At 41.9% G+C, this 72,089-nt stretch overlaps 1 protein-coding gene across 1 annotated transcript; it reads left to right on the forward strand.

Annotated features, from left to right (window-relative positions):
* The first annotated feature begins 23,134 nt into the window (after positions 1–23,134).
* On the forward strand, positions 23,135–55,305 carry LOC118386959 (patched domain-containing protein 1). Its single transcript, XM_035775002.2, has 3 exons — positions 23,135–23,916; positions 26,365–26,845; positions 46,583–55,305. The coding sequence occupies exons 1-3, from the start codon at positions 23,317–23,319 to the stop codon at positions 48,262–48,264; spliced, it is 2,763 nt and encodes a 920-aa protein (XP_035630895.1). The 5' UTR covers positions 23,135–23,316; the 3' UTR covers positions 48,265–55,305.
* The last annotated feature ends 16,784 nt before the right edge of the window (positions 55,306–72,089 follow it).

Genomic DNA, 72,089 nt, shown 5'->3' on the forward strand with positions numbered 1-72,089 from the left:
ATGACATTAAGAAATGCATTTCTATAGCATCCAACATCGTTTTTTACAATGGTTGGGGAGTGCCAAATATAGAGGCACGGTGGTTTTAACACAGCGCCCTCTATCAGTCATCCAGTGTATATATAAATCATTGGTTAGAACCAGGTATAAACGAGACTTCTCTGTGCTTTATTGATGGAGCTGGGCAATTCACGAGGATGGATGCTCATGAAGGCCAAAATAAAGAACGGGTCTACAATTGTAGGTGTGTGTGTGCGTGCGTTGGTGCGTGCGTGTGCATGTGTCTGATGGTATTTGTGATGCTAACCATCTGTGAAGTCCTAGGAACTCCTGGAACACCTGTGCGGTGTTGGGATGTATAGTAGCTCATGCAGCAGAAGGATCAGCCTGCCAGTGGAGTCTGTGGGGAGCCATCAGGCTGCTCCTGGTTGGCAGGGAAAAGAGAGAGTACAGAAGCACCCGAGGCTACATCATAAAGACGAGAGGAAACACGTTCTGCAGTAGCAATAACAGTGTTTTACCCTACAAATGCAAAGGAAGTCAGTCATGTGACGTGGAGCTCAAATGGAGGACAGTAGGCTGATATGTGTCGTTCGGCAGCAGCCATGTCATTGAGGCCAAGGGGCTAGTCTTCAAAGGAATTACAAAGCACGGGGACTTGAACGTTGTGAAAATTCTGTGCAACTTCCAACGCGCGTTTACTGTGAACACGGAAGCTGTACCTGTTTAAGTTACAGTTTTAACAGTGGCCAATAGGCTACTGTGACTCGTTGAACATATTGTAGGCCTATCAGAGTGGCCTACCATAAAAAACAATGGAGAAAATACATCCCATAACATTGTAACATGGAAATAGCTGTTCTATCGTTCAGCCTACAGTATCAGCCAATGTGTGGTTTTCAATGTAGGTCTATATTCCATGAGACTTTTGAAAAATAACATGTAGAGATTGACATAAAACTGTTAATCCACTTGTCCTTCAGATAAGGAGGTGACTGAAAATGTTTGATGAAAAAAAAAACTTTACAAAGTCAAATGTGTTATTATTCCCATCGCATTATTACAGAGAATCATACAAATGATGCTACCCTCTGTTTATTGGCTACTTAGTTTATTCAAGCCTGTCTCAAAATACAACACTGCCCCTTACAGAAAAAAGCTCTACACCTGACTTACTTTGCAAAGATGGCTAGAAATGCACATTTTTTTGTCCATTAAAATAACATAAAATGTATCAGAAATTAAGTGTAGACATTGTTACTGTTGTAAATCACTATTGTAACTGGAAACAGCAGATTTAAAAAAAAAAATGGAATATCTACATAGGCGTACAGTGGCTCATTATCAGCAACCATCACTCCTGTGTTCCAATGGCATGTGCTGTTAGCTAATCCAAGTTTATTATTTTAAAAGGCTAATTGATCATTAGAAAACCCTTTTGCAATTATGCTATTACAGCTGAAAACTGTTGTTCTGATTAAAGAAGCAGTAAAACTGGCCTTCATTAGACTAGTTGAGTATCTGGAGCATGAGTATTTGTGGGTTTGATTACAGGCTCAAAATGGCCAGAAACAAAGACCTTTCTTCTGAAACTCGTCAGTCTATACTTGTTCTGATAAATGAAGGCTATTCAGTGCGAGAAATTGCCAAGAAACTGAAGATCTCGTACAACGCTGAGTACTACTCCCTTCACAGAACAGCACAAACTGTCTCTAACCTGAATAGAAAGAGGAGTGGGAGGCCCTGGTGCACAACTGAGCAAGAGGACAAGTACATCAGTGTGTCTAGTTTGAGAAACAGACGCCTCACAAGTCCTCAACTGGCAGCTTCATTAAATAGTACCCATGCTTCTCTGTGCAGACTGATATTTCTTCTGTGTGGCAGTCCCGGGAGAGCTGCGCGCCCGCGTGCAGCTTAGAGGGAACATTGATGCCTACGTGTGTGAATGTGGGAATGTGCGTTCTTGCATGCATTAGTCTCATTGTGACCCATGTTGAAGGCCATTCTGTGTCAATCCTGTGCATGTGAATGAGGTAATGATAGCTGTCAGGCAATATGATTCCATGCTGTCAGAACCAGTCTCTATGGTGACCAGATGCCACTCTTGTAACAACACTGTTTGTGTATGTAGACGACACCATAGCATGCAAAGGCCTCACCATATACACCAGAGAGATTTGTAGCAGGGAGAAACCTTTGGCCCAAGAACAGTTTGGGGAAATTGCTAAATGGCAGAACAACTCTTAAAAAGGAAAGAGGAAAAAGAAAGAGGGAAAAGTAGGTTGCTTTAAATTTGGCTCGTTGGCGCTGCTCATTTGGATAATCCCCTGCTAAATCACAGGAGAATCCGCCATCAAAACAAGGATATGCTTCTAAAAAAAAAGAGGGAAAAAACTCTGTCTCTTTCTCTCACTGTTTCTCACTCACACATGTACATGTGTACACACACTCATGGCATTCTCTCTCTCTCTCTCTCTCTCTCTCTCTCTCTCTCTCTCTCTCTCTCTCTCTCTCTCTCTCTCTCTCTCTACCTCTAATCTCTAATCTTTCTCTCTCTCTCTCTCTCTCTCTCTCTCTCTCTCTCTCTCTCTCTCTCTCTCTCTCTCTCTCTCTCTCTCTCTCTCTCTCTCTCCTCTACCTCTAATCTCTCTCTCTCTCTCTCTCTCTCTCTCTCTCTCTCTCTCTCTCTCTCTCTCTCTCTCTCTCTCTCTCTCTCTCTCTCTCTCTCTCTCTCTCTCTCTCTCTCTCTCTCTCTCTCTCTCTCTACCTCTACCTCTACCTCTAATCTCTCTCTCCTCCAGCACAGATGCTACTTTAGAAAAGGGCTGCATAGAATGCTCTCTCAGGGGACCACCATAGCATCTGGAATCCCATATCATTCTTCCTGTGCATTCTAGCTATCTGCACAGAACCAGATACTCTCTCCACTCCAACTGATCACACACATAATGGAATTGCTGACACACAATCACGGCCGTAATGACACTGATCAAGGTGTTGCCTTGGAAAACACTCCACTCATCTCCAAAGGGAGATGCTGCCTGGTCCTTGTTGATAGAGCCCATCACCATCTTGGCAAGGTGCTAATATAAGTGGCTGATGCTTGAATTGCTGCAGAAACCTATTTTAGGTGGGTCTGTATCTGACCAGAGTCCATGCATTGAATCTTATTCAACTAGATTCTATCCCGTTTAATAGTTAGGACATACAGCATATATTCTCCTTGTTCTTTCTACCTTTTGATGTTTTATTTACAGTTCAGACTCCTGCTGGTGTTAGATTATATTCACTTCCTTATACCAGTTAATTGTTTTTTTTTTGTTGCTTTGCCTAGCTGCCTTACATAATGAATGAATCCACATCGAGAAGACGTGCAGTATATTCATGGTTCTCTGGTTGTTGTGTACCGCTGTCACGTTATACAGACTTTCTAGTGCATACCTCGCAGCAGGTTACTAGGTTACAGGCTCAAGTGGACCTCTGTTTGAGCCCTGTGAATGACAAATCAATGGAAATATATTCTACCGGAAGGTCAGTAAACTTTGTGTAGTGATCGCATTGAGGGGGAAGAAATGTAATAGAAAATGGGTTTCTATATTAGATTAAACTATTCAGTCCAAAAGTAAATGAAAATATATTTTATTTGATTAGTATTTTTGTTTCTTTAACCTCTATGAAAGCATAGAAACAGTATTCACATAATATATGAGGGAGTGTTTCGAAAACCTTTTTGCAGTGTTTTTGAATTGATCTGATGTCCATAAGTCAACCATTATGTACAGTAAAGTTTAGTAATGTATATTTTAGTGTTCTATCAATTTGAATGTGTTCTTGGGGAGAGACAGTGCATGCCCTATTTAACACTGTACAGAGAAATAACTTCATTTGGGAGATCAAAGATAATTCATTCCCAATTCACTCCCATTATTACACTCACATGTTTCTAATTTGATCAAAATGTAGTTCCGTTCATTAGAAAGTTTCCACTAATTAAGTTTCCCCCTTGTTTTCCCCTTTGTCGCTTCTGTGGTTGTGTGTGTGTGTGTGTGTGTGTGTGTGTGTGTGTGTGTGTGTGTGTGTGTGTGTGTGTGTGTGTGTGTGTGTGTGTGTGTGTGTGTGTGTGTGTGTGTGTGTGTGTGTGTGTGTGTGTGTGTGTGTGTGTGTGTGTGTGTTTTCTGGACCCGTTCCAAAATGGACATGAGTCTTTCCCACCTGGACCCAATATGCAGAAATATATTTTTTAAATATAGAGACCCGTTCTGTACGGACCTGAGGGACAGACCCGTTCCGTATAGATCTGGTTGGATCCAGACCAGGTCCAATCCAATCCGAGTGAGGGAAGCAGCAGAAGAAAAAAATTAAGCTCCTTTATTAACCAGTTGAAAAAGCAAGAGGAAGGAAGAGGTGCCACTCACACAGGGAGGAGGGAGCGAGAGACGAAAGACACCAACCAACCAAGCCGACATGCCATACCTAGGAGGCGTTAAGCTAGCTTATGTTAGCTAGCTAGGCTACCTAAGGCTGCAGTGCATTGCAGTTTTGATGACTCATGATTGGCCAACAACAAGCAACATGCGCCACGCTCCACTCTAGTGTAAAGCAAGTGCAAACAGCAGCATTTCTCTCTTTCACTACTGTAGCAGTCACGTTCGGATCTGTACAAGTCAGTTAAAATTACACATACCCGAAACCCTTGACAATCATATCAAATCCGACCCAGACCTGTGATATTATTTATAATTTTAGATCCGGACACGCTCGGGTCCCAGATCAGGTCTCGGGTATTCGGGTACAGGTGGATCAGTGAAGACCTCTAGTATGTGTGTGTGTGTGTGCGTGTGCGTGCGTGCGTGTAAGAGAGATATGATGATGATGTCAGACTAGCACAAACCTTCATCACATGCGCATGGTCATTATGGTCCTAATCTATATACTGCTTGGAACAACTCAAATGTTATCTATGGATTTTATTCATTTAATCTCAAAAACAACTCTCGGTGTGTAATAAAAAAAAGAGGCCTTCCAGATATATTGACCAATGATAACAGAAGAAATCAAGTTTAGTGTCTCTCAAAATTCCCACACAGGCCAGATCTTGTGTCACGTTCTGACCTTTATTTTCTGTGTTTTGTGTTTAGTTAGTATGGTCAGGGGCGTGAGTTGGGTGGGCAGTCTATGTTTGTTTGTCTAGGTTTTGGGAATTTCTATAGTTTCGGCCTAGTATGGTTCTCAATCAGAGGCAGGTGTCATTAGTTGTCTCTGATTGAGAATCATACTTAGGTGGCCTGGGTTTCACTGTGTGTTTGTGGGTGATTGTTTCCTGTCTCTGTGTATGCACCAGATAGGACTGTAATTTGAGTTTTCACGTTTTCTTTTTGTTAGTTTGTTCATGTGTACCTTAAAGCATTAAAGAAGTACCATGGAAAATTACCACGCCGCGTATTGGTCCTCTGATCCGTTTCGCCTCTCCTCTTCGGAAGAAGAGGAGGAAACTCATTACAGAATCACCCACCACAATCGGACCAAGCGGCGTGGTAAAGGACAGCGACGACAGCAGCAGCAGCAGCAACAACAGCGGCCAGCATCACAGGAGGAATGGACATGGGAGGATGTATTGGACGGCAAGGGTTGCTACACCTGGGAGGAGATCCTGGCGGGAAAGGATCGCCTTCCATGGGAACAGGTGGAGGCAGCTAGGAAAGCAGAGGCAGCGAAAGCTGATCGGCGGCAATATGAGGAGCCAGCACGGCAGTGCGACAGGTGCGAGAGGCAGCCCCAAATTTTTTTGGGGGGCACACGAGGGTGGTACTAAGCCAGGTAGCAGACCTGAGCTCACTCCTCGTGCTTATTATGAGCAGCGCATTACTGGTCAGGCACCGTGTTATGCGGTTGAGCGCACGGTGTCGCCAGTGCGTGTCCATAGCCCGGTGCGCTAAGGGCAGCCCCCGAGAGTGCCATGCGAGTGTGGGCATTGAGCCAGGGCGTATGGTGCCTGCTCAGCGGGTCTGGTCGCCGGTACGCAGTCTGGGTCCAGGTTATCCTGTGCCGGCTCTGCGTGCTGTGTCTCCGGGCGCTGGGAGGGTGCAGTGCGTCCTCTGCCTGCGCTCCGCTCGTACCGGGCAACTGTGGGAGTGGAGCCTAGGGGAGAGGTGCGTGTAGTAAGCACTAGATCTCCCGTGCTTACCCACAGCCCGGTTCAACCTGTGCCTGCACTTTTGAGGGTCCGGGCTCGAGTAGTTGTCCAGCCTGGGGAAGTGGTGCCAACCAGAGCTCCAGTGCTCCCCACAGCCCGGTCTTTCAGGCTCCTCCTAACACCAAGCCTCCTGAAAGTCTCCCCAGCCTGGTAGTTCCTGTGGCAGCCCCACGCACCAGGCTGTCTCTCAGTCTCCTCCCTGCAGGTGCTCCCGCCTGTCCGGCGCCGCTGCCGGAGCGTTCCGCCTGTCCGGCGCCGCTGCCGGAGCCTCCCGCCTGTCCGGCGCCGCTGCCGGAGCCTCCCGCCTGTCCGGGCGCCGCTGCCGGAGCCTCCCGCCTGTCCAGAGCCTCCCGCCTGTCCGGCGCCGCTGCCGGAGCCTCCCGCCTGTCCGGCGCCACTGCCGGAGCCTCCCGCCTGTCCGGCGCCGCTGCCGGAGCCTCCCGCCTGTCCGGCGCCGCTGCCTCCTGTAGCAGCTCCACGCACCAGGCTGTCTCTCTGTCTCCTCTCTGCAGGTGCTCCCGCCTGTCCGGCGCCGCTGCCGGAGCCTCCCGCCTGTCCGGCGCCGCTGCCGGAGCCTCCCGCCTGTCCGGCGCCGCTGCCGGAGCCTCCCGCCTGTCCGGCGCCGCTGCCGGAGCTTCCCGCCTGTCCGGAGCCTCCCGCCTGTCCGGCGCCGCTGCCGGAGCCTCGCCTGTCCGGCGCCGCTGCCGGAGCCTCCCGCCTGTCCGGCGCTGCTGCCGGAGCCTCCCGCCTGTCCGGCGCTGCTGCCGGAGCGTCCCGCCTGTCTGGCGCCGCTGCCGGAGCGTCCCGCCTGTCTGGCGCCGCTGCCGGAGCGTCCTCCTGTCCGGCGCCGCTGCCGGAGCCTCCCGCCTGTCCGGCGCCGCTGCCAGAGCGTCCCGCCTGTCCGGCGCCGCTGCCGGAGCCCCTCAGCCCAGAGGCGCCAGAGCCCCTCAGCCCAGAGGCGCCAGAGCCCCTCAGCTCAGAGGCGCCAGAGCCCTCAGCCCAGAGGCGCCAGAGCCCCTCAGCCCAGAGGCGCCAGAGCCCCTCAGCCCAGAGGCGCCAGAGCCCTCAGCCCAGAAGCGCCAGAGCCCCTGTCCCTCTGTCCAGAGCCCCTGTCCCTCTGTCCAGAGCTTCTGCCCCTCTGTCCCGAGCTGCCCCTCTGTCCAGTGGGGTCATTGAGAGGGGTTACCATGGTGAGAAAGCCACGGAGGCGGACAAAGACAATGGTGAAGTGGGGTCCGCGTCCCGCGCCAGAACCGCCACCGCGGACAGATGCCCACCCAGACCCTCCCCTATAGGTCAAGGTTTTGCGGCCGGAGTCCGCACCTTTGGGGGTACTGTCACGTTCTGACCTTTATTTTCTGTGTTTTGTGTTTAGTTAGTATGGTCAGGGCGTGAGTTGGGTGGGCAGTCTATGTTTGTTTGTCTAGGTTTTGGGAATTTCTATGTTTCCCTAGTATGGTTCTCAATCAGAGGCAGGTGTCATTAGTTGTCTCTGATTGAGAATCATACTTAGGTGGCCTGGGTTTCACTGTGTGTTTGTGGGTGATTGTTTCCTGTCTCTGTGTATGCACCAGATAGGACTGTAATTTGAGTTTTCACGTTTTCTTGTTTTGTTAGTTTGTTCATGTGTACCTTAAAGCATTAAAGAAGTACCATGGAAAATTACCACGCCGCGTATTGGTCCTCTGATCCGTTTCGCCTCTCCTCTTCGGAAGAAGAGGAGGAAACTCATTACATCTTGACCTTCTAATTCAGCTACTGTGTGGAGTAACCCAGTGCAGATCACGAAGTGGATATCACGTTATAAGATGCACGTCTGCACTTGTCATCTCCCGTCTTGATTACTGCAACTCGCTGTTGGCTGGGCTCCCTGCCTGTGCCATTAAACCCCTACAACTCATCCAGAACGCCGCAGCCCGTCTGGTGTTCAACCTTCCCAAGTTCTCTCACGTCACCCCGCTCCTCCGCTCTCTCCACTGGCTTCCAGTTGAAGCTCGCATCCGCTACAAGACCATGGTGCTCGCCTACGGAGCTGTGAGGGGAACGGCACCTCAGTACCTCCAGGCTCTGATCAGGCCCTACACCCAAACAAGGGCACTGCGTTCATCCACCTCTGGCCTGCTCGCCTCCCTACCACTGAGGAAGTACAGTTCCCGCTCAGCCCAGTCAAAACTGTTCGCTGCTCTGGCCCCCAATGGTGGAACAAACTCCCTCACGACGCCAGGACAGCGGAGTCAATCACCACCTTCCGGAGACACCTGAAACCCCACCTCTTCAAGGAATACCTAGGATAGGGTAAGTAAGGGTAAGTAATCCTTCTCACCCCCCTTCTCCCCCAACAAGATTTAGATGCAAGTGGCTGTTCCACTGGTTGTCATAAGGTGTATGCACCAATTTGTAAGTCGCTCTGGATAAGAGCGTCTGCTAAATGACTTAAATGTAAATGTCTGCAACTGAAGTAATGGCCACACAATGGAATGGACATGAAAATAGTTTGATTATATAGAAATCCCTCTGCAGTGCAAAGAACATAAGGTATTCACAGGACGGGAGGAGCATTGTACACACACATTCTGTTATTATCTCCACCCGGCACAGCCAGAAGAGGACTGGCCACCCTCTTAGCCTGGTTCCTCTCTACTAGGTTTCTTCCTAGGCTTTGGCCTTTCTAGGGAGTTTTTCCATAGGCACCTTGCTTCTACACCTGCATTGCTTGCTGTTTGGGGTTTTAGGCTGTGTTTCTGTACAGCACTTTGATATATCAGCTGATATAAGAAGGGCTATATAAATACATTTGATTTGATTTTGATTTGACATGGAAAATCTTGCCTCCGAATAGAATATGCATAAAAAGGACACAGAAACGAAATAATCTGCAGCAAACAAATAAAAGGTCTCCTTTTAGAATGCAAATAACATTTTCTCTCAGTCTCATCTCCTTGCCTCCTTGTCCCCTCTAAATGTGTATCGTTGATCCTGACGGCCGTTCCCTAAGTTACACATAGCGAGTCTACACAGCCTACACATAGTATATAATGAAATTAAATGCCTATTGCTTATTTTATGCCTTTCTAATTATCATGCCTTTTATGTCTATGCTTATTTTCTTTGATGTATAGAGACACATTAGTGTGTTATTGGAGGACGAGAGACCCAAAATAAAAAAAATGCCTCACCAGTCAACTTCCTCACTGCCCATATAAGGCTGAACAATATATGGACAATAACCACATCAAAGGTCATGCTTCAGTGAGGCACATGACCACGTCTTTCAAAGATAATTCGTAAAAATCCAAATAACTTCATAGAACTTAATTGAAAAGGGTTTAAACACTGTTTCCCATGCTTGTTCAATGAACCATAAACAATTAATGAACATGCTCCTGTGGAACGGTCGTTAAGACTCTAACAAGTTTACAGACGGTAGGCAATTAAGGTCACAGTTATGAAAACTTAGGACATTAAAGAGGCCTTTCTACTGACTCTAGAAAAACACCAAAAGAAAGATGCCCAGCGTCCCTGCTCATCTGCGTGAACGTGCCTTAGGCATGCTGCAAGGAGGCATGAGGACTGCAGATGTGGCCAGGGCAATAAATTGCAATGTCCGTACAGTGAGACGGCTAAGACAGCGCTACAGGGAGACCGGATGGACAGCTGATCGTCCACGCAGTGGCAGGCCACATGTAACAACACCTGCACAGGATCGATACATCGGTACACCTGCGGGACAGGTACAGGATGGCGACAACAACTGCCCGAGTTACACCAGGAACGCACAATCCCTCCATCAGTGCTCAGACTGTCCGCAATAGGCTAAGAGAGACTGGACTGAGGGCTTGTAGGCCACTGGCAACAATGTTATTTATGGGCACAAACCCACCATTGCTGGACCAGACAGGACTGGCAAAAAGTGCTCTTCACTGACGAGTCGCGGTTTTGTCTCACCAGGGGTCACCATCAGATTTGCATTTATTGTAGAAGAATGAGCGTTACACCGATGCCTGTACTCTGGAGCGATATCGATTTGGAGGTGGAGAGTCCATCATGGTCTGGGGCGATGTGTCACAGCATCATCGGACTGAGCCTGTTGTCTTTGAAGGCAATCTCAATGCTGTGCAATACAGGGAAGACATCCTCCTCCCTCATGTGGTACCCTTCCTGCAGGCCCATCCTGACATGACCCTCCAGGGTGACAATGCCACCAGCCATACTGCTCGTTCTGTGCAGGATTCCCTGCAAGACAGGAATGTCAGTGTTCTGCCATGGCCAGCGAAGAGCCTGGATCTCAATGCCATTGAGCACGTCTGGGACCTGTTGGATCAGAGGGTGAGGGATAGGGCCATTTCCCCAAAAAATGTCAGGGAACTTGCAGGTGCCTTGGTGGAAGAGGTGGGTAACATCTCACAGCAAGAACTTGCAAATCTGGTGCAGTCCAGGAGGAGGAGATGCACTGCAGTACTTAATATAGCTGGTGGCCACACCAGATACTGACTGTTACTTTTGATTTTTACCCCCTTTGTTCAGGGACACATTATTCCATTTCTGTTAGTCACGTGTCTGTGAAACCTGTTCAGTTTATGTCGCAGTTGTTGAATCTTTTGATGTTCATATACATATTTACACGTTAAGTTTGCAGAAAATAAACGCAGTTGACAGTGAGAGGACGTATCTTTTTTTTGCTGAGTTTATTTCTTTCTTAGTTTTTTGAATATATTTGACGTTCACATTTTTTTATTTGCCCTGTTGTTTTTCAGTTACATCAGTGTATTCATTCAATTGTATAACTTGTTACTTCACTGTTATTCCTCTCTTTCAGAGTTCACAATCATAGACTGCGGCTTCATTTGCAGAAGTGCGACACCCTTTCCTTGTTGCTTTTGCACGGCAACAATAAACAACAGAGTACGGTTTCTGAACACCTGACATACCATCAGCATCCAGTGGTCCCTCAAAAGCACCCAGAGGCCCTTAAACAGTGGCCAGTGGCCCCTCAAGAGCACCCAGAGGCTCTTAAACAGTCCACAGAGAGACCGTGTTATGTGTTATGGTATGTTGTTTAGTAAAGCTGATGTAGAAGTCAGCAGAGTCTCTAATCTCTTTACTGGAGCTGGTTTAACTGCATGTACAAAGCACATTCAGCTTGTCAGTATGTCTATGTGGTATAGTCTGTCTCCATTCTCATGAGGAAAGTAAATTGCATTATGAATCAGGGTAGGTAGTAACTGTATATATTTGCTCAATTAAATAATATAATTACAAAGTTATAACACAATTTTAACAGTACATGACATACATAACAAGCCTGTTGTTCGCTGCAACAATGTCAGTAGTGGCACACCCTGGCCATAGAGAGGTTGTATTCTCTATTTTGGTTAGGCCAGGGTGTGACTAGGGTGGGCATTCTAGTTTCTTTATTTCTATGTTTTCTATTTGTTTTTTTTTGCAGAGTGTGGTTCCCAATCAGAGGCAGCTGTTTATCGTTGTCTCTGATTGGGGATCACATATAAGTTGTCATTCTCCTTTTGGTGTTTGTTGGATCTTGTTTTTTGTTAGCTCTGTGAAGCCTGCAGAACGTGACGTTCGTTATAACAAAGAGTCATGAACACTTACCACGCTGCACCTTGGTCTCCTTCCGACGACAAACGTTACAAGTAGCTTGTCTCAAATATAGCATGAGGCAAAAGTGTTAATGTGCTGGTACCACTTTATATAATATTTCTTATGATCCTCAAAAATGAAATACGTTCGTATTTAACGTGTGCCGTGTACGAATGTGTGTGTTTGTATTCAGTGCGTGACTGTCAAACCTCCGCCCACATTGAGCCCGGCCCTGAACTGCACACTGCAGTCAGGGGTACATGTATCTTTCTGTGTGTGTACAGTACTCAATGCCACTACTACTATTATGAGCAGTATTCTTTTCATTGGGGGACTGGAGCTGCGATGAAGATCTCTTCTGTTGATATTTGATTGATTTCGTCCTTTGCTGCCATCGCCCCTTCAACCCCTCCACCTCTCGTTCTGTGACAGCATTATGAATTGCGAAAGCCCCCGTCCTCCAGAGAGATATCAGAGAGCCTCACAGCACCAACCAAAATAATCAAGTCATTTTCAGAATGAACCGTTGAAAGAAAAAGCACCATATACCTTCTTGGGTCAGAGGAGATAAAAATGGCCAGTCTCCTTTACAACATTTGTATAACATTTTAGTGTGAGCCAGCTGGTTCGTCTTGGCTCAATGGAGTGCTGGTTATTTGCCATCAAATCACTCAATACCTCTCCATAGCTCTTACACCTAAAGGACACATTTGACCTTCATCTACACTGATTGTTTCAGCTTCATCATCTACCTTAGCCAGCCAGATGAGTCACCTAGAACTGGGATTTACCCCAAATGGCACCCTATCCCCTGTATTCGGCTCTGGTCCAAAGTAGTGCGCTATGAAGGCAATCAAATGCCATTTGGGATGGAGACCTGGGCTTGGGGTAGCAAGTTCACGGGAAGGGAGGGGCCAGGAGATGACGGATGGCCCATTACACCAGTCACGCGACTGCAATACTCATCGGGAGGAGAAAGCAAGGGAGAAACCCCTAGCCAATTAATTGCGACCACTCAACCTTCTACATGTGGCTGAGTACTGAGAGGGAAGGAGGTTGTAATCCAGAAAAGATATGTCAGCTTGGTGGCGGTAGAATCCACTGTGACAAGTGAAATTATTAATACGTTTTTTTTTTACCCCCACAACCCCCCACCCTGCTCCTTGTTATTCATGGGAAGTGGTTAAGAGATATTGCATTACAATCACAGCAGCATAGTACTACTACCTATTGCAGAATAGTACTACAGTATAGCAGAGCCAGTGTGGACCGGGGCTTGGCCTGTCTCCCCTTCTTACAGGAGGGTTCACGATCGTGTGCTCGATGAAGACGTACTCAAGGAAAATACGGTCAGATTTCCAGACTAGGTGGTGCTTCCTGTTCCTCTGACCGTGTGCAAAGTCCATCCATGACTCAAGGTTGCTCTGACTGGGAATCAGAGGTGGGAGTCAGCACAAGACAAGGTACTAACCTACCGTATGTATAAAAGCCTGTTGATAACGCTGGCTGGAAACAACGGCAACAGACACTGTCCTTCTCTGGCCGATGTTCCATTGAACGGCCGAATTTGTAAGTCGCTCTGGATAAGAGCGTCTGCTAAATGACTTAAATGTAAATGTAAATGTTGTGTTGTTTGTGATTAATTGATCAACAGATAGGATCAATAATGAGAGACCTGTACCTCCCTCTCTTTCTTCTTCTTCTTCTCTCTCCCCCTCTCTCTCTCTCCCTACTGTTGTGAGCTGGTATGATGTTTACCAGAAGCTATAAGTGCAGTGTAACACTTGGCCACCCAAGTGGTGTTATGAATTACCCTATGTGTATAAAAGCGTGTCACGTTGGAGCAAAACACCCATCATTTCAAATCGCCATACACCCGTCGTAGGCCTCGTTCGTAAGTTGCCGCAAATCAAACTACAGTACATTAGGCCATTATACATGTGATTGCTGAATATATATGGCTCTGCAATGTTGACTCCCTTTCAAATGAGAGTTGTTGATCATCGACAGTCAAGATTCAAATAGATGTAAAAAAGATTGCCTATAGCGTGCACTTTGAGTACACTTTTCCAATATCTCCAGCTCGTGGATATGATCCCACCTCACATGGGACGTCTTTAAAATTGCATTACGCAAGTAGATATTAAATAATGCATAAGGTTTCGTATTTATATGATATGGGTGTATTGACAGCAGAAGTCTATGTGGGTCCCTTCAAGAGGAAGCTCTGTTTAAAAGCCAGTCTTAATCAAAGAGGCTCATTCATCTTAGCTGGGATGTTATGGCTGGCTCAGTGGTGATCTATACACATTAGTGTCAGCTCATGTGGGTGGTGTGCTCCTAACCAGAAGACATGTCAATACTTCTGTATTCATACGTAGAAGAAATCATAGCAATATAGCAATCTGTTTGATATTGTATTATTGCATTAATAATGTCAATAGATGTACAATTCTATACTATGAAATGAAAATGAAGTATAATTTTGCTACAGTACAGAGAATATTAATATATACATAACAATTAAAAGCATTCCACCACCCACATAAACAATAACAATCACAAATGCAAATTCTCAGCTGATCAACTATAGGTAGCATAGTGAGTCACCAGTCAATATCTATAGATGTCTATATCATATACCCAGCTTATGGATGTTGCATAAGATAGTCTTTAATAACCCTATACTGACGTTCAGTACTATTGAAAATCCAATATACTGTTATCGTCCAGGTTTTTACCCTACTACAGTAGCTCAGGCCTACTGCCAATTTGTTGCCATGGACATGGGCAGATTGGAGTGGTATAAAACGGATTGATGGTCTGACAGTAGTGATTGTGGATTCTGTCTGTGGCTGTGTGATTTAAGAACGTAAAAGTCCTCCTGGGCCGTGTTTCTGAGGCAGAGCACCTCCAGAGTGCAGCACCTGGCACCAGTGCTACATTCGGTGTTCCATCCAACATCCCTGTATCCCTGCACAGATGTAGGTCATCATTGTAAATAAGAGTGTGTTCTTAACTGACTTGCCTAGTTAAAATAAAGGTGAACTAAAAATAAACCGAGAAGGGATCCCTAACTCATGGAGCACCCTGCCCTGAACCACGTCCTCCTCCTGCCCAATCCTCCACTCTGTTCCTCTGTCTCTCTCAACCCTATCACAACCTCTAAATGTCTTTCTCACCGTGGTCTCTCCATCTCTCTCTACCAAGACTCAGCCCATCTCTTTCTCTAGGCAACGTGCATGTACTATTATTCTTTGGGGAATTGATGATGTCTTGTGCTTCCCGAGATACACAGAATAATATTTTGCAGCATGTACTGTACATCCAACATATGCATATGCACGTATGTTTCCATGACTAAGGATAAATGAATGGATGTACAGTGTATTTCCATGGACAGTCGTGAATAAAACAACAACAAAGCAACAACGTTTAACTGGAGTAACACAACACACTCAGGCAATATCTGCAGTAGTGAGTTTGAAACCAGGAATCCTCCATAGGGTAGCATAATTGTTGCCTTACTGGGGGGGGGTTACTGAGGAAAACTTTGAGCTGATTGAGACTTAATGACTTCCGATTTAGGTTAAATTAGCTAACTAAGAAATGTAGAATACAGTACTCATTTGGTTCGTCTGTGGGGAATAGGCAAGGACAAGCTGAATTAATCAGTGACATTCTCCATTGTAACCTCATTAGGGACAAGGAGTGTAGATTTCTGCTAAGTCACCTTCACATGGAGAGAGGGAAGAATTGCTCCTAAGATGCTCTGTTTATTTACTACTATTAAAAATACTAGCTTCCGGCTAAATTTAGATTAAAAAAAAACATTTTTATAAATAATGATTAGAACAGAGATGGTGAAATTAGAACATGAATCAAATGACAAAGCTACGTCCTTTAATATGTATTATACTTAGGTAGACAGTAGGCCTTTAGTAGTCAGGTAGAGACAGAAATAGATAATTTGAGCATAATAAAAGGCTCAGTTGCTCAAGTCCTCCTGGAATTCACTGACAGTTTACTGATCCCCTTGAATCTATTTCAACATATAAATAACAGATCTGTAATTCTTTGTCTTATATTCTTCTGGCTAAGCTCCTTGCAATATAATATTTGAAATCATATGGCCTAAAGAAATGTTTGTTTTGTAACATTAGAATATTATAGCATAATTGAAGGGAACATTTTGACAGATGTGTATTGCATTTACGTGCTGAAAATAAAGCATTACTATAAGTATAAAGGATTTGATGATGCATTTGAAACATAGCTTGACCTTTATCACTGTTCAAACAGGATGTGCTGCAGTCACAGCTTAAGGTATTAGAGGTTTTAAATGTCAAAGCATTACCTCTGTTTGTCATGCTGCAGACCACATGGAGATTTGTGTTTGAACAAGTGCACACGCATATATCAACACAAACCGTTGTGACGTACAGTACGGTATGCTTGGCAAGGCCAACCACCCTCTTGACAGTGACTGTCATCTTTCATAGAACTCCACAACAAAGGAGAGCAATCCGTAATTCAGTGGGTAAATGTGTATACACTCTCTCTCTCTTTCTTTCTCTTTCTGTGTGTCTGGGGGTGTTGATGAATAGTGGTGATTAGTTGTGAGAGGCAATGTGAGAGCAGTTTGCAGGATTACAAGCCATCACAAGGATGGAAGACGATCACTGAGGCAGAAAATAACTTTAATAAAGAGTCTACATTTAAATAATACACACCACATACAAACAAGACCTGATAGGCCCAGGGTGCTGTAATGGGTTACGTAAAAACAATTTCAACATGGACAGCTGAGGAACAAATTAAACCCAAATGCTGGTTCCCAACAAGAAATATAAAACCGAAAAAATCATTTCCATGTTTCAAATCAAAACCAGCAGTCACTGGTGATATCAGCGTGTCAGTGTGATACTGTTCAAAACTCCACAGCTGAAACAAAATAACATAGAAAGTTTATGGAAGAAAAACTGAGCATTGTTAAATAAGTAAAAAAATATGTACCATAATAACTGCATGTTTACAACTACATTGGTTGGCTTGACTGTCATCTGTATGCGGTGTACTTAAGAAAAGCATAACTTATGCAAGGCTTGCGGTCATTCAAATCAAGTTTTATTTGTCACATGCTTTGTAAGCAGCAGATGTCGACGAACAGTGAGGGACCCTCCCCAACAATGCAGAGAGAAAGACAATAGAGAAATAATAGAAAAGTAAATAAAGTAATAATAAAAGTAATAATAAATACACGAGTAACAATGACTTGGCAATACACAAAGATGTTGTGACTTGACTTTCATTACAGTTTTTCTCGATTGCTAAAACACTAAAACCCATTGGCTGTACAAAGTTATCAGTTGCCTGGACTCATTTAGCTAATTATGCAGTCTGTTGTCAATACCTTAAACCATTTCACATGGTAAAACACAATTTGCAGATCTCACTTAGACTTTTCAGCAAAGCTCTAAACACATTCTCATTCTCAAAACACATTCTGCACTCTAATGCACATGTCATCCATACTGGTAAACACAAGTGGCAACAATCAAATACAAATAGAGAACATATGTCATTGATTGAACACAACCACTCAAAACTGATTTAACCTGTTTCAAATGCTGCGACACAACCAATATAAGCCAGTTCAGAGAGCAAACAGGTTGTTGAAGGTGGGAAGGAGAAAGTCTGAGAATGGATACTGTAGTACAGTGCATTGTAGGCTGTATACTGTACAATGGACAAATTGTATGGCCCTGAACATTGTGCTTTCCATTTATTAACAGTACTGACTGCTCAATATATTTTGACTGGTTGCAGGTTCATATCAACAAAGAACAAGAATTACAGTATCACAGAGACAAAGGACAAGTTTGTGAGATGCAGGGTACAGTACTGTAAAAATAGGGGTACAAGGAGGAGGAAGAACAAAAAATTAAATTGCAAAGAGCAAAGCAGAGTAGTAATTTCTGATAAATTTTGAGCTACTATGATAGAACATGTTTTCGTTCATCAAAAGACAATGACAGAAAAATATGATTTTTAAAACATTAAAAATGTACTTCTCCCTGAGAATTGTATGTTTCGAACAATGTGTTTTCTATTTTTCGGTGTAGTGTTTACTGACTGCTTGAGAGTGTATATCATTTTGATCACTTTGTTTATGATTTGAGAGCAGTGTTTGATTTTGAACATTCGGCTCAAACTGTTTTGAGGCGAATGTTTCATTTTGCAAGAGGAGTCAGAGGTTATGTAAATAGTGCTTGAAGATGAGGTTTTGTGTTGAATGTTTTCAGGAAATGGAGCAAGGATTCAGAAATAGTGTTTTAGCAATTAAGAAAAACTGTAATCTCATGACTGTTATTTATTTAATCCAATAACTATGTTTTTTAAATGTTTTTTATTTATTTAACCTTTATTTAACTAGGCAAGTCGGTTATGAACCTATTCTTATTTTAATTGTTACCCGATTAAATGAATCATGTAACAATTAACCCATTAGGAATTTGGGGCACCACAGAAGAGCTTGTTTAAAGAGTTAACGTCTCCTGAATTAAATTCTATAAGGTGTATATCTATTACATCGATAAATAGTCATCTTATTAATCATTACCTCTTATCATATCATCATTCTGAATAGTCGTAACCTTCTTGGATCTGCAAAAAACCCAGCCTTACCTATGATTCAGTACTACACAAATTGGTTTCATTATTTATTTACTAGCTAACTAAATAATAACAGGATAACATGCACACTTTATACATGACACAAAGGTCCCTAGCGGACGTTTACAAGATGGCGACTTTTTACACAACAACGAGAGAGAGAGAGAGACTCTTACCGTTTATATATTTCAGAACTATCCTCATAGTAGTCACATAGTTTGCACACAAACCGCCACCCATTTGGAAAAAGAAATCATTAATGTATTTACGTGTGAATGCCTTTGTTTTCTGTTCATCTCTGTCGGGAACCAGCCCTCCTTAAGAAGGTTGTTGGCCTTTCAGCGGCAAGATTGTATGGCTCTGATTGTCCGAAAGGGGTCACCCCTTTCCCGTCTTCTACTGTTGTTCACTCTGGAAGATAGCTAACCAGCTGTGTCGATGGTTCCCATTATGTGATGAGCGTAGTAGGATAGTCTCACTTAGATGAGCTTTTCTAGATATTTGAATCAAGACAGCTAATCAGCTGTCTCAGTGATTGTCTGAGAGGGGAGTTTGTTTTCCCCCTTGTGTTGGTATTCAGGATTCGGACCACAATGGACATGAGCTGCAGCTCGCCGTCATTCTGGTCTAAAGGAAGGACAGTTTATTTCTTCACCTCATGTTGAGGTTCAAAGTTCAAACCACTTCAAACGTGTAGCTCCTGCCTCACGTTTCCTGGTCACTGAGATTCAGTGTTTAAACCACTTTAGACGTGGGCTGCAATTCCTCGTCTTTCATGGTCTGAAATGTTAACTCTCAGCCAGTCCTTTTAAGCACTCTGGTCATAAAGGACGGTTCCATCAGGCTGAAACGCTCTTCTGACCTCACTCGGGGCATGGCTACTTACTATGCACAAAGTTTTGTAAACTATTTTCTCTTATGGTTCCTAAAATCACGTCCCTATCTTAACAATAATACTTACATCATTTGTCATATTACATGCACAATGTATTGGATCGAAACTTTCCAAGTTACTGTATTTCATCCATACCATTTTTAATGGCATCACAAAATAAAAACCAATATGGCATTCTTCTTCAACCTTAATTTACAACAGAGTGTGGAGGTGTTAAAACCCCAACACCAGTTCCCTCCTCCCCTCTCCTGTTGGTGAGAGAAGGTCTGGTTACTGTCAGCCATTGCCAAGCTGATCTGACCCATTCTGATCCTCACAGGCCAGTCATGACACAGAATACCTGTGCTGAGTCGATAAATACAAAAGTATGTGGACACCCCTTCAAATTAGTGGATTAAGCTATTTCATCCGCAACCGTTACCTACTGGTGTATAAAATAGAGCAAACAGCCATGCAATCTCCACAGACAATCATTGGCAGTAGAATGGCCTTACTGAAGAGCTCAGTGACTTTCAACGTGACACTGTCATAGAATGTCACCTTCACAACAAATCAGTTCGTTAAATTTCTGCCCTGCTAGAGCTGGCAACTGTAAGTGCTGTTATTGTGAAGTGGAAACGTCTAGGAGCAACAATGGCTCAGCCATGAAGTGGTCGGCCACACAAGCTCACAGAACGGGACCACAGAGTGCTGAAGCACGTAGCACTTAAAAATTGCCTGTCCTTGGTTGTAACGACTTCCAAACTGCCTCTGTATGCAATGTCAGCACAATAACTGTTTGTCGGGAGCTTTATGAAATGGGTTTCCATGACCGAGCAGCCACACACAAGCCTAAGATCACCATGCACAATGCCAAGCTTCGGCTGGACTGGTGTAAAGCTCGCCACCATTGGACTCTTGAGCAGCGGAAACTCGTTCTCTGGAGTGATGAATTACACTTCACCACCTGGCAGTCCAACGGACTCATCTAGGTTTGGCGGATGCCAGGAGAACGCTATCTGCCCCAATGCATAGTGCCAAATGTAGAGTTTGGTGGAGGAGGAATAATGATTCATGGTTCGGGTTAGGCCCCATAGTTCCAGTGACAGGAAATTTTAATGCTACAGCATACAATGACATTCTAGACGATTCTGTGTTTCCAACTTTGTGGCAACAGTTTGGGGAAGGCCCTTTCTTGTTTTAGCATGACAATGACCCCATGCACAAAGCGAGGTCCATACAGAAAGGGATTGTCGAGATCGTTGTGGTTTAACTTGACTGGCCTGCACAGAGCCCTGACCTCAACCCCATCGAACACCTTTGGGATGAATTGGAACGCCGACTGCGAGCCAGGCCTAATCGCCCAACATCAGTGCCTGACCTCACTAATGCTCTTGTGGCTGATTGGATGCAAGTCCCTTCAGCAATATTCAAACATCTAGTGGACAGCCTTCCCAGAAGAATGGAGGCTGTTATAGCAGTTAAGGAGGGACCAACTCCATATTAATGCCCATGATTTTGGATTGAGATGTTCGAAGAGCAGGTGTCCGCATACTTTTTGTCATGGAGTGTATGTACACATAACTAGGAATAAAGGGAAAGATAATAAACAGTAACAGCAGCATATCTGATGAGTCAAAAATGTTAGCGCAAAAAAAGGGTCAATGCAGATAGTCTGGGTAGCTATTTGGTTAACTATTTAGCAGTCTTATGGCTTGGGGGTAGAAGCTGTTCAGGGTTCTTTTGGTTCCAGACATGGTGCATCAGTACCGCTTGCCGTGAAGAGAGAAAAGTCCATGACTTGGGTGGCTGGAGTCTTTGACAATTTTCAGGGCCTTCCTCTGACACCGCCTGGTATTGAGGTCCTGGATGGTAGGGAGCTCAGCCCCACTAATGCACTGGACTCTACGCACTACCCCCTGTAGCCTTGGATGTCAAGCAGTGTCCATACCAAGTGGCGATGAAGCCAGTCAATATGCTCTCAATGGTGCAGATGTAGAACTTTTTGAAGATCTGAGGTTCTGAGCGCCCATGAGAAATATTTTCAAGCTCCTGAGAGGGAAGAGGCATTGTCATGACTGTATTGGTGTGTGTGGACCATGATAGATCCTTAGTGGACACAGAGGAACTTGAAGCTCTCAAACAAAGCTCTTGATCGAATGCAGATCAGCATGCAGCAAAACCTACTGTACTACGATATGGTTTCTTTCTTTCTAGAGTAATTGGAGAACTTCCTTTACTAGCTTTGTTGGTGACTTAATTTCCTCCGTGACGTTATTATGATTATTTATTTGAGGTATGCCATATATGACTTCATTGCCATGATGGATGTCTTGCTGCACTTTCAATGCCGTGGTTGTTTTTATGTGCACTTTGGAGAATGCATCACCATAATTAGATAATTTCTCTTATAAGTGAGCTGAATGAAAAGTCATTAGTGTGAAGCAACGCAGGCTGGAGGATTGTGTTACACTCTTTCACAACACCATTCATCAGAAAGCGTCAAAAACTCAATTCATTAGTGTTTTATGACGTGGTGTGACTGGCATTGAGTGAAGGGAGAGTTAGTTAACATTAGCCTATAGGTATTACATTGCATATTTGATCATATTGCAGCAACCAGGGTGGTTTCAGCGATTAAGCTTCCATTTCATCCACTTGTCTTGAGATGTTTTCCTCATAATAACAGCAGTGTGCATGTGACCATCCCACAGACCTGGTGGATTTTTAAAGAAAACACTTGGCACATATTTGAAGGCAAGTGGTATGGTCAATCACTGAGGAGAGCAATAGTGAATCCGTTCTCCAAGGAGAGGGCACACTTCACAGTGCACAAGGGAACAAACATGACTATATTAGGCAACAGTTTTGTCAATGTGTCTTTTGATTGTATGTAGCCTAGTGGAGGTAGTTGCATCTAGCGTCATGCAAGGATGCAGGGTTCATAGGGGTGGCTTCCAGGTTATTCTAGGCGTCTCCCTCCTTGTATAGGCCTCTTTCCATGTATCCTGGCCAGGGACTCTACAGTGTCAAGTGACTGTCGCTGTCCACGCTGTCCTGGTGCTGAAAATAGGAATTCCGATTATGTCGCTGAATCGCCTCAATAGTGCTGAATTGCTTGTTTGTTTATTTACTGCCAATGAATCCCAACAGATAAAAGTGAGCTATAGGTAGCCTGCTGTAACCCGATGGTATCACTGACAGTATTGTTCCAGATTGTGTGGCAGGTGTAAACAAGTGTTGTACTGACGTTGTCTTTACTTTACTTTGCTCCTATAAATCGCTCTGGATAAGAGCGTCTGCTAAATGACTAAAATGTAAATATAAACTTCCTCAGGTGAAAAAACAACTTCCTCAGCAAACTCCCCATGACTTTGAAAGGCTTTGAAGGACATGCTGTCTCCCCCTCTCACGAGGATAATTCATTAGCTAGTATTACATATGAGCAAGACTATGTGATTTATCAAATAGACCCATGTATAAAATACACCTAGCATAGCCTAGGCTACTGGCTATTTAGCGTTAAGCGCAACAGTATGGTTCTCATTCATGGGGTATTGGGAGTGATTTCAGGAAGTACATGTGGCCATTGTGCCAGCAGTGAATATTTCACGACTCTTATGGCTATTGCGCGTGTTCCTAAAATAACCCACCATCAGCATTTCTCCGTCTTCCCCCTTCAACCAGCACATGGTTACAGTCAAGTAGGCGGCACCAATAGTGTAGTTAGAACTAGGTATGTAAGCACATCAGACAGCCGCAGGTTGCTGCTATTGCAGCAGGAGCAATAGGACGAGTCACGGATCTGAGGTTAATAAGTGGGAGGAATGGCTTGAGATTAAACAACAACTACAAAAAGCAACGAGAGATGAGCAATATCTGACAGTCTTGTTGGAAATTGCTGCAGTGCTCTTTTCCCAGGTGTAGTGTATTATCATACAGATGAACGAAACTGGGCAACGGAGTCTCATGTCACATGTGCTTCATAGGAAGAAACGGGGCATCTGCAAGCTGGATCTGGAGGAGGATGCTGCGGCAAATGATACACAGAGGGCTCAAAGCTTCTTTCTACTGGCTGGGCTTATTTGTTAGTAGGCATCCGGTTTTTTTCCTCACCGTTCCCGCAGTCTTAACCATCATTTTCGGATCTACAGTCCTGAGCAGATTCAAGCCCGAAACGGACCTCGAGATACTGGTTGCCCCGACCCACAGCTTTGCTAAAGTAGAGAGGAGTCTTGCGAACAGCCTTTTCCCCATCGACCAGTCTAAAAACAAGCTGTATTCCGACCTGCACACCCCCGGCAGATATGGCAGACTGATTCTACTGGCCAAGTCTGGGGGAAATATATTGGAGCTAGCCGACCAGGTCCTGCAGGTTCACAAGCAGGTGTTGGATTTGAGTGTTAATTACAAGGGATTCAATTACACTTTCGCTCATCTCTGTGTCCTGAGCCATCAGGATAAGCGATGCATCTTGGATGATATAATTACGATATTCGAAGATATCCGTTTAGCTATTCTGTCGAATTATACTTTCTCGAAGGTGCCCGTGAGCTATCCAAATACAACCTTAAAGGTAAGAAGGCGAGAATTCTGTTTTATTATAGTAAAATGATAGGCTACAATGTTTCTGTTGGCCGCAAGCATCAATTACCGATTTGAGTGTCAGAGAACGTGACTGACACGCTGTGTTATTAAAAAAACGAACGAATTACTTGGATTAGCAGTGGGACAATGTTTCTGTAATGAGACCATAACCCACTGTCTGAAACCTGCAATAATTTCTCAATGAACGCAATAGTTGTATTCACTAAGGCTATTATGTAGGTTGCTGATGTCTTCATATCAGGCAGTCAAGGCAAGGAAACACTCAGAATAGATTGATTGAATTGCCGGTGTGTAGGCTAATTGTTAGCTGCAGGTTGTGAATTGGCGGCACAGCCCTGCACTGCTCCAGTATACAAGGAATATCCCCCTTCCTATTCTGATGCAGTGTCTTTCTCCCTCTCCTGCACATATATAATGACATAGCTGATAGACTAGTAAGGGCCTGCATTCCGTCTTCCCCTGTAAAATATTGTTATGCCTCCTAAATGTATGCTGTGATTGCAGCCCTCTGCAGATGTATTGCTAGGCTGCTAGGCTACCTATGCCCATGTCATTTTAAACAGTAGGTTATAAATTAGGTTTATATTTTAATCAGCTGTTACACAGTTACAACAGGTAGCCTAATTTTACAACAGGTGACCAGATCTGTTGCTAGTAACATGGCACATTGAGCCCATTAGATTAATGAGTGTAGATAGAGCCTGAGGTAATAATCTACCTTGAGTGAGACTATTATGCTGGGTAACATGAGTAGCCTAGTCACTGAGTGGAAAACTGTACTATACAAAATAATGCCTTTGCTACACAGAGCATCTTAAATTGCAAGGCACATGTCTAGCTACTGTGTCACCTCCAATATGAACATTTCTAGTGTGAGCTAGCTAATTCTCCTGCACCAGGCCTAGCTGTGTAATGCACTTGGGCCTGCACTGTTAATTCATACTGGGCTGTCCCTAAATCACTTCTAGACAGCACATCCTACTACCGTTCATTCCTCTGCATCCAAGGCCACGGTCTTCACACATTACTATTGCAGCTAGTTGCCTGTTTCCCCATATGTCTCTGGCCCTTGTCCTCCCGTTGCCACCAACCCCTTTCACCTCATCTGGGTAAAAGGCTTCTGTTTTAAGGTTGGAATATACTGATCATATACTGACCTTCTTTTCCACCCCTCTTTGGCAGATACTTCCATGGGTTGTCTGGTTATCGTCTGCATCTTTGATACTCCCCGTCTGTCTGAGCTGAATGTCTTGACACATTTGTTGCTCTTCATTCAGTGCTGTGATGTCAGCTGGGGGCTTTATTCATGTGCTTACTAGTCTGATGCTAAACCAAGCCACGGCACTGCACTATGAACGTTTACATCTCTGGTTGGTATGTCAGACTTTCATGTCGTCTGCTTGTTAGAGGAGTCTTTGTGGTGTGGGGTTGGCTATAAATGTTCAGGTCCACTGTTTTGAGAAGTTCTTACTGATTACTCCATCTACATGATCATGATAGGGAATGAATGGCAATAATACCAGGAAATTCCCTGTTCTGCTGACAGTGCAAGTGGTATTTAATTACAATACCCCATGGAATCATTCATTTTCATTTTTTGACGTTAGAGTTGTACAATCAACATCAAGTATTGTATTGAAGAGATCCAGGATTGTCTGTACAGTACAGTAGGCTGTAGATTACAAATAGTGATCAAATCAGACCAGCTAGGGCCCTTGTCCGAAATGAACAAACAATGCTCTATTACATTTGCATAATTCCACAATTGGCTGACAAGTTAACTGTTCCCCCACTTGTCTAGGAGATCCATCTTCTCTGGAGGACAGTTAATTGGTGTCCTGTATCTCATCTCCACATATCAGTCACCTTCTGGGGGAATGAATATCACGGCATCCCTATACTAGCGGCGTGCTGAACTGATAGGACAAAATATGCCTTTCTAAAAACAACTCGGCAGCCAGTGATTGGTTTAACGTGTCTTATCCAACCGTGTTTTAGGAATCATATAGTACAGTGCATGTGCTCTGATTCTGTAGTAGCTGTAGTAACCAGACTTTTTCAGGCATGATTCCCAGATACACAATTTACTATAGTATAAATGATGGGAATAGTTTATCATAGTGCAATTTTACTATTGCTTAGTAAATATGATATTACACATTATTTATCTTACCGTAAAATGTATTCAGTGTCATTATCTCTCCTGCAGGGAATTCATGCATTATGTAATGGTTGATTGATGGGTCAAAGTGTTTAAATCATTCACAAGATAATCATAATCCAAAAACATAACCGACTGTTGTTATTTCAGGTAACAGAAACCAAACAGCGTATCACCAGCTATGCTCTGTAGGGACTTGAGATTCATCTGTCAGTGTGTCTGATAGTATCCTGTCTGCTGTGCTCCATATCCCAGGACGGCCGTGTCTCTTTCATCGGCCACCAGCTGGGTGGAGTGGCCTTCTCGCCCAACAGCCGAGACCAGCAGGTGAAGTTTGCCCGTGCCGTCCAGATCACCTACTACCTCCGCAATCATGGCCCCGTGGTTCAGGACGTCATCGCAGAGAAGTGGGAGAACGCCTTCTGCACCCTCATCTCACGCCTGTCCACGCTTAGCGAGGACCTGCACATCCAGTCTCTCACCTCCTTCAGCCTGTGGAGGGACTTCCACCAGACGGGAGTGCTGGCTAAAGGGGAGGTGTTGGTCAGCATGGTGCTCCTCCTGCTGGCAGCCACCATCTCCAGCTCCATGAGGGACTGCCTGAGAGGGAAGCCCTTCCTGGGTCTACTGGGTGTGCTCACAATAGCCATCGCCAACGTGACTGCAGCTGGCATCTTCTTCATCTCCGACGGGAAGTTTAACTCCACGCTGCTGGGGATCCCCTTCTTTTCCATGGGTGAGTCTGGAGCTGCTTAGTCTTATCAGGGGCAGCCATGTTGCTGATTGGGGAAAAGATTAGGGTAATTGGCTGCTGAGGGCTTCCTCAAAGAGGGCCACCCCTTCCTCCACTGATTGTTTTCAGTTTGTTTTGGTGGGAGTGTGTTGAATTGTGTGTGTGTGTGTGTGTGTGTGTGTGTGTGTGTGTGTGTGTGTGTGTGTGTGTGTGTGTGTGTGTGTGTGTGTGTGTGTGTGTGTGTGTGTGTGTGTGTGTGTGTGTGTGTGTGTGTGTATGTGTATAAGTGTATGTGTGTGTATATGTGTGTGTGTGTGTGCATGTGTGTGTGTATGTGTATAAGTGTATGTGTGTGTATATGTGTGTGTGTGCGCATGTGTGTGTGTATGTGTATAAGTGTATGTGTGTGTATATGTGTGTGTGTTTGTGTGTGCCTGCCCTGCATATATGTGAGTGTATCTAACATCAGTACAACAATGCTCGATATTTCCCAAATAATCATCAGATAAATGTTTTAATCAACTATGAAATCACAATTAAAATGCATTGTATTACGTACGTTACAAAGCACTACTGTACATCATCTAATGGCTGCAATAAAAAAAGCCTGACTATTTATTGTTAGTATGAAAACTTTGAACTGAGTTATGATAATCTTAACAATCACAAATTGCAGGCTACTTATAACATGTGTATTTTCTAAATCGATAAACTCTTTATGAAAGTGCCAGCATCTACAAACATCTCCGTCTTAATTGTCCCATTGTCTGTGGAGGGTAATACAAGTTTCCCGGCAGAGTTTTTACTCAAACCATTCTAAGCCACAGTATCACAAGGCGATCTCCTGTGTATATGTGGTTTTCTGCCATATGCAGTAACCTATTTTCCCAGTCTCAAAGGTTCAGAAGTCAGTCAATCCCTGGAGACTAGACTACTCTGACGTAAATAAAGTTTAAGTAAGAAGCAGGAACAGGAGGCAGAGGCATCTGGGTGACCTGCAGGTTGTGTCTCACCAGGGAAAGGGAGGAGGAGAGACAGAGTCAGGGAGGAATGGCGGGAGGATAGACATAGGCAGGGAGGAACTTAATTAAAGAGGCAATCTGCAGTTGCTACAGCCATTTTTTGTAATTATAAATGAATGATATGTCCCCATTTATTCATGAAGAAAATAACTTATTCATGTCTCATGAGCTTAGTTCAACTGTTGTACCCCATCAGAACTCAAAATATAAGCTTGTTTTACTCCAATGTTAGTTAACAATGTAAATTTAAACAAACACTATGCAGCTTTAAAATATGGTTAAAACTAATGTTGATATTGTGGATGGTCAGTCCTTGCATCCATAGCTCAGTCTATGAATTTGAGAGTAGTTACATTTCTCCAGCCCCATCCCCCAGCTTTTACCGAAACAGAGAGCGCTTTGTTATTGTTTCAACCGCTAACTGCTGCTTTAAAATCACTAAATACATGTGACAGGTCCTCCGAGACTAAAGATTTCCACCAACCACCACCAGGGATGACACTTTAGTTTCTCACAAAGTAAACAAAGACTATACTTGACTCCATCCTTGTCCAACATTTGTTTTGTAGTTATCCTCGAAATGAATGCAACGTGATTATCGCCAGACTCAAAGTCCAAATGATATTTTAGTTATGTAATGTTAAATCATCTGACAAATCGTACTTAACCAATCAACGATAGTCTTTTTGGACTGGGCCAAACCCCATGAGGGCAGTTGACTCTCACCACACGTCAGTGGACAACTGTAAGATGAGACAGCCAGACTGTCTTAACACAGTGCACCTTTTCATGTCTTTTACCAACTATGTCTACCTGGGATGTCATCTTAGTGAAGCCAATTACTGTATTGCTGAGCTTGTCAGTTCTTGTCTCCCTGGGTAGATAGTTGTTAACTGGAGGAAAAGAGGGAGGAGAGAGGGCTTTGTGCCAGGACTCATGAAACGTACATGTCACCACTGGCAGGGCACTGCCTGTTGTTCTCTCTGCACCAAATCAGCCGTGGACATTCACCTTACCTACTGTACTGTAACTCACACACTATTCACTTTGCTGTAAAATAAGTACTTACTTTCTGCAGTTCTTCTGAATCCTCTGTTTTACAACATGTGTTATTCTTTGCCCTAGAAAGATTTCGCTCGCACTACTAAAACATAAATCATTGTAAACAATTCAAAAATGTTGACGCTGTGTGTATGCTTAGCAGAATGGTTCTGCAGGCAGGCACGGTGGCCTTTGTGGGAGTCTTACTCCATTTCAAAGTAATTTCTCCTGTTTCGTGACTACTGAACACTACTCTTGAAGAACTGGTAAAAGCCTACACCTAGTACATGTATCTAAACCATGCCTCCTAAATCTAGTCCACAGTCAGATCAATCACAGTGAATGCTCTACAGGAAGTTCCTTCTGATTTACAGAGTTTGCATTTTCCTGTCTGGAAAACATAATTCTGGAGGAATTGATTTTATTCCACAGGCTAAGACGAATAGTGACACTGGACACGGCTGGTTACAGGCTTCACACAATGTGGCGAACACTGGTCCTCTGAGACCCAGCTGGCCGCTGATGGACTGGAACGCTGATGACACGTTCATTAATATTATTGTCATGAGCGTAGGATGATGATGATTATGGATGTGACAATTTCTCAGCCATTATGATTATGGCCATAGTATCATGAAACAAGGCGAGACCCAGATGCAGACAAAGGAGGCAGATGGTTGGAGTCTTACAATATTTTTTAATCAAATAAGTCAAGAGAATGGTCGTGAACAGGCAAAAGGATCAAAACCAGTTCAGGGTCCAAAAGGTACCGAAGGGCAGGCAGAATCAAGGTTAGGGCAGACAGGATGATCAGGCAGGCGGGAAAGTAGTCCAGTCAGGCAGGAGTCAAAACCGGGAAGACTATCAAAAGAGAATAGCAAAAGGAGTATGGGAAAAACACGCTGGCTGACATGACTAACATACAAGATGAACTGGCACAGAGAGACAGGAAACAGGGATAAATACACTGGGGAAAATAAGCGACACCTGGAGGGGGTGGAGACAATCACAAGGACAGGTGAAACAGATCAGGGCGTGACAGATAGGGAATACAATCTTCTTTAGGGCTTGATTAGAACCTTTGAGTTGTACTCAGATTAGAGTCCAGGAACAGTCCTGTCAGAGAGTGATTGAAGCAGATATGAGAAACATCCTGAGAGAACTCCACAGTGAATCAATGTCAGGATGAGGGGATGATGTTATGTTAGTGTATGTCAATGGAGACAGTTGTTCCATGTACAGTATACAGTATGGTCGAGTTAGAACCGTTTACATTTTCGAGTGGCGACACTGAAGATACGTGTATATATTTTGTTGGCAAAAGACTGTCCACCAGGACCAATGAGAATGGAGAAGGAAGCGGTGGGAAGTGAAACAACTGATGTGTTTGGTACCTAATGAGCACACTGAATAATAAGCATGAGTGGAAGTGGGATTTACAGAGAAGAGGGAATAAGTAAACACTGTAGTATAACTGGTTGAGGCTTGATTTTCATTTAGTAGTGTGTTGGTTATTATCATTCATGATCAAAAAGTCCATGGAAAGAATGGATAATGTCGATACACCACCGAAGAAGAAACCACCACATTTACATAACACATTGATTCCTAAGAGCAGTCCAAGCAATATGATAATGTAGGTTCACAGGCAGCTGATGCACTTCTTGGGCCAATTTGTCACCACTGTTGTGTCACAGACAAGTCATCCGTATTCAGTGCTGTGCTGCTGCTGCCACCAACCTTGAGTGAATGGCCTCAGATAGGGTATGTGTGATACAGACAGACACTTGGTGGGTGTGGCACGCTACCAGAGACAGTCCAGATAGGGTAATAAATTGACATCTTACGGAGAGTAAGAGTGAGAGAGCATTTCTGTGCATTGTCACACATGCACACATGCTCACACATACACTGGCACTAACACTCACGTATGCACTACTCACTCGCATATACACCATTACACTAACAGGCAGCACCTGTCTTGTTTAGAATTGTAAACAGGACAGGGGCTGTGTGGTCATGGCAAACATGCTCAAGTTGCTCCGGGAAGGCATATGACAGTGTCCCACGCAATCAGTTAGAGAGACCACACACAGACATGCTCTCTCACTCTTTCTCTCACAAACACAACCACACCCAGAGAGAGAGAGAGAGAGAGAGAGAGAGAGAGAGAGAGAGAGAGAGAGAGAGAGAGAGAGAGAGAGAGAGAGAGAGAGAGAGAGAGAGAGAGAGAGAGAGAGAGAGAGAGAGAGAGAGAGAGAGAGAGAGAGAGAGAGAGAGAGAGAGAGATTCACACAAATTAATGCACAGAGCAGAGCAGACCGAAAGATGTCAATTTATTGGATCGGAAAGTGTATGTTTTGAACAAAATGTATTGATCTGCTCCTGCTCCAAGGAGAGAGAAAAATATTCAGGGAGACATTAAAGCCATTCTGATATAGATACTTATCGCTAATGTTCTCAAGCATGACATATTACATGTCAAAAGGCTAGGGGTCCCGCTAGCGGGACAACTTCCAGTGAAGCTGGAGGGCGTGCAATTCAAATAAATAATCATAAAAATGATGGATATTAAACATTTAGGTATATACAAGTGTCTTATATCAGTTGAAAGTTAAAATTCGTGTTAATTGAACTGCACTGTCTGATTTACAGTAGGCTTTACAGCGAAAGCATGCCATGCAATTGTTTGAGGATGGTGCCCCACATCAAAATATTTTTCCACTGGCACAGGTTTCATAAATTCACAAATAGCGATGAAATATTCACTTACTTTTTGAAAATCTTCCTCTGATTTGTCATCCAAAGGGTCCCAGCTATAACATGTAGTGTCGTTTTGTTAGATAAAATTCCTTCTTTATATCCCAAAAAGTCTGTTTATTTGGCACCATTGATTTGAGTAATCCACTAGTTCAACTCGAAAATGTACCCCTAAATTTTGTTTCAACAAGTCAAAATATGTTTCTATTTAATGCTCAGATACCCTAAAATGTAATTAAACTATAATATTTCATACCGAAACAAGTATGTTCAATAGGAAAGCGATATTAGCAGGTGCGCGTCCTCTTCGTCGCGCGCGCATACACACATTTCCACGTCTGTATCCCTGTAGTAAAACTCATATTTCTTCCTCATTTTGGAAGAAACAAGCCTGAAACCTTGAACAAAGATTACTGACATCCGGTGGAAGCCATAGGAATTTCATACTGGGAGCTAGATTTAATGATTTCCCTATAAGTTCTATTGGAAGGCCTTGCTCTCAAAACAAACAAAAATGTTGGTTGGTTTTTCTTTGGTTTTCTCCTACCATATCTATTGTGTTATAATCTCCTACATTATGTTAACATTTATACAAACTTCAGAGTGTTTTCTTCCCAATGGTACCAATTATATGCATATCTTGGCTTCTGGGCCTGAGCAACAGGCAGTTTACTTTGGGCACGTCAGTCAGGCGGAAATTGAGAAAAAATAGGCCCTAGCCTGAAGAAGTTTTTTTAAGTTAGCGACTATTTAATATCCCATTGCCGTGTTGGGCAGGACGTAGAGAGTTTTCTTGGCAAAGCAGCAGCTAGTATTGCATTTCCATGTTCATCCAGGCAGAAAGAAGAACCACTCACCGTGCAAATCAAATCAAACTGTATTTGTCACATGTGCCGAATACATGTGTAGACCTTACCGTGAAATACTTACTTACAAGCCCTTAACCAATAGTTCAATACAGGTAGATGATGGGTAGATGACGCCTACTTTCCTCTATAGTCCATCGGTAAATAGCCCACCCAATTTACCTACCTCATCCCCATAATGTTTTTATTTATTTACTTTTCTGCTCTTTTGCACACCAGTATCTCTACCTGCACATGACAATCTGATCATTTATCACTCCAGTGTTAATCTGCTAAATTGTAATTATTCGCCTACCTCCTCATGCTTTTTGCACACAATGTATATAGACTCTTTATTTTCTTTTTTCTTTTTTTTCTACTGTGTCATTGACTTGTTAATTGTTTACTCCATGTGTAACTAACTCTGTGTTGTTGTCTGTTCACACTGCTATGCTTTATCTTGGCCAGGTCGCAGTTGTAAATGAGAACTTGTTCTCAACTAGCCTACCTGGTTAAATAAAGGTGGAATAAAATAAAATACATATCTGAACTTTTGCCCATACTTGGGCCTATGTTTTGCCCAGATTCATTCACGTCATCTATCTTGTCTTTGGTTTCATGCTTGTATAAAGACATAATGAACTTAGAGAGAGGATAATTTTGTCAAACATCTCTTTTCTGTATTTTCTTACCATTTACTCCAGATTACAGCAGTAAGAATTAGCTTGATGCTGTTTTAAGTGATCTGCCTTGTGGTAAATAAGCAGATGAGTATCGACTGGGGAGGAAGTCACTATAGATGAGAATCAATGTGGTGGTATGTTCAGGTAATCCATCTTTAATTGAACAATCAGCAGGAAATGTACTTTGACTTGACAGATGTGTTCCTGCCAGGGCTGTATTTCCTTCTATTGGCCTCCCAAGCCAGGTCGCTCCAGTTCATGATAAGAGCTAGAACACCCACCATGTATTTATGTCTAGACGCCAATTTATACTATTATTTTCTAGACAAATACTGTGTTGATACTGTAAGGTTTATAGTCTATTTAATCAGCAACAACAAAAATGATATAACTGTGAGAATGTTTCCAACAAGTCATCTTGAATCCCACAAGGGTTATTTTATCTTGCAGATATGTCTGAATAGCTCCTTTATGTGGTAACATTTCTGAAGTGGAATCATAAAGACTCTCCCCCAACTGCAGTCATGTATGACGTCTGAGAAAGCAAGTGTCAATAAAACCTTACAGCAAAACCGCATGCAATAAGTTGTTCTTGAATTTATGTGACGCAATCACTCTGTTATGCAGTACAGAGTAAACTGAAGTGTCCATAACTGGAGAAAGTGTTTTGAGTGTTTTGGAGCATTATACTTTCGGTGTAATATTGGTAAATGTACCAACATGTTTACTCAAGAGTTTTAAATCAGGATTGATGCTTGGCTGATATTGTCACGGCTATTGACATGGTTATTGTAATGCCATTTTATGGGCTGATAGGCAATAGTTGGATGTTGAAGGTGCTTCTTTGTTTTTATTGTGAAATTATCAGATGGAAGCCACACATGCACGCACAAGCACACACTCTCTCACTCACACTCACTCACTCTTACAAATCAACTGTCTTTCTGGATTGGTGCATGACTGGAATCAAATGACTGAAATCAAATCCATTAGAAACCAATATACCTTGTGTTGCCTCAGGAATGTCATAACCCTGCACAACACTGAGATGAGTTCTAACTGCACACAAACATACAGACTTGCAGAGTAAAGTGGATTTCTTCTCCTCCTTTGTATTTCTAGTGCAGCCATCATGAACAGAAGGTTTTAGCAATTTGTGCTAATTCGTTTGGTTCTCAATCAGGGACAGCTGTCTATCGTTATCTCTGATTGGGAACCATTCTTAGGTAGCCCTTTTCCCTCCTTTATGTGTGGGAAGTAGTCTTTGTTTGTGGCACATAGCCCTTAAGCTTCACGTTTGTTTTGTATTGTTTATTGTTTTGTCGGTGTCATTTAAAATAAAAGGAATATGTACACTCACCACGCTGCGCTTTGGTCCAGTTCTTTCGACGGTTGTGACAGACCCCAAGCATACATTCAAAGTTGTGGCGAAATGGCTTAAGGACCACGAAGTCAAGGTATTGTAGTGGCCATCACATATTCCTGACCTCAAAAAGATACCACCATGTCGAACGAACAAATTATCTGTTGACATTTAGAAAACTACACCGAAACTCTATCCTATAGAGAATTTGTGAGCAAAACTGAAATATTTTGTGCGAGGCCGACAAACCTGAATCAGTTACACCAGCTCTGTCAGGAGGAATGGGCCAAAATGCACCCAACTTATTGTGGGAAGCTTGTGGAAGGCTACCCAAAATGTTTGACCCAAGTTAAACAATTTAAAGGCAATGCTACCAAATACTAATTGAGTGAATGTAAACTTCTGACCCACTGGGAATGTGATGAAAGAAATAAAAGCTGAAATGAATCAATCTCTCTACTATTATTCTGACATTTCACATTCTTAAAATAAAGTGATGATCCTAACTGACCTAAAACAGGGAATTCTTACGAGGATTAAATGTCAGGAATTGTGAAAAACTGAGTTTAAATGTATTTGGCTAAGGTGTATATAAACTTCCAACTTCAACTTTAACTGGCTTTACCAGAGCGAACTTGCTATTGTGTGAGCTCACATTTGTAATAATAATTTATTACCCTTAATGAAACTTAGACACAAGTCAGAGTAATTGATTTAGAGTGATATGGATATGGGTCACAGAACTATGAAATGGGTTTGATCCATCCAGAGAAATAATGAATATATAATGTACCTATGTTTGACAGATACATGTAGATATGCAAAGACATAGAACCAACCATTCTGTCCCATACAGTATTTCATGTTATAAAGCAGTTCTATTGATCTTACTGAGCCTGCTTCCTATGAACATAGAACTAATTAACTGATTACACTAACCTTTTTTCCATCCGTAGTTTTTATGCGAGTAAAGTCATATTGTGTATAAAAAAAAAATATCGACAGCTGTAATGGAAACAGGAAGTTTCGGTGTAGTTTTCTAAATGTCAACAGATAATTTGTTCGTTCGACATGGTGGTATCTTTTTGTGTCGGTAAAATGAATTATGGCGGTGGAAACGCCTTTAAGCAAATATTGATAAAATAACCATTATCTCGAAGTACATTTGAAGTCACGCGATGATATGGTGTGTTGTCCTCCCACTACGACTCGGGAAGCCATGCAGTTTATTAGGCTACAGATGGAATCATGTATGATTAACTTCACAGGGCGGTGAAAGTGCAAGGTGATGAACGTGATGCTGTCTTCCAATAAATGTTGAGGGTCTTATTCTGGTGACATGGTGATCGGTGCTTGACTGCTGTTTGACAAATGAAAATATTCTCGCTCTTGTCCAGAGAACCGAACAAATCAACGCTATTGGACATTACTGTAACGAATACCCCTCACATACATATACACATTGACTGGGATATTCTGTAATGATGTCAGTGATCACTGTGCAATTGCTTGTGTTAGAAATACAAAAATGACCAAAGCCAAACCCCGTTATATTTTTAAAAGACAGTTTAAACAGTATGATGAGCAAGCGTACCATAATAATGACAAGAGTAAGTCTGATTCCTGATGTTGACACTGCCTGGGACTATTTTTACGTAAAATTTGTGTCGATTTGTGATAAGCATGCCCCCGTGAAGCCATGTAGAATCAGTGGAAGGGACAATCCCTGGTTTTCAGATAACTTGGCAGAATTCATTAGAAAGAGAAATATCTCTTGGGCTCAAGTTAGACATGCAAATGCTCCTGTTGACTGGGCCTCCTTCAGAGTGCTAAGAAACAAATGCACAGGTTTGATCAGGAAGTCCCAATCAGATGACTATTTAAATGCAGTCACAGAGAACCTAAACAACCCTACCAAGTTCTGGAAGCTAATCAAATCAGTGTGTCAGGATCTAATGTATCCTCTGGCCTTCCTGACCATTTAATGATGGATTCTAATGAAGTGAAGGATAAAGCCCATATTGTAGGGTTTTTTAACAAGCACTTCATATTGGCTGGTTCAGTTTTTGATAATGGTGGGGCCCAGGCCTCTAATGTAAGCTCTGTTACAGTCAACTATGATATAGGCCCTCATGTGAACCATTTTAACTTTGAGCCTGTTTGTTATACTGAGGTCTATACAGCACTAAAGGCAATAAACACAAAAACATCTGCAGGTCCAGACAACCATGACCCCTACCTCTTAAGAGTATTATTGGTATTATTTCTGAACCTGTGGTGGCTCACATTTTCAACTTGAGTCTCTTGACCAATTCCATACCCCTCCCACTGCTAAAGGGTGGAGATCCCTCAGATGCTAATAACTATTGTCCCATCTCTAAACTCCCTATCCTGGCCAGTCTATGAATCCCTAGTGAGCTCACAGTTTTAAAAAAACGTCTTAATTGAAAAGAACATACTGAGCAGGGTTCAGTCTGGCTTTAGATCTGGGCACATCACCACAACTGCAGCTTTGGCAGTGGCAAACGGCATTTAAAGCACTCGATAAAAAGCAACATTGTGCTGCTCTGTTTGTGGATTTATCAAAGGCCTTTGAGTCAGTTGACCATGAATTGTTGCTAGCTAGACTCAGAAACATTGGTATCAGTGAAGGGGCAGTAAATTGGTTTAGGAACTATCTTTCTGACAGAACACAATGTGTATATACTGACAATCACAAGTCTAGCTTTCTTGAGGTTAATGGAGGTGTGCCCCAGGGTTCCATTTTAGCTCCTGTGTTGTTCTCAATTTTTATTAATGATTTGGGAAATGGGATGCAACCAGCAAAGTAACATCTTTATGCAGATGATACATTTATATATTCATGTGCTCCTTCTCTGGTTCAGGCTGTTGAAGAGCTCCAGACTGCTTTTGAGTCACTGCAGGCCTCCCTTTATGGTCTCAAACTGGTCTTGAATATACAAAAAACTAAATTCATGACCTTTACCAGACCTCGCACTCAGCCAGAGAAGGTTAGCATTGTCACATCTGGTGGCTTGTCCATTGAAAAAGGGTCATCCTACAAATGCCTAGGTATTTGGTTGGATGACAAGTTGTACTTTAAAGTTCATGTGGATGATCTTGTGACGAAGCTTAAATTGAAAATGGGTTTTTATTTTCGGAATAAGGCTTGCTTTCCACTTATGGCTAGAAAGAAGCTTGTTCAGGCCACTTTTCTCTCTGTAATCGATTATGTTGACGTGTTGTATATGCATGCAACCGCCTTTGTCTTACAGAGACTGGACTCTGTTTATCATGCATCCTTGCGCTTTATTACAAATGCCTAGTCACTCACCCAGCATTGTACAATGTACCAAATGGTCGGTTGGACCTCACTTTATATGTGCAGAAAGATACATTGCTATGTGTTCATCTACAAAGCCCGTTTGGATAAACTCCCTCTTTACTTCTGTAGTCTGGTCTCCTTCACCACCAGCAGTTACCATACCCGGTCTGTTAGGTCGTTGCTACTTAAAGTCCCCAGGACATTCACAGTATTAGGCAAGACTGCCTTCTCTTCTTGTGCACCAGACGCATGGAATAGTCTACAACCCATGCTTCATCTAGATATGTTAGTGCCACTGAACACAAAAATATTGATGTGACTATTACAGAGGAGTTTAAATAATTTTTTTTAGGCTGGATCATGTTGCATTGTTGTATGTTTTAATTCTGTAATGTATTGATTGTTGCTGCCTTCTTGGCCAGGTCTCCCTTGAAGAAGAGACACTGGGTCTCAATGGGCTTTTCCTGGTTAAGTAAATGTAAAATAAAACAAATAATCTCATCATGTGTAGACTAGACAACCCGCACAGCCTACTGGCAATGTATTTTTTTATTCAACCTTTATTTATACAGGGTTTTTCTCATTGAGATAACATTTATTTTTCAAAAGAGACCTGGTCAGAGGATCACGTGACCCTTGAACGAGATGGCCGCATGAACTAAGAGCTCTGCACAAGTAGTTTCCAATTCCCAATCTTACCTCCACTCCAAGTTCAAACTCATTTAGCTTTAGTAAAAAAAGTCAAGGCGGCTACAAAAGACGATACTAGCTGACATTTTTACCCGGACTCGAGCATTAGCGACGGAAAAAGCCTCCAAGAAGCAGCTAGCTTCAGAAAAAGCTAGCGCCATTAGCCAGGAGCAAGAGGAACACAGAATTAAGATTGAGCGGGGGTGTAATAGATCCAACGGGATGTGTCGAGTTGTTTGGGAACTCGGCTGGGGTGTTCAGAGATTGTTATTTTATGTACACCATTTATTTTTATTTTATGTGAACGCAGCTGTAATTACTATCCACTTTTACCCAGAGATGACTTGCACTAAAGTTCGATTACTGTTTGATGACGATGACTAGCACCTTAAATCTATTGACATGGAACTGCCATGGTCTAGGTCATGCAATAAAACTGAAAAATATACTATGTGCTCTAAAAAAGGAAAAAGCAGACATCGCGCTATTACAAGAGACACACCTCTGTGATGCCGAACATGCCAAACTCCGCAGAGCTTGGGTGGGACAGGTGTATTTCTTATCTTTCAAATCAAACAGTAGAGGCACAGCCATACTTATCCATAAGAATGTTCCATTCATAATTGACAAAAACGTATCTGATCCGGAGGGGAGATTTATTTTGATAACTGGGTCACTGTATGGTCAACCAATTACTATCTTAAACATATACGCCCCTAACACAGATACTCCTGCTTTCGTGTCAAAATGATAACCCTGTTTAATGAGCATTGTGTTTCCTTTGGCGTGGTGGCCGGAGATTTTAATTGTACCCTTAACCCAACCCTAGACAAATCATCTCAAGTCCCCACCACAAATCCTAGATCTGCAAAGATGTTGAACTCTCTTACTAAAGAGATGGGACTGATAGATATCTGGAGAGAGACTAATAGCTCATCTATGGACTATACAAACTACTCTCATGCCCATAACACCTACTCCCGTATAGATTACATTTTTCATCCCAAAGAGTTTCATAAATTCAGCCACTTGTACAATCGGACCCATAGCACTTTCAGATCACGCCTTTGTCCACCTCCTCTTTGACCTCTGCAAAAACATCCCGAGGTCAAAGAGCTGGAAATTCAACACCTCCATGCTATCAAATGACGAGTTCCATACATTGGTAACTACATGGATAGACAACTACACACAAGACAACAAAGATTCTCCTGTTTCTCCGGCCACAATGTGGGATGCTGCTAAAGCCACACTAAGAGGTCATCTAATTGCATATGCTTCCTCTAAGAAAAAAAGCAATGGAAGCACACAGGCTAGATCTTGAGAGGGAGCTGGAATGCTGTGAAAAAATACATAAACAATCCCCAGACAGCACCTCCTGGAGTCATCTTAAAGCAGCCAAAGCCAGACTGGATTTGGACTATACTCGGGAGATAAAAAAAGGTTTTCTTTACTAAACAGAAATACCATGAGTAGATTGCTTGCTGACCAATTAAAAAAGGAGCAGTCAGAGCGTACAATCATGGCTATCCGAACAGCAGAGGACGAGGTCACATATGACCCAAAAAAGATCAATTTAACTTTTGATGATTTTTACTGCAAACTATATACCTCTGAGAGAAAACACACGGAGGCAGAACTCCACTCTTTCCTAGAGGGAATCTCGCTACCTAAACTATCAGAGACCGACCAAGAAGATCTCAACTCCCCCTTCACTCCTGAGGAGATCCTGGAGGCAATTACCTCCATGCCACCTAATAAGTCCCCAGGCCCAGATGGATTCCCCAGAGAGTTCTACAAAGCTTTTTGGACCCAGCTCAGCCCTATCTTCATGCCAATGCTGGAGGAGTTTTGCAAAAACGGAGTTCTCCCAGACTCAATGCACACAGCTCACATTACAGTGTTGCTCAAAAAGGACAAGGACCCCCTATCCAGCACGTCTTTCCGGCCCATACCATAAGCTTGTTGGATTTCGACTACAAAATAATTACCCAATTGCTCGCCAAAAGACTAAACACTCTTCTTCCCAAAATAATAAAAGTGTACCAAACTGGATTTATTAGAGACAGATACTCTTCTGATAACATTCGCCATCTTTTTGATATTAATGATCAAGGAAACGGACAGAAGACCCCTGTCCTGCTGGCTTCACTGGATGCTGAGAAGGCGTTTGACAGGATGGAGTGGAGCTTTCTGTTTTCAGTCTTAGAAAAGTTCAATTTGGGCCCAAATTTTATTAAATGGATTAAATCACTATACTCTCATCCAAATTCCATGGTGACTACTAATGGACTGAACTCTGACAGATTCCCTCTGGAACGGGGCACAAGACAAGGGTGCTCGCTGTCCCAGCTGCTCTACTTGTTGGGGGCGGAGCCTCTGGCAGAGCTGATAAGGAGCAATCCAAGTATTATGGGTGTTTCTGCAGGTGGCCTGCAGCACAAGATTTCGCTTTACGCGGATGATGTCTTGCTCTACATATCCAACCCTGAGAAATCCCTCCCTCCCATTTTAGACACAATTGCTCAGTATGGCAAGTTTTCAGGTTAAAAGATCAATTTGAACAAATCCACTGTCTGCCCTCTCAATATTACACTCACCAGCTCTATGAAGACACTATGTCCTTTCCTTTTCAATACCTCAGGATCTTCATAACACCAGATCTGAATAGCCTTTTCAAGGAAAATTATCTTCCACTCCTGGATCGAATCAAGAACGATCTCCAAACCTGGATCTCCCTCCCAATTAGCTTAGTAGGAAGAATTAATGTAATCCGTATGAACGTCGTCCCTAGATTGAACTATATATTTCAGATGCTCCTATGCTATCTCCCAGTTTCCTTTTTCAAAACAGCTAACCAAAGCATCACCAAATTTATATGGGGCAATAAAAAACCTAGGTTCAAGTTCTCCACTCTATCGAATCCTGGGTGGTCTTGCCCTTCCCTCCCTTCAACTGTACTACTGGTCTGCCCAAATCCGCAACATGCTAACATGGATCACAAACAGACAAGAGTCAACGTGGATTCAGATAGAAGCCCAATCCGGTGGTTCATTGCCCTTAAGCTAAATTATATTAATTAATAACTTTGGTGAAGTGGGCAACATAGCCAAAACCTTTGTGATTTACAGCACCCTACTAGCGTGGAGGGACTGTAAGCAATACCTGGGCATTTTAAAATGTATTATTATAATTATTATTATATATTTTAATTGTATTTTTTTTAAAACCTGTTACATCTGTGAATGTGGAATGTGTTTTACACAACATTAAACAAAACTATAGACACACATACAGTACATGGGACAGTATTTATTCCCTTTCAATGAATTCCTTTTATTTGTCCCGCATTTGAACTCTGTAACAGTAATTTATGATTTCCCATGAATTCCTGAAGTATCAAACATTCAGTTCTATCTTCCCCATCCACACAGGGACACACTCCTAAAGACACATCACACTCCTGTTGGAAATATCAAGATTCACGGCTGAAACTGAAAGTTTACAGTAGAGCAAACTCTGCCACTTTTGGGTTTTTAGATGTGCACTCAAACAATCAAAATCAAAATAAAAGAGCCACAAAACAAACTAGTCTCTGATTCTGTTTGTACAGTATATCATACATCTGTCAAAGGAATTTGAAGATGGTTGATGTTCCAAGTGCAGTGAAATCTTTATTTACCCAAGGTGGCTCTGTTAGTCAGCAGATTTTATTTATTTTACTAGGCATGTCAGTTAAGAACAAATTCTTATTTTCAATGACGGCCTAGGAACAGTGGGTTAACTGGTCTAGGAACAGTGGGTTAACTGGTCTAGGAACAGTGGGTTAACTGCCTGTTCAGGGGCAGAACGGCGGATTGTTACCTTGTCAGCTCGGGGATTTGATCTTGCAACCTTTCGGTTTTTATATCTTTCATATGTTTTCCAACATGCTGCAAGTTTAAGGAGTAGCCTGATAGTTCCTCTGTGTGTGTGTTTCACATCCCTCCACTTCTGACTGTTAGTGGTGAGTTTCTCCAGATGGCTGGGCATTCCCTCTCCATGCCTCAGGGCAGGCAGTGGGTGGATGTGGATGTGCTGTACTGTGCTGCTGGCAACACGTGTGATGCCCATGTGTAGGCTAGCTAGGCTGCCGCTGTGTTTGTAGGTCTGTCTTCATGGCTTCCCTCTATCACTCATACAGTACTGTAGGCTTCACTCATTGCATCTGTAATCCACTGCAGAGGGATTAGCTCACCTACAGAGAGAACGAAGTCTGCTAACTAGGCCAGGGTTTGGAAAAAAGGCATATTCTGGAGTAGACAGCACTGGGAAATCTGTAGCCTAATGAAAGCCTAACGAAAGACATGTCTCAAAAGTCTAGCAAGAGCTAGTTTGTTGTTCTGAGGGAAATATAATGAAAAAAAATAATATTATAAAGTAGGTTATTATCTAAACACCTAGTTTTATTATAAATTTTGTCAAGATGTTACATTTGACATTAGTTTACTTCGATATTGGTAAGCTATACTCCGCAAAGACGCTTTCTCTATTACACACAACTCATCTGTCTTTTTATCGAGTTTGATACACACACAAAAAATAATCCAATATTTGCTCTGTCACATTACCTGTGACAAATGTATGTGGTTTATAAATCCCTTTCCTCATCTGAGATTGATGTGTTTTCTGCCTGTGTGCCACTGAAGTTTTAGAGCTGTAATTTGGTTTAATGACTCAGGCTCGGGGTTGCGGTCTCCCTACTTCCAATAAGGGTTTCAGTTCCTCAGTGTTGTGCCCGAAATGGTCCACCAGAGGCCTTTGACAAACTGCCCTCTTAAGCTCAATGGAACGTTGTACCTGGGAGCTGCGGTGGACATGAAGCACAACCTTTCATCTCCCCCGCCTGCCCCCTCTTGAGACACCGTTGGCCACTGCCTCATGGCATGCCGCGTCTGAGATCATTCCCCGGGTGTTGTCCTCCGTCCGTCAGGAACACAATTTACAGCATCATAAAACGTGTCCCTCCTCCTGAGAGAGTGCGGCAGGTGTGCCCCCCCAGCCTATTGCTCATGGCTCTAAACGTCCTGAGATGTGTGACTGTCCTGTCGGTTACAATGTGTCTTGACTGTTTGGCTAAGGGTTGTCCGTCCGTATGGCGATAGGACAATCTTTAAGATGAAATTGTGAAGGATCAAGAGGCACTGGTTTTGTTTTATTGGCAGATTGATTTGAGTTGAAGCTATGCTTGGCCTTAACCTCAGCCCATTGTGTATGTGCTGCCAACAGTATGGATCTACAGAGCATGAGGGTTTATTGCAGGTAAGGCCAGTGGACTGCAAATGGAACATTCTGAGCATAACATTCTCTGTCTAGAGGAACACTTTGAGCAGCCCTGTTTTCAGACCTCATGTTTGATTGAGGAGTTTGGATTCTTTCAGACATTGCATTTCAGACATTGTGTGCATATTGGATGTGAGTGTCTCCTCAACTGTTTGTGGTTGCTCTGCCTGAATGAGTATCACACTCGTGAATATGTTGTTTCTGAAAGTGCTCTCACCCCTTAATTTAAATTCTGTTCCATTCCCTGTTTTACATAGTGGTTTCTTGTTAAAGTAGCAGAATTCTTAAAAGTAGACCTCAAAGTAATCAAGGTGAAACTGTAATCTTCCAAGTTTGTATTCATTAAACAGTATTATATCAATACGATCAAGTTTTTGCCCAGAGGCAAAAATTGATTGAACATATTCCCCAAACTACAGTCTTGTTCTTCACTTGTTTCATAACTCTACCTATACAGAATGATTAGATCAAAGAAAGAGCCCATGTGCTCAATTATATAATTATATATTATCTTTCGAGTTACCAGCTTCCATAGCCTTGCTTTCTTTGTCTCAAACAGTAAAGACAGTTAACACCATGCCTCAGAGAGATCAAGCATCTCCTTCCCTCCCCCTCCTCTCTCCCTGATACTCCCCCCCCCATGTGTTGCTGCATCACAGGCATCCACAGCGTATTCCCGCTAGCTCCCTTCACACACAGCAGCCACAGTGTATTCCCGCTAGCTCCCTTCACACACAGCAGCCACAGGGTATTCCCGCTAGCTCCCTTCACACACAGCAGCCACAGCGTATTCCCGCTAGCTCCCTTCACACACAGCAGCCACAGTGTATTCACGCTAGCTCCCTTCACACACAGCAGCCACAGTGTATTCCCGCTAGCTCCCTTCACACACAGCAGCCACAGTGTATTCCCGCTAGCTCCCTTCACGCACAGCAGCCACAGTGTATTCCCGCTAGCTCCCTTCACACACAGCAGCCACAGTGTATTCCCGCTAGCTTCCTTCACACACAGCTGCCACAGTGTATTCACGCTAGCTCCCTTCACACACAGCAGCCACAGTGTATTCACGCTAGCTCCCTTCACACACAGCAGCCACAGTGTATTCCACAGCGAGCAGGCAGGCGGAGTGTCAGAGGGAGGCAGAGCAGCAGACTTGTATGAATCAAGCAGCCAGCAGTGCTGCTGACCTTGGCCAGCCCAGCACTCAGCCATGATTAGAATATGCAACAGGGATTCATAAAGCCACGTGGGACACATCTGTATCACGCCGAGAGTGCCTCGTCGCATCGCATGGCGTCTAGTCCTCTTTATCCAGATCCTCTCCCTGCTTATGGCCAGCTTCACATCTTACATTAGCTAACAAATGCAGCGTTATAGCAGCATCTGAAGGGAGTGATAACATACTGTATTTATCTCTTTTGAAAGGGTCCTACATGGAACCCAAAAGGGTTCTATCTGGAACCAAAAGGGTTCTACCTGGAACCAAATAGCCAAATAACCTTTTTAGGTTCTAGATAGCACCTTTTTTCTACGAGTGTGTAGTTTCATGATAATGGCCCTGTCAGGGGTTCGGTGGCGTGGAATGAGAGGAGCTTTGTTATTGGCTGTGTGTGGAGGCTAATTCATTCCCCTTTTTCTTACATACATCTTAGTCTGCACAAAGTGAGTGGAGCCCTATCCCAGTCTGCCTTAATATGTTTTTATGTTTTACATCAAGATGGTGACATCAGACCAAGGCTTTGGTAATGGAGTGGAGATATTATCTGGGGATATTTTACCAGATGGGCCCAACGTTATTATCCATTCCCCACCTGTGACTCATAAATCACATTAATGTAACCCAGGGCTTTTCCAATCATACACAGAAATGCCAGATATGTAGAAAATGGAAATCATGGGTACCATCCTTACTGAATAATGTTAGTAAACTGCTGCGTATACTGTAGTGTGAAATTCCCACACACCATCTAAATGAACTGACACTAACTAATTGACTTGTACCGCAGCTTAATAAAACTAAAAGCAAGCCAAGTAAATCCACCTGACTCATTATATTGGCCTAATCCTTTATAGTTAATTAACTTTTTTTCATTGTGTCAAATGAGTCTAAATTTATGACGCCGTCGAGAGCAAGGAACCAACCAGGCAGATTTTTCAGGAAATCTTTAAAACAGTGTGGACACAGCATGCAGACGAGCCAAATCCACAACTCCCACTGAAATATTTAGATGGAGGAGCGTTAAATTTATTCAAATGTTTCAAAGCCAACACATTCATGGCAGGCAACTCCCAGCCAGAAATATGTCAAAATATGTGTGTGTAATTTGTGTGTGTGTGTGTGTGTGTGTGTGTGTGTGTGTGTGTGTGTGTGTGTGTGTGTGTGTGTGTGTGTGTGTGTGTGTGTGTGTGTGTGTGTGTGTGTGTGTGTGTGTGTGTGTGTGTGTGTGTGTGTGTGTGTGTGTGTGTGTGTGTGTGTGTGTGTGTAATATGGGTGTGGGTGAATATGGAGAATATGCCCCTGAGTGTGTCTATTCAAGTCTACTTTTATAGCTCACAGTCCCACAGATTTAACTAATTTTTACAATGCATGTGTTGTGTTATATTAATTTTAAAATGTTACCATACTTATATATATACTGTGTATTCACTGGCATTGGCATTAACAAAGTATGTGTTCCTGTCATTTCAGGTCATGGAACCAAAGGAGTGTTTGAGCTCCTGGCGGGCTGGAGAAGAACTCGAGAGAGCCTTCCCTTCAAGGAGCGCGTGGCAGACGCCTTCGCCGACGTGATGGTGTGCTATACCATGACCAGTTCCCTCTACATCATCACCTTTGGCATGGGTGCCAGCCCCTTCACCAACATCGAGTCGGTGAAGATCTTCTGCCAGAGCATGTGCGTGGCCGTCCTGGTCAACTACTTCTACGTGTTCTCCTTCTACGGTTCCTGCTTGGTGTTCGCTGGTCAGCTGGAGCAGAACCGCTACCACAGTGTGTTCTGCTGTAAGATCCCCTCAGTGGAGTACCTGGACCGCCAGCCCACCTGGTTCAAGACCATGATGAGTGACGGCCATGACCACGTCACTCACCACGAGGTCTTGCCCTACCACAACCACTTCATCCAGCACTTCCTGAGGGAGCACTACACGGAGTGGATCACCAACACCTACGTCAAGCCCTTCGTGGTCATCCTCTACCTGATCTACGCCTCCTTCTCCTTCATGGGATGTTTACAAATCAGTGATGGATCCAACATCGTCAACCTCCTAGCCAGCAACACGCCCAGTGTGTCCTACGCCACGACCCAGCAGAAGTACTTCAGTAACTACAGCCCCGTGATCGGCTTCTACATCTATGAGCCCATCGAGTACTGGAACTCCACGGTGCAGGAGCACCTCACAACGCTGAGCCACGGCTTCAACAAGATCTCTTGGATGGATAACTACTTTCAGTATCTGAAGGTGGTGAATGTGAGCGCCTCGACCAAAAGTGATTTCATCACCATCCTGCAGGGCTCCTTCCTGCGCAGCCCGGAGTATCAGCACTTCATGGAGGACATCATTTTGTCCAAGACAGATGGAGATGAAATGGAGATCATCGCGTCCAGGATGTACCTGGTGGCACGGACCACGGAAAAGACACGGGAGGAGGTGGTGGAGCTGCTGGAGAGGCTCCGCCCACTATCGCTCATCAACAACATCAAGTTCATTGTCTTCAACCCCACCTTCGTCTTCATGGACCGTTACAGCTCCTCCGTAGTGTCGCCCATCCTCACATCGGCTTTCAGTGTGCTCACCATTCTCATCCTCACCTTCTTCCTGGTCATCAACCCTCTGGGGAACTTCTGGTTGATCCTGACCGTCACCTCCGTAGAGCTGGGGGTCCTGGGCCTCATGACCCTCTGGAATGTACACATGGACAGCATCTCTATCCTGTGCCTTATTTATACTCTCAACTTTGCCATGGATCACTGTGCACCCCACCTGTATACCTTCGTACTGGCCACGGAGCACACCAGGACCCAGTGCATTAAGATCTCGCTGGAGGAGCACGGGGCGGCCATTTTGCAAAATGCCTGCTGTTTCATCATTGGGATGTTGCCCTTGGTGTTTGTGCCTTCCAACCTGACCTACACACTGTTCAAGTGCTCCCTCCTCACCGCAGGCTGCACAGTGCTGCACTGTTTCGTTATCCTGCCTGTGTTTCTAACGTTTTTCCCCCCGTCCAAAAAAAGGCACAAGAAGAAGAAACGGGCCAAACGGAAAGAGAGAGAGAGGGAGCGGGAGATGATGGAGAGGGAGAGAGTGAGGGAAAGGGAGGAGATAGAGTGCATTGAAGTCAGGGAGAACCCTGATCATGTGACTAACGTCTGAGAGGCCGTGTGTCTGTGAGCGGTGAGCGGCGAACGTTGAGCGTCAGCGGGACGGTCTTCAGTGATTGGTGGATGAGGTGTTGGAAGCCTTTCCTAAAGTGAAGGTGGCCATGCGGTGTAGCACCTCACAGGGCCCAAGGGGTTAGAGCTGACTGGTCCTCAGAGGGAGGAGGGAGAGATAGGCTAGCAGCCATGACCCAGCCAGACAGCAAGCAGCCATGCTGTCCAGAGTAGAGACCAGACCAGATCAGACCTATAGATCAGCTACGCCTTCAAACTGGATGGGACAGTGTATATTATCTGCACAGTCTGCTCATGGTTCCCTCTGCTGTTCATGCAGACACGTGCACACAGCCAGGACGCAACTACAAACGCCTACATTCACTTACAACGTTATGTGTATGTGAATAATACATCTTATTTTAGCAATTGTAAATGTACAGTACCTTGAGCAAAGCATGCTAGCATGACAATGAGAGACATGTCTACCTCCAGGATGGTTGTCAAAGTTATCTAAATTGTTTTCTACCATTTGTCATAGTAAATCTGGCCATTCACTGGCATATATGACCACCCTTATAGTATGATTAGTTTGATGAATGACAGGAAGAAGGATCTATACATTAGAATTTGTTTGAGAGTACACAGAGATAATGAATACCAACAGTACATTCCATTCTGGCTTTTCGGTGAACACCCAAGCGAACAGCTGAACTGGGCAGATGGCATACACTGTGTCCATTATGAAAAATTATCTTGCACAGTACAATTGTCAAGGTACATTTTACAGGAAGACAAGTATATCTGCTTTATTTCTGTTTTCACATCTGTTCTTAGCCAACAATTACAGTGGAACTGAAGCAAGGTACGTCATTTAATAGAGTCATGCATGTTCTAGAAAACCTAGCAGAATGAACTAGGTGTGAAAGGGCCTCTTTTAAAGCAGTAAAACCCAAAGGATGGAGTACTGTAGAGGTTAAAGGTTGTGTTGCCACACTAACTGGGCTCGGATATGGGGTCATCTGAGCATCATGGTTGACGAGGCATGGTTAGTGTTTAACACATTTCAGTGTCACATGTTCTATTGGCCCATGATTATGGGTCATGAACAAAATAAATGATTGGGTGGGTTAGACACGACAGGCTACATGTTAGGTCATCGTTTAATCAGAGATGCTGTATATTAGCTATTTTTGCTTGTGTGAAATTCTATGGTGCCACATAATTAGAGAGAAAAACAACTTTTGGGTTGCAGATAAAACACTTCTTGATTTGTTTTGTAAATGTGGATATTCTGTCAAATGAAATCATGATGTAAAAGACGTCTTATTGGATCTAACCTCACAAGCAATGTCATACATCACAATTATTCTAGTTTATTCATATTCCAATGGCTTTTATTGTCCCATGCTTGATGTACTTTAGAACTTTCCAGAGAATATCAACGTTCTCCTCCAGTAGCTTCTCTACGATCCAGAGTGGTCCAAATGTAGTCCCTCTCCCCCTGGGGAAAACCAAGCGCATTAACTAGCAACATCTGGATAAGATCTCTGTAAGGGCTGAGAAGCACACTCTCAAGGTCAGATTGCAGGAGATAGTCATCACTGACCTCTGACACATTATCTTAGAGTGGCTTGTGGCACGTGACAGAGTGCCTCTCATGTAAAAGGATGTGGCTGTTATTCTTATTTGAAAGTCATGACTTTAAGAAAGCATTGCTTTCTTTATATGTTGCTTGAAAGGGTTGAGGTACTCCTCAGAAAGGACAGATAAAGCTAGCAGGGCAGCTGAAGCAGATTTGTGTGTGTTTGGACCAAAAGTTAGAGAAGCTTCCATGAGAAAACGGGTTAGTAGAATTAACCATCGTGAAAGCATCATGTTGTAGGCGTACATATTAATGTAAAGAAAAGAAGAGTGCTTTATACTTCAGTATGATAGTTCGCTAGTTATCAAGATAAAGCCTTTAAGTGCACATGGGCTTTCCCATTCCTCCGTTAGTGAAATAAATGCAATTAAAGGGGTCCTCCATCATGAAATAATCATCCTCCTTACAAAATTCTTTGTCTCAGAGTTAGCAAAGAATGAATCTCTCATGTTAAAAATGTTGACAAGGTAAATCCCTAATTTCATTTTCAAATCTCTTGTCTGTGGTGATGATTAATCATAAGCATTTAAACCTAAATAGCCAGAGAGAATCTGGTCCCTTTGAACCAGACATAGTTTAGTGAGGGGTATAGGCTAGCTACAACACCTGCAGCTGTTGGTATCTCTGCATTTTGTAAAAGCCATGTCATGTATGTATAGCAAGAAAGCATGAACATTTAATATAATGGGAACAAAATGCCAATTGAAATCATTGACTTCCCAAAATGACTGTACGCATGGCACTGTAATGTATGTATGCATGTATTTCATTTTTGTACATTAGGTCTGTGTATCCTCATTTTGCTACTCTGTCGTAACCTATTTCAATGCATATTCTATAACATCTTGTGCAAAAAAAAAGAACTTACATGTCCTCTATGTTCAACAAGACAAAAGCCAGAGAATCATGTAATATAATTGTATATGATTTTTTTGTAAGATTTTATAAGAAAAATAGGGAAAAAAACTCTACAATATAAGATTTTTTTTAAGATGACGTTTTATTATAAAAAAGCAATAAAGAAAGAAAAAGGTTGAACACAGTAGGCCAGTAATAAAGTGTGGGATGCCAACAGTATACAGAATGGGTCGACCCATCGCACACTGCAGTGGACCTACATGTTTGTTGTGCTTCAACAAATGTAACATGTTTTCTATGGGGAGACTTCTTTGTCTGTCTGTTTGTTTGTTTGTCTATTCCTCACTACTTGGCCATTATATTACAGGGAAATATTACAGCCTCTTTTTACTACACCACAATTTTATCTGGCTTGGTTAGTCTACCAGAATAGTTTGCAAAATAACAAACATTAACGACAAAGTATTTGCATTTTATACGCTGAAAATGTCTAAGACTGAGCTTAAAGGCTTGCCGTGCTGTTATGACCCATACTTACATAATTTCTAATGAATATTCAGATTACAATATGATTATACATGATCCATGAACATGCTTACCCCTCCAATAACTTTCATTGCTTTTTTTGCAAGACTCTCATGATACAGGATAGTCGATTCATATTTTCAAATACTCTGCTTGCTGTGGTTACTGTGTACAAGTCATCTCTGATGAAGCTATGTTTAATGCTGTCTTTCTGAGTCTACTGTGTGTTCAAACGTGCGACCAATCATCACTTGTCTAATCATTTCATTGTCTGCTCAGCTGAGAAAGTCAGTACCTCCACCAATGTTTCATTTGTCATCATTAAGTATTCAATATCCAAAATACAGTACGTGGCTGTCCAGTGTCCAAATCCTCTCGATTTCCAAACTCCCTTGCTTATGGTTTTATTTATCCCTTAAATCAGGCTGTCTGATGTGTGGTAGGGTGTAATTTTGAGTTTGGAGTTTGGACAGAACGTGGTCATTGATTGAGGACATCCGTGAAGACGTCATTATCTGAGGTTTGGTATTGATCACTGTGGTATCTGATGCTCCATGTGTTAATATAAAAACCCAAACACTGTTATTGAGTTGCAGGCTACTTTAAACTTTCACCACACTTTGTTATACTAAGGATAGGCATCAAACCTGCTTCAGTTGGGCTCATGATTCTAGCTTATACTTCTTGCCAGGAAAACACTGCAATAAGATGTGTGAAACAACCATTGAACATGATGACTGAATTAGAATATTGAAAGATGCATAGGAAAGTCAGAATAACCCAAGCAGCAGGTGAACTAATGTCTGCCCCTCGATCATACACAAGCATAGTTAAGTTTGCATGTTCAGGTATACAACAACACAGTGCAATAAGATTATGCAATTATAAACTGTAGTTGACTACGCTGCATTACTGTTATAACAGCAAGAACACATTTATTCTGTATTGTTAGGTTGGTTGTAACCCTGACAGTGGAGGCTGCTGAGGGGAGGACTGTTAATAATACTGGCTGGAATGGAGCAAATGGAATGGCAACAAACTATGTGTTTGATGTATTTGATACCATTCCACTGATTCCGCTCTAGCCATTACCGCGAGCTCGTCCTCCCCAATTAAGGTGCCACCAACCTCCTGTGAACCCAGCCAATGTATTTTCTGCTCATTCATCAATACTGTAGTCATCCCCCTTTTTTACATTTGCAATTTCATACAGCATTTCTACACCACATGTCAATGTCAACAATTGAGAACTGCAGTAGGATTTCCCCCCTTAGAATAAGCAACAGACTGAAAGGGGAACTGTCTCATAACGACTTGTGTGTGCTTGGCCAGTTTAAATACAATGCTACTAACATAGTGAACATTCATGTCAGCCATCTTTTAGACAGTACAGAGTGCTCAGTGTTAAAGACAGAAAGTCTTGGGTGAATGACTTGATGATTTATTTGGAGTCTGGATTAGGTTTGAAAATGCTAATGTCTGAGGCTATGTACATGTCATCATAAGCTTGAAATAACATGTCTTTTTGTACGTCATAAGCTCTAAATACGGCTGTGGGGTCCAGGAGAGATGCACACCATTCATCTACAATGGAATTACTTTTGATTTCTCAGAATGGTTTTGTTGCATTGCTTTACTTTTCAATGCTTTATGTGTCTTTTATGCAAAATAACTGATTGGATTCTGGTGAATGGTTTGTGGGTGCTGTTGTGATCCTGTCAGACAGAGTTGAAAACTGGTGGTGGGTTGAGCTGACTGTATATCAATCAATACATGGTATTTGGAGTTTGATTGTGACCAAGGTTGAATGTTATGTTGGATATGCTGTACATAGATGGGATACATAGAATGTAGGCCCTGAATCAAGCAGCTAGTGTAAGGATGTGGTTATGACAACAATTTGTGTTTGTGTACTATAGTTAACACAGCCCCTCATCCCTAAAATTACACTTTATTTAATTTGCATACACCAACTGTAACCCCTGTGCTGCTATGAGGCTTATGGTGAAAACAGATGACATTGCATGGGGAGTAATCACAGCTTTGTTTAAGTGCACATCAGTGTAGGCTCCTGAGAGGAGGAAGGGGAGGACCATCCTCCTCAGTGAATTTCATGAAAATATAAATTGTGAAACATTAAAAAAGTAATACTTCTTAGATAAAACTGTACTAAATAATATCACGTCACCAAATAATTGATTAAGAGAAACTGTTTTGCAGTGGAGGTAGCCTCAACAGCACACTATGTTAACATTATGTTAACTTCCAGCGAATATCCTCCAACCCATCAGAGCTCTTGCAGTAATAACTGACATGTTGTCGACCCAATCAAAGGATCGGATAATTAATCTCGTTGTGAAAGCATAATCCACAGCTAGCTAGCACTGCAGTACATACAATGTGGTGAGTGTTTGGCTCAAAGAGAGAGAAATATGATAGTTGAACAGTTTTGAACAAATTAATTTCTTCAAAAATAAAGAAGAAGCGAGAGAGAGGGAGGGAGAGATGGCTAGCTAGCTACATTTCATAGTATTTTTCTTTCACTTTGAATTACCTAGCTAGCGAATGCAGCTAGCTAGTTTAGCCTACTCGAACAGAGCTGGCTATGGCTATCCAACACTGGAACTCTTCCAAGTCAAGAGTAATGGAAGGTAGATCAGATGTAATATTTCAGATAAATTGTAGCTTACATCAATGTAACACATATGTAATCATGTAGTTACCAAACAAGGGTTTAAACAAGTCTAAATATATTTTATAAGTAGCTACCGTTTGCCTTGATGACAGCTTCTTGGCATTCCTTCAACCAGCTTCATGAGGTAGTCACCTGGAATGCATTTAATTTGGTAAAAGACCAAGTCCATATTATGGCAAGAACAGCTCAAATATGCAATGAGAGATGACAGTCCATCATTACAGTCCATCATTGACTGACATGAAGGTCAGAGAAAATCTCAAGAACTTTGAAAGTTTCTTCAAGTGTAGTCGCAAAAACCATCAAGCGCTATGATGAAACTGTCTCTCATGAGGACCGCCAAAGTTACCTCTGCTGTAGAGGATAAGTTAATTAGAGTTACCAGCCTCAGAAATTGCAGCCCAAATAAATGCTTCACAGAGTTCAAGTAACAGACACATCTCAACATCAACTGTTTAGAGGAGACTGCGTGAATCAGGCCTTCATGGTCGAATTGCTGCAAAGAAACCTCTACTAAAGGACACCAATAATAAGAAGAGACTTGCTTGGGCTAAGAAACTCGAGCAATGGACATTAGACCAGTGGAAATCTGTCCTTTGGTCTGATGAGTACAAATTTGAGATTTTTTGTTCCAACCACCATGTCTTTGTGAGACGCAGAGTAGGTGAACTGATGATCTCCACATGTGTGGTTCCCACCGTGAAGCATGGAGGAGAAGGTGTGATGTTGTTGGGGGGGGGGGGGGTTGCTTTGCTAGTGACATTGTCAGTGATTTATTTAGATTTCAAAGCACAGTTAACCAGCATGGCTATCACAGCATTCTGCAGCGATACGCCATCCCATCTGGTTTGCGCTTAGTAGGATTATCATTTGTTTTTTAACAGGACAATGACCCAACACATCTCCAGGCTGTGTAAGGGCTATTTGACCAAGAAGGAGAGTGATGGAGTGCTGCATCAGATGACCTGACCTCCACAATCACCTGAGCTCAACCCTATTGATATGGTTTGGGATGAGTTGGACCGCAGAGTGAAGGAAAAGCAGCCAACAAGTTCTCAGTATATGTGCCAAACTCCTTCAAGACTTGGAAAAGCATTCCAGGGGAAGCTGGTTGAGAGAATGCCAAGAGTGTGCAAATCTGTCATCAAGACAAAGGGTGGCTACTTTGAGGAATCTCAAATCTAAAATATATTTTGATTTGTTTAACACTTTTTTGGTTATTACATGATTCCATATGTGTTATTTCATAGTTTTGATGTCTTCACTAATTCTTGTACAATGTAGAAAATATTAAAAATAAAGAAAAACCCTTGAATGAGTAGCTGTGTCCAAACTTATGACTTGTACTGTATATATATATATATTTTCCTTTATTATTTTCCCCTAACCCTACCAACCCAAGCCTACTTGGAGTAAACTAGTGAACATCACCACTTAGGCTTTTACTTTCAACTTATACATACTATATACATTTTACGGACACAATGTATTTTACAATAGTTATATTTGTTTTGTTTTGAATCCCATCCTTCAGATTCCCTCAACCCTTTTTTGAGATATTTTTTTAATTGCTGTCTCACAAAAGTTCTGAACCTATTTACATTTTACAGGCACAGTATATTTTTACAAATTGATTTACAAATCATTCAACTGTGCTGTTATGTTTCAGAAAAGTTCCGAACCTTTCTATTCTCATAGTTTCTACAGATTGTAAACTAAAGATACATTTTTTTGCTAAAAGTATGATTATATTATTGATCGATTGATTATGACTTTTCAAATCACCCAGCAGTGCTATTTACAGAGTTAGCTCCAGGTAAATGTTGCAATTCTTGGACCTGCCACCAAAAACAAGTTACATATGGGCAGTACCGAAACAAATTATATAATGTTTCTGTCTCTTCGCAGCAACATCTGCAGAGCTGGGATGGTTGTATCCCCCATATTCAGTATATACGTAACATTCTATTGGTTGCAAAAATGTTGTATAATTTAAATTGAAAAATTCTACGTTTTGAATCTTGTGTCATTTTGCGTATCAGTTCATAAACCATGTACCGTGGAATCGGTACATCGGAAATCTCTTCCCAACTATATGGCACAACTGTCAGTTTTGGTTCTTAAATTAAACTGGTATACTTGTTTATGTATCACAATTTTCTTTAACCAATTTTCGTCTTTAATGCAGTGTCAACAGACAAGTTCCTTACTTTATCCCCCTTCCACTTCCCTTTACCATTTTTGCGGTAACGCTGCAATTAGTTGGTTGTATTTTTGGGTAGAGACAGACATGTCCATATATTTTTGTTAGCTGCATGTGTGACATAACTGCACCAGTCCTATGATATCATTTACCAAGATTATACTTCATAAAAAAAATCAATTAGGACATTTGAGTAACCATAATATTTGTTGTATTATTTGAAATTGCAACCAACGTTTTACTGCAACCAACTTTAAAAATAGCGATATTTTGGAGGTTGTAATCTGAATAAAAGGAAAAAGGCCATTCTTGAACATGGGGTGCGACATTCTTACTCATCTGCTAGAGAACTAGTTTGGATTTAAGTATAACTTTTCTATGACTGAAGCTTTTAGTTTAGTTTTAGTTTTAAAAGTTATAATTGCTTTAATATTTAATCATTTCTGTCCTCTTAATTCATATGCATTATATAAATAGGCCATTTAATTTTGTGTGGCTTGCTGTTCCAAATAAAATTGAATATATTATCAAGGTAAGATTTTGGTTTTAAACATTTTAAACTGGGGCCTGCCGGTGTAACTGCTAAACTGCTTGCTGTACATTGTATTGCATTATTGTAGCGGGTTTATTAACGCGTTAGTTATAGTAGCTAGCTATGACGTTAGCTAAAATGGCGGCAACGATGTATGCTGTGTGTAGCTGCTAGCATTCCACAAGCCATGGGAAAAAGTGAGATGAGGAGAGCACGTAGATGCGAGAAGGAATTGTACAAAGAGCAAATTATCATGGTGTTTGTATGTGGCTGCTGTGAAAGTGAACTGTTTGAGGTTATCAGGGGTGTATACATTCCGAAGATTCTGTTGAAAAACATTTCTTAATTGGAAGCACATGGAAGGGAACGGGTATAAACATGACTGGAACGGGTATAAACATGACTGAATTTGTCCAATAGAAACTCTCGTTTGCAACTGTTGGACTAATGATTACACACTAGATCAGCTAGATGCAGGCAAGAGTGTGCAAGGCAGCATTGAATGTGTCACTGTCTGTCACCTTGAATACTAAAATATTTATCTCAACCTGTGCACCTACGTTGTAAACTTTAATTCATAGGCTAGGTTGTACAGTAGCAACCTCATGATGGGTATATGGAAAATTTTAGTATCATTGAGTAGCCTAAACCTATTGATGTTAAGATAAATAAATAAAAGAAATAAGGCCATGCTCATTAAAAAAGATTGTCCTCCCTCATTTTAAACGGCACCGACCGCCACTGGTGCACATGTTTAAGCTAAATCACTTAGCATATTTTGTCTAAACCATTGTTTATAGGGACAACGTTTCTCCATGTGTAATCACCCCAAATGTAATCCATGTACTGTAATGTAAATGCAAATGTGGTCAGTCACCCATTAGGTCTTCCCATGGCTCAGAGACACTCGGCCCGGCGTAGAGAGAATGATGGAGGGAGAAGGGATGCACAGGGGTGTGAAGTGAACAATTCCACAGGAAAACTGTCTAGTGACCCTGTGACTACCACAATGTTCTTTCACACTCAGTAGCATAGACAAGGGAACCCTCAGACCAGGCCATTAGTGTTGAAATGTAGAACTATCATTTCTGATGCTCTACCCAGCTCCTCAGTGGCTGACTGAATAGGCTTTTCTAGGCTCCAGTGCTGTGGTAGCAAGCTGGCAGGGCTCACAGCAATCCTCTCGCTCTCTTCTTCTTCCTTATCTTGTGGCAGCAGGAGAATATTTAAAAGATTCAGAGAACTGGAGAGGTAAGCCCTCATTTTAATCTCAAACGATTTTAGCAGCTTGCGCAGGAAGGAAACTGTGATAGTCATTACAGAAGATGACTGCAAGCTGTCTGATTGCTGCAACAGCAGAAGGACTCTCAACCCGCAACGTTTACTCCTCATGTTGGAGAGTTTCCACAATACTTTTTTTAGACTACTTGAGAGGAAGAGTTGGTAGAATGAAGGGTGTTTTGTGTCATGTATTTGGTTTGTGTCTTTACTATTCTGTATACTGAGAGGGATATTCTTGGCTGCTGTTTTTGATTCTGCTGACGCTTATGTGTGCTGCATTTCTGGTTCTCCTTCCCTCGACACCGGCATGTCTGTTGGGCTGCTTTGGGCCCGGTGTAGCTCCTGCTGCCTGCAGGTGGCTAATTCAATTAACTGTTCCCATCACATGCTAGTGGTGGTAAAATTCTTCAACCAAGTTACAGTGATTTCTTCCCCCTCACTTCTGCCACTTTCTTTCCTCGGGGGATGTCAACCCAGCTGAACACTGTGTTTTTGGGCAGAGAACTGACTGTTTAGTATGAGTGAGCCTTGTTGTGGTCAGACAATGTTCTGATTTATGTTTCACTGTGGTTGGTACTATGGCTGGATGATGACAGTGTTTAGAGTGAGTTGATTTTGAACTTTTGTTGCAAGCGTGCTCATTCACCTGCTCTCGAAGACCACATTCGGTACGGTTGTATCTTCAATGATATATCTACTTAAGCAAAACACTACAAATGGTTATAGCACCAAATGAACGACAGTCTTCCATAAATGCAGAATTCGCCGTAATAAATGTTCTCTAGGACAGTAATCGTACATCTCAGCTGACGTTCTCGAGACAAAAGTTTAGCTATGCAGGTGTCTGGCTGAAGTTAAGTAATCCAACTCCAGGAACATCTTTACATTTAAATTGTAACGTATAACAACCTGACCAGCCAAAAATGAAACCATAGTGAATTGATTATGTAAAGGAATGTTTCAGTGTGAATTTATTAGAAGTATGCTTTTGAATGCTATTCATATTTTATTGTAAACTATTTTCTACTGCCTGCTATGTGGAAGCTATAAATAGTATGCATATGTGAAATTTTTATATGACCAAAACATTTTTAATTAAAACCTTTGTCTATTTAACTGACTGTGATTCTTGACTCTCAACCTAACTAAAGTTAAAATGTTTCATCTTCATTTATTATTTGATGAATCTTCATTTAGTATTAGACGACAATGTTTTCATATATTATACAGCAGGCAACAAGGTCCCGCTTGCTCTCAAAAATACCTATTTATACCTGGTTCTAACCTGGTTCTGTCCTGATCTTGTCCACATTCTGATTGTGACCACATTTTTAGTCAGGTGTAGACAATCAAAAGACACTTTGTGGTCTGATTGTGATCAGATCAACCTGCCCACCTCCGGAGGTAGTCAGACATGCATTGTGTCTCTATATCTTACAGGTGTAGACAGATCTGGACAGAGAAACAATTTAAATAATAATTCTCTGCACTCTAAAATCATCGACAGGTGGCACTGCTGACTAATTACATCCATATGTGTCTTACATTAAATAAATAAATCATATTTTGAATGAATATCTCTGAAATAATTTGCATAAAGGAAGGGACCAGGAAATCTGGTCACAATGCAGACACAGTAGATGGATAACAGACACATTTTAATACAATGCATAGACACATTTCGGGAAATATGGGTACAATCAGAATGTAGACAAAGGCAAGACAAAGGACCCATGTTAGTACCAGGTATAAACAGGGATTAAGTAATTGGCCCTGATTCTCAGCACAATTACAGTTTGACTCACCCGTTTGCCTTTTTATAACATTACAGGCCACCCCCCAACATTTTTTATTTATTTCAGCTGAACACATTTCCACTTTACTAGGAGATCAGTCTCTGTTTCAGACTGGAGCTGTATCAGAAAATAACTCTGCTCTTCTGAACAACTCACGCATGCACCTAAGCACGCACATATTCATGCACACACACACGAAAGCAGGCATGCACACACACACTCAAACGAAACCCCAGAGTCTCTGTGTCCTTGTTTCTTCAATATGTGGCCCAAACCATTACGTTCGTCTGTCCATCCTGGGAATGTGATGTCATGTGATTTGTATTTGTATTTATTTGCGTTTATTAAGGATCCCCATTAGTTCCTGAGGTTCAAACAATATTAACCTCTTGCTCCTACCTGACACGCAGGCGTCCCATCTAGACATCTGGAAATGCAAATGCGCTACGCTAAATGCTAATAGTACTAGTTAAAACTCAAACGTTCATTAAAATACACATGCAGGGTAGTGAATTAAAGCTACACTCGTTGTGAATCCAGGCAACGAGTCAGATTTTTAAAATGCTTTTCGGCGAAAGCATGAGAAGCTATTATCTGATAGCATGTAACACCCCAAAAGACCCGCAGGGGACGTAAACAAAATAATTAGCATAGTTGGCGCTACACTAAACGCACCAATAAAATATAAAACATTCATTACCTTTGACCATCTTCTTTGTTGGCACTCCTAGATGTCCCATAAACATCACTATTGGGTCTTTTTTTAGTTTAAATCGGTGCATATATAGCCTAGATATCAATCTATGAAGACTGTAATCAAGGAAAAAAACATTGTTTTATAACGCAACGTCATTTTTTTTAATTAAAAAAGTTGACGATGAACTTTCACAAAACACTTCGAAATACTTTTGTAATGCAACTTTAGGTATTAGTAAACGTTAATAAGCGATCAAATTGATCACGAGGCGATGTATATTCTATAGCTGTCCGTCTGGAAATAATGTCCGGGTAAATCTCAACCAAAATATCCGGTTGGAGACCGGAAAAACTGCGCTGCCTTGCGTCTGTTTGACCAAGAAACAAATAGTAGGCAAATGACAAGACTCTAGACATCGTGTGGAAGCTGTAGGTATTGCAACCTCGGCCCCATTAAATGTGGTTCACCTTTATCAATGGGTTGAAGTGGCGGATGGATATATTTTTCCATTTTCAGTGATCAGATTTTCCTGCACTTTTCGATGAAACGCACGTTCTGTTATAGTCACAGCCGTGATTTAACCAGTTTTATAAACGTCTGAGTGTTTTCTATCCACACATACTAATCATATGCATATACTATATTCCTGGCATGAGTAACAGGGCGCTGAAATGTTGCACGATTTTTAACAGAATGTTCGAAAAAGTAGAGGGTCGACTTAAGAGGTTAAGGCAATTGCATCACACATGCAACACGTTATTCCACCACGCTACCTGTCACGGTGTGCGTTACTGGTGAAGATGTCAGGTGCAGGAGAGCAGAGAGTTGTGAACAGGCGCACACTTTATTAAGGCAGAGGCCAATAAAACAGACTTTATTAAGGCAGAGGCAAATAAAACAGACTTTATTAAGGCAGAGGCCAATAAAACAGACTTTATTAAGGCAGAGGCAAATAAAACAGACTTTATTAAGGCAGAGGCCAATAAAACAGACTTTATTAAGGCAGAGGCAAATAAAACAGACTTTATTAAGGCAGAGGCAAATAAAACAGACTTTATTAAGGCAGAGGCCAATAAAACAGACTTTATTAAGGCAGAGGCCAATAAAACAGACTTTATTAAGGCAGAGGCCAATAAAACAGACTTTATTAAGGCAGAGGCCAATAAAACAGACTTTATTAAGGCAGAGGCAAATAAAACAGACTTTATTAAGGCAGAGGCAAATAAAACAGACTTTATTAAGGCAGAGGCAAATAAAACAGACTTTATTAAGGCAGAGGCAAATAAAACAGACTTTATTAAGGCAGAGGCAAATAAAACAGACTTTATTAAGGCAGAGGCCAATAAAACAGACTTCATTAAGGCAGAGGCCAATAAAACAGACTTTATTAAGGCAGAGGCCAATAAAACAGACTTTATTAAGGCAGAGGCAGAGGCAATAAAACAGACTTTATTAAGGCAGAGGCCAATAAAACAGAGGCTTTTTATTAAGGCAGAGGCAAATAAAACAGACTTTATTAAGGCAGAGGCAAATAAAACAGACTTTATTAATTAAGGCAGAGGCCAGACTTTATTAAGGCAGAGGCAAATAAAACAGACTTTATTAAGGCAGAGGCAGACTTTATTAAGGCAGAGGCCAATAAAACAGACTTTATTAAGGCAGAGGCCAATAAAACAGACTTTATTAAGGCAGAGGCCAATAAAACAGACTTTATTAAGGCAGAGGCAAAAAACAGACTAAAACAGACTTTATTAAGGCAGAGGCCAATAAAACAGACTTTATTAAGGCAGAGGCCAATAAAACAGACTTTATTAAGGCAGAGGCCAATAAAACAGACTTTATTAAGGCAGAGGCCAATAAAACAGACTTTATTAAGGCAGAGGCCAATAAAACAGACTTTATTAAGGCAGAGGCCAATAAAACAGACTTTATTAAGGCAGAGGCCAATAAAACAGACTTTATTAAGGCAGAGGCCAATAAAACAGACTTTATTAAGGCAGAGGCCAATAAAACAGACTTTATTAAGGCAGAGGCCAATAAAACAGACTTTATTAAGGCAGAGGCAAATAAAACAGACTTTATTAAGGCAGAGGCCAATAAAACAGACTTTATTAAGGCAGAGGCCAATAAAACAGACTTTATTAAGGCAGAGGCCAATAAAACAGACTTTATTAAGGCAGAGGCCAATAAAACAGACTTTATTAAGGCAGAGGCCAATAAAACAGACTTTATTAAGGCAGAGGCCAATAAAACAGACTTTATTAAGGCAGAGGCCAATAAAACAGACTTTATTAAGGCAGAGGCCAATAAAACAGACTTTATTAAGGCAGAGGCAAATAAAACAGACTTTATTAAGGCAGAGGCAAATAAAACAGACTTTATTAAGGCAGAGGCAAATAAAACAGACTTTATTAAGGCAGAGGCCAATAAAACAGACTTTATTAAGGCAGAGGCAAATAAAACAGACTTTATTAAGGCAGAGGCCAATAAAACAGACTTTATTAAGGCAGAGGCCAATAAAACAGACTTTATTAAGGCAGAGGCCAATAAAACAGACTTTATTAAGGCAGAGGCCAATAAAAGAGGCAGACTTTATTAAGGCAGAGGCCAATAAAACAGACTTTATTAAGGCAGAGGCCAATAAAACAGACTTTATTAAGGCAGAGGCCAATAAAACAGACTTTATTAAGGCAGAGGCCAATAAAACAGACTTTATTAAGGCAGAGGCAAATAAAACAATTTATTAAGGCAGAGGCAAATAAAACAGACTTTATTAAGGCAGAGGCCAATAAAACAGACTTTATTAAGGCAGAGGCCAATAAAACAGACTTTATTAAGGCCAATAAAACAGACTTTATTAAGGCAGAGGCAAATAAAACAGACTTTATTAAGGCAGAGGCAATAAAACAGACTTTATTAAGGCAGAGGCCAATAAAACAGACTTTATTAAGGCAGAGGCCAATAAAACAGACTTTATTAAGGCAGAGGCAATAAAACAGACTTTATTAAGGCAGAGGCTAAAACAGACTTTATTAAGGCAGAGGCCAATAAAACAGACTTTATTAAGGCAGAGGCCAATAAAACAGACTTTATTAAGGCAGAGGCAAATAAAACAGACTTTATTAAGGCAGAGGCAAATAAAACAGACTTTATTAAGGCAGAGGCCAACTTTATTAAGGCAGAGGCAATAAAACAGACTTTATTAAGGCAGAGGCCAATAAAACAGACTTTATTAAGGCAGAGGCAAATAAAACAGACTTTATTAAGGCAGAGGCCAATAAAACAGACTTTATTAAGGCAGAGGCCAATAAAACAGACTTTATTAAGGCAGAGGCCAATAAAACAGACTTTATTAAGGCAGAGGCAAATAAAACAGACTTTATTAAGGCAGAGGCCAATAAAACAGACTTTATTAAGGCAGAGGCCAATAAAACAGACTTTATTAAGGCAGAGGCAAATAAAACAGACTTTATTAAGGCAGAGGCCAATAAAACAGACTTTATTAAGGCAGAGGCCAATAAAACAGACTTTATTAAGGCAGAGGCAAATAAAATAGACAGACGCCACTGCATCAAAACCTCAAGCCAAAGGTAAAAGTGCTATGCGCGAAACAATCACAAAAATTTAGCAAATGTTGTGCAATTAACATCCCTAGTGAAAAGCCACAGAAATAACGGGGGAAAACCCAGCCTGGCTGGGAACAGAGGAATAAATACATGCAGTGTGATTAGGGAATGAAAACCAGGTGTGCAGGGAACAAGACAAAACAAATGGAACAATGGGAAAATGGAGCAGCGATGGCTAGAAAGCCGGTGACGTCGACCGCCGAACGCCGCTCGAACAAGGAGAGGAGCCGACTTCGGCGGAAGTCGTGACACTACCTCTACATTACTACAATACAACATTTATAATACCACAATATTACAACATTACAATGTATAGTGTGTGTGTTTGCCTGTGTGTGTGTCTTCAAAGTCCACGTTGGGTCCATAAGGTATAGTGTTATCTGTTTTTTAAATCAGATTTTACTGCTTCATTGAGTTACTTGATGTGGTATTTCCCAGAGTCTGTTCTGGACTTGGGGACTGTGAAGAGAACCCTGGTGGCAAGTCTTGTGGGGTATGCATGGGTGTGGTAGTCATTTCAACAGACAGCTCGGTGCTTTCAACATGTCAATACCTTTTACAAAGACAGGTACTGATGCAGTCAATCTCTCCTCTACTTTGAGCCTGGAGAGATTGACATACATTTTATAAATGCTAGCAAATCGATGAACATTTAAGGGCCAGCCATGCTGCTCTGTTCTGAGACAACTGTAATTTGCCTATGTCCCTCTTTGTGGCACTTTACCATATGGCTGGGCAGTAGTCCATGTGCAATAAAAGTAGGTTATGTAAGATTGATGACAAGCTTCATGGTAAATGGTAAAATTTTCTACCCAATATTTTAAAAATAAGGTACAGTCATCGCTGCACTTTGAAATGTATGTGGGGGCAATTTACCTGTGGGACTCATTAGCATATTTGGGGTTGTGATCTAATATATGTGTATTTGTGCCAACCGTCAATTGAAGTATTGTACCAGTTTAAGTGGTTGATGATTATGTTGTCAAAGGTTGTCACCTCTTTTTTAACATGGGCAGTTCTACAATTGTTGTAAGCGCATGTGACAGGAAAGAGCTACACTGTTAAAATGTTATTGTGCATGTCACAGTAATTTAATGAAAAGTTGTTGCTGTGAATTTTGTATTACCTAATTGGCATCCAGCTGTCAATGAGTTATTGTAAAACTCACAGTAACTGCTAGCAATGCATTGGAAACCAGGTGTCAGTAAGTTATTGTAAAATGCACTTGCAACTAGCTGCCAGTAGCTAACAGTAGTTTTCTGATTACAGAAAAGCTTGAAACATTAAGTAACAACTAAGTATTCTTTGTGGTGAGCACACTTGGGATCCAGTCTTACCTTCTTGGTTGACCTTCCTGTCACACCATCAGTGCAGTGAACATCACGGTGATCAGCCACAGTAAGTTACTGTGAATGTATCAATAACTAATCGTAAGCTGACAGTAAATTACTGAAAATTAAACATGAACTTCCCAATAATAAACTGCCACTTACTAGAAAATGCACAGCAATCTCTTAACTTAACAGTGCACCTCTCGAGTGTCACACGCACTTACAAAGACTATAGAACTGGGAGTGGACAAATGAATAAATCTAACAATATTGAACCACTTAAACTGGTACAACACTTCCACTAACGGTTGGCACAAATACATCATAGTTTAAACCATACCTACAAATATGTTAAATAGCCCCTGCCAGCATATTTCCCCCGCCCACCTACGTTTCAAAGTGCAGTAAGGTAAACAAGTTATTTTACAGCAATAACTCCTTAAGTCAACTGTAAAAATACTGTATTTTTACTACAACTCGGGAGCCAGTAACTTACTGTCAAATTCTAGGTACTTTTTAACAGTGTGCCAAAAGCAGTAGTATCCTGGAAGTATAACTGTAGAACATGTCATTGGTTCTACCTGGAACCAGAGGCTTCTTCATGAGAGGTAGTGAACTCAACTCCCCAGTGAGATTGATGCCCAAGTAATCTGAATTTTGACGGTCTGCAAAACCACTCCGTCATTAGATTTTTTTAACTGTTTGTTGCACTATCTGTGTTTTTGCATGTTCTTTGATTGATTAATTTAACAATTATTTTGTTTTATGCTACACAAAGATAGCATACATTTTTCTAAACTAATCCAATCTGTTAGTTTGATTTATTGCGCCCATTACTGAAATGGTTGTTCCACTTTATATGGTTTAGGTAGTCTCATTCATTCATCTTTCTAACCTTAGTGGTCATTCTAAATGCAGATTGTGGGATCCACTCTAGGAATTAAACATCACTTTGTAAACCAGCATAATGTGACTTGATGCTTATTTCGCTTTAGCTTTTCCTTGTCACAAAAACACAACAAAGGATGATCTGACAGAAAAAACAGCTAGACCATACTGGTTGGCCAGACGACCCAGTTAGACATGCTGGTCAGACCAGCTTGACCAACATCGAACAGCAAAGATCAGCATGGAACAGCTTGAAATGTATGCTGGTCTATGCTGTTTTATTTTTTATTTTTAGGCAGGGCTGAGACATCTGTTAGAGCCACATTGATTATCTATGTGGACTAGCACTGCCTAAGGCGGGGAATATTTATAACCTCAATCAATTCACAATGCATAGCACTACTCCTACAGTTCAGTTCGCCTCCCATTCACTGCGTGTGTGTTTTTTTACTCCTGTGTAGCTACAATGAGGGCATAGATTAATTTGTATTTAATGGCACTATACTTTTTATGATATATTTCCAAAGGAACAGAGTGGAATTCATTCAAACCTGCCAGTCATATTTATCATATTTATTCAGTATCTTTGTTTACAAAATTATTCCTGACACTCTTACTATGAATTCATTGGAAACGCAAATCAAAGGAATTATCAATCCATTTATCAATCCAATTATCAATCCATTTATCAATCCAATTATCAATCCATTTATCAATCCATTTAATCCAATTATCAATCCATTTATCAATCCAATTATCAATCCATTTATCAATCCAATTATCAATCCATTTATCAATCCATTTATCAATCCAATTATCAATCCATTTATCAATCCATTTATCAATCCATTTATCAATCCAATTATCAATCCAATTATCAATCCATTTATCAATCCATTTATCAATCCAATTATCAATCCATTTATCAATCCAATTATCAATCAATTTATCAATCCAATTATCAATCCATTTATCAATCCAATTATCAATCCAATTATCAATCCAATTATCAATCCATTTATCAATCCAATTATCAATCCATTTATCAATCCAATTATCAATCCATTTATCAATCCAATTATCAATCCATTTATCAATCCAATTATCAATCCATTTATCAATCCTCGCCATGCTGAAGCACATGATGGGATTCGACTCTACTTTGAATTAACATGGGGATCACGGCTTGACAAATTCATTTAATCATCTGACAGGACCCAATATTTGAGTTTCTCCACACAAACACCAGCGCCCAGGTTTTCCCTATTGTATTCCAATGAACCAGCTAGGCCACCAGATCCCTGCTACACCAATGAAACTGACTAACTGGAAATATCTCCCTGGCGCGTCTAGCCATGCAAAGAACAATGACAATCTCATGTCTGATTCAAAATGAATTACGTTAGAGGGAATCTCATCTATACTAATTATAAAACCCCATCAGATTATGAAAACAGTCCATTTGGCTTGGCGAAGGCAAAGGGAGGCAGAGGGAGACAGGGAGTGCTGTGGCCTGGAGATTTAGTATCTCTCATCAGCTGTTCGTGTTTGTGCTGTTGCTATGTCAAGCTATGCCCCTTCTCTCTCTCTCTCTCACCCCCTCACTCACTTACCATCTCCCTCTCTCTCTCTCTCTCTCTCTCACTCTTTCTGCTCCACTGTCTCTCAAGGAATTAAATATTGATGGAAGACCTGGATTTTATCTGCTGCCTATCATACAGCCGTCCCCCACTGAGTTCACACAGTTTATTATAAGAGCAGAGCCCAGGCAAGGGTAACCTCTATCCATCCTACTTCCACTAAAATAAATGCAAACTCCTTTCACGGAAATGGATAATGAATGAATGCATCTCCAGATGCCAAGGTGGAGCTAGCCATTCCTAGTAGCAATCACTTGCTACTAGGACTGTTTCTACAACACAATATATTTTTCTTTATTTAACACATCTATTTTTTTCCACACCCCCATGCGGTATTTAATGATTCAATCAAAAAGTTTAGAATAAGTGGAATGCAGTAAAGGCTGCTGAGGGAAGGACGGCTCATAATAATATCTGGAATACGGAGTAAATGGAATGGCATCAAACACACGGAAACCATGTGTTTGATGTATTTTATTCCATTCTAACCTCCTGTGGTGGAAGAGCAATGCATCTCACCCAGACAGAGTGAAAAACAGTGGTTGATTTGTTTTTAAAGCCTTGGAAGATGGCTCCCTCTACAGGGATAAAAGCGTATTTAATCGTCAGTCTCTCAAAGCAATCTTTGTTTTTGGGGTTTAAATTGATTTGTGACTAATTACTTTGTAAAAGCTTTACAAGTTAAATGTACACTGCTCAAAAAAAATTAAGCGAACACTGAAATAACACATCCTAGATCTGAATGAATGAAATATTATTATTAAATACTTTTTTCTTTACATAGTTGAATGTGCTGACAACGAAATTACACAAAAATGATCAATGGAAATCAAATTTATCAACCCATGAAGGTCTGGATTTGGAGTCACACTCAAAATTAAAGTGGAAAACCACACTACAGGCTTATCCAACTTTGATGTAATGTCCTTAAAACAAGTCAAAATGAGGCTCAGTAGTGTGTGTGGCCTCCATGTGCCTGTAGGACCTCCCTACAACGCCTGGGCATGCTCCTGATGAGGTGGCGGATGGTCTCCTGAGGGATCTCCTCCCAGACCTGGACTAAAGCATCCGCCAACTCCTGGACAGTCTGAGGTGCAACGTGGCGTTGGTGGATGGAGCGAGACATGATGTCCCAGATGTGCTCATTTGGATTCAGGTCTGGGGAACGGGCGGGCCAGTCCATAGCATCAATGCCTTCCTCTTGCAGGAACTGCTGACACACTCCAGCCACATGAGGTCTAGCATTGCTTTGCATTAGGAGGAACCCAGGGCCAACCGCACCAGCATATGGTCTCACAAGGGGTCTGAGGATCTCATCTCAGTACCTAATGGCAGTCAGGCTACCTCTGGCGAGCACATGGAGGGCTGTGCGGCCCCTCAAAGAAATGCCACCCCACACCATGACTGACCCACCGCCAAACCGGTCATGCTGGAGGATGTTGCAGGCAGCAGAACGTTCTCCACGGCGTCTCCAGACTCTGTCACGTCTGTCACATGTGCTCAGTGTGAACCTGCTTTCATCTGAGAAGAGCACAGGGCACCAGTGGCGAATTTGCCAATCTTGGTGTTCTCTGGCAAATGCCAAACGTCTTGCACGGTGTTGGGCTGTAAGCTGGAGGTCATTTTGCAGGGCTCTGGCAGTGCTCCTCCTGCTCCTCCTTGCACAAAGGTAGAGGTAGCGGTCCTGCTGTTGGGTTGTTGCCCTCCTACGGCCTCCTCCACGTCTCCTGATGTACTGGCCTGTCTCCTGATAGCGCCTCCATGCTCTGGACAATACGCTGACAGACACAGCAAACCTTCTTGCCACAGCTCGCATTGATGTGCCATCCTGGGTGAGCTGCACTACCTGAGCCACTTGTGTGGGTTGTAGACTCCGTCTCATGCTACCACTAGAGTGAAAGCACCGCCAGCATTCAAAAGTGACCAAAACATCAGCCAGGAAGCATAGGAACTGAGAAGTGGTCTGTGGTCACCACCTGCAGAACCACTCCTTTATTGGGGGTGTCTTGCTAATTGCCTATAATTTCCACCTGTTGTCTATTCCATTTGCACAACAGCATGTGGAATGTATTGTCAATCAGTGTTGCTTCCTAAGTGGACAGTTTGATTTCACAGAAGTGTGATTGACTTGGAGTTACATCGTGTTGTTTAAGTGTTCCCTTTATTTTTTTGAGCAGTGTATTTGATTTTTGATGATGGGTGACAATGTAGACAGTAGAATTCATCATTTAAATGTGTACTCTTTTACAATATTAAGATTTTTTTACAGGATTATCACATCAAGGTTCACAGAAGAGTAGGGCAGATGTATGAAGGGAAAAACTTCACTCTGAGATGAACATCTACATTTGGTAAATGTCTGAATAAAATCACCAGTGAGCCTCAGGGAATACGCTTTGGAAAACAAAAGGATCTAAAAAACAGCAACCATACAGCCCTAATAGGAGTTAATACAGCTACTGGTCCTTCTGTAGCTCAGTTGGTAGAGCATGGCGCTTGTAACGCCAGGGTAGTGGGTTCGATTCCCGGGAACACCCATACATAGAATGTATGCACACATGACTGTAAGTCGCTTTGGATAAAAGCGTCTGCTAAATGGCATATATATACTGCCTTCTATATACTTCACATTTGTAGAATGTCTACACAAAATAACGTAACTTGCATCACCAACCACTTCCATTCAGGAGGCAAATATGGTGTAGTTCATCTCAGTTACCAGCTGGTGGCAGTAAAGAATAGTGGATAGAATATATCCAATGGATGCACAGGACCCAGTCTCCATCCGTGGCAGGACAAGTTTTACAGTAGGACCATTATTAGCATGTTTTAACTACTCCTATATAAATGGTAGATTATCAGACACACAACAAGAAGGTCTGATATCATTATTACTGAAACAGGACCCAAGTGGTATTTATAAAGATCCAGTCCATTAAAAAAATTGGAGACCTCTTATACTTCAGTGTTGTGATGCAAAAATCCTAGCAAAATGCTTGGCGCATAGAATTAAAAAAGTATTGTCAGATATTATTAATCTTAATCAGACTAATAAATAGATTGCAACTAATAAATTATTGCAACTAATAAATAGAATGGTATATATATGGGGGATACAATCTTCCCAGCTCTGCAGATTATACTGTGAGGAGGCAGAGTCATTAGATCTTTATTTTGGTATTGTCCATATGTAGCTCGTTTTTGGTCACAGGTCCAGCAATGGCTGAAGAATTGCAACATTTGCCTTAAACTAACGCTGCAGATAGCAATACTGGATGATTTGAAAAGCCATAGTCAATCAATCAATAATATAATAATTATTTTAGCAAAAGTTTTTATTTTTATTTACAATCTGTAGAAACTATGAGAATAGAAAGGTTCAGTACTTTTGTGAAGCATCACAGCACAGTTGAAAAATATATGGCAAATAGAAATCCAAAATGAATGGTGTTGAGAGATAGATGGGAGGGGTTGAATGGAGCTGAAGGGTGGGACTAATAACAAGATAAACCATGTAAAACATACGGGGTCTGTAAAATGTATATTGGTTCAGAACTTTTTGTGAAATAGCACAGTTACAAATAGAAATCAAACTGGATGGACATCAGAAATAGAGGAAGGACTAAAAACAAACAAAAAATAACTATTGTAAAATAGACTGTGTCTGTAAAATGTATATAAGATGTATAAATTGAAGGTAAAAGCCAAAGTGTTTATTAGTTTACTCCAATTGGGGGAAGTGTGGTAGGGTTTGAGGGGGAAAAAGTATTTATATCTATATAGGTATGTGTATGTATATATGTGTATATATATGCACATGTGTATGTATGTGGATATATATATTTACCCACAAAATATATGGGGGATTGGAAATGATGTAGACAATTACATTGATGGAAGCAACATTCTTTACGCAATATTAAGATGATCCATAAAAAGAAGCCACTGCTCCAAAACCGCCATAAAAAAAGCCAGACTATGGTTTGCAACTGCACATGGGGACAGAGATTGTAATTTTGGAGAAATGTACTCTGGTCTGATGAAACAAAAATAGAACTGTTTGGCCATAATGACCATTGTTAAGTTGGGAGCCGAAGAACACCATCCCA

The sequence above is a fragment of the Oncorhynchus keta genome, chromosome 8 (genome assembly GCF_023373465.1).
Source record: "Oncorhynchus keta strain PuntledgeMale-10-30-2019 chromosome 8, Oket_V2, whole genome shotgun sequence".
Taxonomy (NCBI): Eukaryota; Metazoa; Chordata; class Actinopteri; order Salmoniformes; family Salmonidae; genus Oncorhynchus; species Oncorhynchus keta.

Coding starts and splice junctions, on each gene's coding strand:
- LOC118386959 (XM_035775002.2), top strand. CDS start 23,317: ATGTGCTTCATAGGAAGAAACGGGGCATCTGCAAGCTGGATCTGGAGG. Junction 23,917..26,364: donor ATCCAAATACAACCTTAAAG/GTAAGAAGGCGA, acceptor TCCATATCCCAG/GACGGCCGTGTCTCTTTCAT. Junction 26,846..46,582: donor GATCCCCTTCTTTTCCATGG/GTGAGTCTGGAG, acceptor CTGTCATTTCAG/GTCATGGAACCAAAGGAGTG.